Here is a 72089-nt window from a genome sequence, read left to right on the forward strand (position 1 = left end):
TTCGAAACCACTCGTGCGGATCAACTCAGGAAAAAATGGCTTTCTCGCAAAATTCAAATTTTCGCTCCTGCGGATTTGACCAGACAACTTTTGCTGGGTGATTTCCAATAGGCGTATCTCCCTCGTTCGGAAACGGAATGTCACGACCTAAACCTGCCCCTATAGGTTTAGCGTCATGACTGGCCAGTAATCTCAGATTACCTACGGCCTCTAGTAACAAAATCGATTTAACATGAATTATGGGGCTTAGCGGAAGCAAATTAAAATATAGAAATAGTCCATTGAGCTGTGCATATATAAAAAGAGTTCGCATTAACACTGCACATCCATTTATTAGGTAAGTGCATACATCACAAAAGTTTTTAAAACAACATTCAGCCCACAATTTCAAATTTGTCAAGTCTTACATACACAAAACCCCTATACCAAAAACCAAGCTAAGAGTTCATAACCAAAAAAGGGTTTAGTCTATGCTTGGCTCCACACGAGTCCAAGTTAGCTCATTCTCGGGAGCTTCACAAAAGGCTGACCACTGGGTGACTCCGAAGCACTCTCTATCCTTGATGCTTAACTTGTTCACCTATACACACACACACACACACATATATATATACATAAATAGTGAGCTAATACCCAATGAGTAATAACAAAATAAAGAGGTTATATTAATGAAGTTCAATATCATTACAAATGTCATTTTCACATATCTAGTCAACCTTGTATCAATATCCATTTCATTCAAATCATGTGGCACATCCAGTAGAGTAATAATGCTTTAATAACAATAGGGCTGCGAGGGTCAGTCAATGTCCAATATTCAATGTGACCATGAGGTCTAACATCAGAGATCTCTGTGTTTCAATTATCTAATAGGCCACGGTATTGTTTCCTTCGGGCGAGGGTTAATGGGCCATGGTATTAATCTCCCCCAGGCAAGGGCCTCGCTAAAGGATGCCATGATTACAAATTCAAATAGAACTTCATTCCTTAAGTGAGAAGGTAATTTATACCTAAATTAGGCCGAGATGGGTAAATTGGCCGAGCTGGGTAAATGGACCGTTCTTTGGGCCACAGTAAGAAGGGCTGGATGAAAGGGGGCTTGTAGTTAGCCCGGTCCTGGTAAGCCTTATTGTTATCCCGGTCCGAAAGAACCGTGAAGTCAGTCCGGTCTAGTGAAGCTTTGCATATAGCCCGGTCACCGTACTCAAAGTTAGCCCGGTCATGGTTTATCCTGGTTATCTCGGTCAGAACCTTGCTGTTTGTTAGCTCGGTCTGATCACATCATGGTTTGTGCATAAGAAACCGAGGTAACAGCAAGGAAAGGAAGAACCAAACAAGCTATAGTTCAGTCTAATCTGCGGCTAAGCATAGCCATGCATATATCGGTCATATTGGAATCGGACCATGGTAAAACCATCTCACTTGGTTTAAGCAGTAAGGGGGGTGTTGAAGGATAAGCATTGTCTTTCTAGAGTATGACTCCTAGGAGGACTCTACATGGATGAGTAAAAGTCCTACTAGGATTGTGCCACGCAAAACCTATAAAAGCTCATAACATCACCTATGGAGAGGTAACACAACTTTGATTCTCGAATACATAGAGCTTTTGTCTATTTGTCTATTTTGCTGACTTAGGCATCAGAGAGGTATCCGGCACACACCCGCCGGCTAGCTCACATTTGTGTTTTCAGGGAGTAAAGCAACGACGTATGGAGGAGCGCAGACTTGATCAACAGGATTATACGAAAAGGTTTATTTCTTTCCCGTACAATTGGCGTCGTCTGTGGGAATACCAGATAAAGAACAAAACCTCTTGATCAAGTTTCCCTCGCTAATTGAATGGCGCACAATGAAGATTTACCGCAGTCCGCCATTGATGGACAAACCCCAGAGGGAGGTAGGAGGCGTGAAGGGTTGCCCTCTATCCCTCCTATGGCGGACTTAGAGCCCCAGCGACAGAATCCCCGGAGGGATACAAGGGGGAGGCGGAACACCAGCCCCCGTTGCTCTCGCTCACAAAGTCCTGAAAGGCAAAGGCGAAGAATCGACCCTCAAGCTCTGGAGGATCGTGTAAAAGAGCAAGATGAACTGATAAGGAAGATGGCGGCGGACATGGAGGCCATGAAGCGTCAGATCAAGGGAAAAGAGTTGGCGACGAGAGAGGGGCGCAAAGGCAATACACCGCCTCGCCACTCTGAAGATCGTGGTAGGCATATCACGCCATCGCAAGTAGAGAGTAGAAGCCTCAGGACAGGCGACACTCAATCAAAGACTTCCAAAACTCGTTACTCCAGGTCTGAGAGAACGAGATCATTAAGGTCTTACACAGAGGGAAGTACCTATTGGCCCTCACACACGCACCATACATCATCCAGGCAAACGGAGTTGCCTAGATCGTCCGACTTACGAACTGTGCTTGAAGAAAGGGCGCGACAGAAGGAGGATGCTAGGACACGTGACCCACACAAAGTTTCAGCCCTTCAGCGGTTGGCTCCTCGGACGCATGGAAACATCGAGGTTGGGATGCCAATATCGCACCTTGCCTACGAACCAACAGATAAAGCGCTAGCAAGACTCCATAGCTCGCTGTTCGTTCCGGCAATTGAGAAGGCACCATTACCCTCAGGCTTCATCCAGCCTAAATTTACCACGTATGAAGGGAAGACAGACCCTTACATGCACCTAAGCCACTTTCGTCAGGTTATGGCAGTATACCGACGGAACGAAGCTTTAATGTGCATCCTCTTCCTATCAAGCCTTGGTGACCTAGGCTTGACTTGGTTCGAAAAACTTCCAGAAGGCAGCATAGCCTCCTGGGCGCAATTGGCGGAGGCATTCGTGACTAGGTTCAGAACGAACACCAAAACCCCGATGGAAATTGATCAACTGCTCTCCATCGATATGGGCGAAAAAGAGTCATTAAAATCCTACAATAGCCGCTACTGGGAGACCTTCAACCAGATTGGGGACAACCCCACCAATCTCGCCATCGCACAGTACAAAAGAGGCCTTCCAGTCGGGAACAGACTAAGAGACTCAATCACTATGTCACCGCCTCTTACGATGGAGGCCTTAATGGAGAGAGCGCACCAACACATTTGGGTAGAAGAAGATGGCGCTCGTACTAAAGCAAAGTCTAGCACGACCACAGTACTAGATAAAAAGACCGCGGCAAAGGTCAACGCGGTAGAACGTCTGAACAAAAACGGACGAGGCAGGCGGGACAACGGAGAAGACCAGGATAAAAGATGGTTGAGAGTCCGCACTGCCATTACCACGGTATTCAAAAAGCCGATCTACCAGATTCTAAGCGAGATACGCGATGAACCTTTCGTCAGATGGCCTGCCAAGCTAGGAGAAGCTTAGAAGGACTACAACGAAAGATCACGGTGCACCTTCCATAAAGAAAAGGGGCACCACACTAAAAATTGTACACCATTGAGACAACATCTAGAGGACTTGGTGGCAGCCGGTCACCTGGACAAATACATTGAAGGAGGGGCGCAGCCAGCCCCCCAGAATGACAACCACCCGAACGGAATGCCAATCGTGCCCCACCTCAAGGCGTGATAAATGTAATACATGGGGTATTCGAGCCTGAGCGCGTATGTGAGCTCAGGGGCATGATAAAGAAGGCTGAGCACTTAAGGGAGGTATTAAGTGCCCAGCCCACCATTAAAAAGGGGAAAACAGAAACAATGAACGTCATATCTTTTTCAGATAGAGACTTGACAAGGATATACTACCCTCACAATGATGCACTGGTCGTCACTCTCCGAGTCAAGGATTTCGACGTCAAGCGGATTTTCATTGACCAAGGGAGCTTATGTGAGATAATGTACTACGACACCTTCAAACAACTGAAATTGGAAGACAAAGACTTGGCACCAACTGTATCCCCCCTGATCGGATTCAACTTAATGCCAGAGTGGCCAGTCGGCAAGATCATCCTTCCAGTCAGTGCAGGAAGCGTGACAAAACAAGTGAAATTTTAGGTGTTAAAGGTCCCTTCCACTTACAACATAATCTTGGGAAGAACATGGCTGCATGCCATACAAGCGGTAGCTTCATCCTACCATCAAGTAATGCGATTCCCCAACGAAACCGAGGTAATTGAAGAGGTCTTTGGAGACCAAATTATGTCCAAGCAATGCTTTGTCACAGTTAATGGCAGCCGCGCTGCCAAGGGATATGTTCATTCGGTGGAAGAACCTGAGAGCAATGAACTGTTCGCAGATGTCGGCAAAGCAGCTGATCAAAAAGCAGTGGAAGACTTGGTAGAAGTAAGAATAGATAAAAAGAACCCGAATAAATTCTTTTTGCTCAGTTCGTCGTTGTCCAGCACTAAGAGATTAAAGGTTTTGAAATTCTTAACCTCTAACATCGAAGTGTTCGCCTGGACACCCTACGACATGCCAGGCATTGATCCAAACTTCATCTGTCACCAACTCAATGTTCACCCATCCGCCAGACCAATCATTCAGTACACTCGCAGATCGGCACTCCACCACGCCGAGATAGTGGTGGAAGAAGTGGGAAATCTGCTAGAGGCAGGAGCTATCAGAGAGGTGCACTACCCCAGATGGATTTCCAACACAGTCGTGGTGCCAAAGAAGAATGGCAAATGGCGTGTCTACGTCGACTATAAGACAGTCAACAAAGCATGCCCAAAGGACAGCTTCCCCCTACCACAAATAGATCAACTGGTAGACCTAACGGCAGGGCACAACCGACTAGCTTTCTTGATGCATACAGAGGCTACCATTAGATCGCCATGTACGAACCAAACCAGGAGGTCACATCCTTTACAACTCCAAGAGGACTATATTGCTACAAGGTCATGCCCATTGGCCTAAAGAACGCAGGGGCAACATTCCAAAGAATGGTCACCAAGATGTTTGAGCCATTGTTAGGTAGAACAATGGAGGCTTACATCGACAACATGGTGGTCAAAAGTAAGGATGAGAACGACCATCTAAGGGACCTAGGTGAGATGTTCCAGATTCTGAAGAGGCACAAGTTGCGCCTTAATGCATCTAAGTGCGCGTTCGGTGTAGGATCTGGCAAATTCCTGGGCTTCCTGGTGACCAACCGGGGTATTGAGGCAGACCCCTCCCAGATCAAAGCTATTCAGGATCTGGAGAGGCCTAACTCAGTAAAAGATGTGCAGCATCTCACTGGCATGGTAGCTGCACTCAACCGATTCATTAGCCGGTCGTCAAACAGACTACGACCATTTTTTCTAGCATTAAAAGCCAAGTTCGAATGGGACGAAGAATGCGACCGCACTCTGGAAAACTTGAAGGAATACATGTCTTCTCCACCACTGCTTGTCACCCCAATACCTGGAGAAGAACTCTTCCTGTACCTGGCGGTCTCTCAGCACACAATTAGCATAGTGTTGGTCCGTGCGGAAGGAATCCAACATCTGCCCATCTATTATGTCAGCAAGACATTGCTAGGCGCCGAAACGAGGTACTTGCCACTGGAAAAACTGGCCTTGGCCTTAATGATGGCCTCAAGGAAGTTGTCGCACTACTTTCACACCCACACCACAGTCGTCCTCACAGCTTTCCCATTAAAAGCTTTGTTTGAGAGGGCGAACTTTTCTGGGCGAATCTTGAAGTGGGCAGTAGAGTTAGGACAATTCGACATCAAGTTCCAACCCAGGACCGCGATAAAGGCCCAAGCTTTGGCAGACTTTGTCGCAGAATTTACCCTAGGAAGTCATTATATCTGCCCAGTCGACCTGACTAACGCAACCGAACTAGGGATGGAAGTTGACGTCGGAATAGCGCAACCCCTGGTGCAGGATACTCAGTCGGACCTTAAGGCAGACCAGAGTAAAGAGAGCAAGGCAGAAGCGAACCATGCTATGCCAAGCCAAGACTCGACTCACCAACAAATAAAGACTTGGTTCAATCAGATAGCGAGGGGCAGACAGCAAGTATGGACCTTGAAGAAAACACCAGCAACATTCTTGACCCCACGGCATGATCTGATCCCTCCACTTGCTGGAAATTGTTCGTCGGAGAGATGTGGAAGCTCTTTGTGGACGGAGCATCCAACCGACATGGTGCAGGACTTGGCATAGTCCTCATATCACCAGACAGCCTGGTTGTGGAGCAAGCAGTCAACCTTGGATTCCCAGCATCAAACAACGAAGCGGGATATGAAGCGCTTCTTGCAGGTCTCAAATTAGCATTCTACATGAAGGCCACCAAGCTAATGGTCTACAGCGACTCACAGCTGGTGGTAAACCAAATTTCTGGCGACTACAAAACAAAGGATGACAGGATGGCCAAGTACCAAGAATTGGTCAGAACAGAGATCAAGAAATTTGAAGTAGTAAGGATAGAACAGATTGGCAGGGAGAAAAACAGCAGAGCAGATGAACTAGCAGGCTTTGCTTCAATGGCAGATACATCCATCCCTCACCCACTGCTAATTGACTACCTACCAAGACCAAGCATTGAAGACCCCAAAGCAGAAGAGGTATGTTGTGCCGAACTAGGCCCCTCATGGATGGATCCCATCATACTGTTCTTAAAAGACGGCGTCTTACCAGAAGAAAAGAAAGAAGCCAACAAAATTAGAACAGAGTCGCAGCGATTTTGGCTCTCCCCATCTATGGCATTATACAAAAAGTCATTCTCAGGACCTTACCTAAAGTGTGTCCACCCCAACAAAGTGGAAGCGTTCTTGTTCGAGATACACGAAGGCGTGTGCGGAAGCCACCAAGGAGGAAGATCGTTAGCCTACAGAGCCATTTCACAAGGATACTAGTGGCCATACATACAAGCAGACTCAGAGAAGTATTTGAAGAAGTGCAAGAAATGTCAGAAGTTCGCACACCAAATACATCAGCTAGCCAGAGAACTCCTATCATTGACCAGCCCATGGCCCTTCGCAATGTGGGGCTTGGACATAGTAGGACCACTTCCAACAGCACCCGATAACAGGAAGTTTTTTCTCGCAGCAACAGACTACTTCATAAAGTGGGTCGAAGCAGAAGCATTGGCATCAATCAAGGAAAAAGATGTGAAAAAGTTCATCTGGCAGAATATCATTACTCAATTCGGCATACCTAAAGCCCTAATATTAGACAACGACACTCAGTTTGATGGCAGAATCTTTAGAGGCTTTTGTGAAGAATACAAAATAGAGTTCTACAATTCTACACCGGCATATCCCCAAGCCAACGGCCAGGCGGAAGCATCAAACAAGGTCATCTTGGATGGACTGAAGAAAATATTAGAAAGAGCAAAAGGCAAATGGGCTGAGAAACTTCCTCATGTTTTATGGGCCTACTACACCACACCTCGACGATCAACAAGAGAAACACCATTCTCCTTAGCCTACGACATGGAAGCAGTAATCCCGCTGGAAGTTGGCCTCCCCACAATTAGAAGTGAAAATTTTGATCCAGACTTGAATAGAGAAGCCATAGCATTGGAACTCAACCTCACCAAAGAAAGAAGAGAAAAAGCACTGGTTCACATTGCCTCATACCAACAAGAGTTATCTACGAAATACAACAAGACAGTACATCAAAGGCAATTCAAAATCGGAGATTGGGTACTGCGCAAAGTGATGGGAAACACCATAATACCGGGAGATGGCAAGTTAGGGCCCAATTGGGAAGGACCTTACAAAATGGTTGGATTAGCAGGCAAAAGGGCATACCACTTAGAAGACGAGGACGACAAAGCAATTCCCAGGCCATGGAACACTGCCAATCTTAAACTATTTTATTTTTAGTTTTTTTTTTTTTTTTTTTTAGCATTCTTGTAATTTTTCTTGCCCCAATAAAACAAGTAGTTTTTCTTTTCAGCATAAGTGTTCTATTCTGTAAAAGTCGTTTTAGTAAGTTAGGGGCATTAAAAACATAGTTGGCCGAAATAACCAACTGTGAACCTTCCTAAGCCCAGGAGAAGGATCCAGGCTGCAGGACATTTGGTTAGAATAACCAAACACTTTACTCTAGGTTGGCTGGAAAAACCAATCTAGAAGTTGGCTGGACAAACCAACACCCCTCCTAAGCCCAGGATAAGGATCCAGGCTGCAGGACGTTTGGTCGGAATAACCAAACACTTTACTCTAGGTTGGCTGGAAAAACCAATCTAGAGGTTGGCTGGATTAAACCAACACTTGGTACTCTTCAGCCGAAGTAAGGATATCAGCTAAAGAGTAGTTGGCTGGATTAAACCAAACACTTTACTCTAGGTTGGCTGGAAAAACCAATCTAGAGGTTGGCTGGATTAAACCAACACTTGGTACTCTTCAGCCGAAGTAAGGATATCGGCTAAAGAGTAGTTGGCTGGTTTAAACCAACACTTAGTACTCTTCAGCCAAAATAGGGATATCGGCTAAAGAGTGGTTGGTTGGATTAAACCAACACTTAGTACTCTTCAGCCAAAATAGGAATATCGGCTAAAGAGTGGTTGGCTGGATTAAACCAACACTTGGTACTCTTCAGCCGAAGTACGGATATCGGCTAAAGAGTGGTTGGCTAGATTAAACCAACACTCGCCTACTCTTCAGCCAAAGTAAGGATATCGGCCAAAGAGTGGTTGGCTGGACTGAACCAACTCTTAGTACTCTTCAGCCGAAGTAAGTATCTCGGCTACAGAGTGGTTGGCAGCTATAATTATATTGTAAGATTAAGACCAAGATAATTATCTCGGCAAGAAAATGTTAGTCTGTATACAAAGTAAATGCAAGCATGGCACAGACTGAATAGAAAGATGAAAGGTTTTTCATTCAAAAGCAAAACAGAGCTACAATAGTTGGAGACTCACTCCGGTTACAAACTTTTTTTCCCAACAAAAAGAAGAAAATACTAAAATCAAGCAACAAGAAGAGAAGTTCAAAATCAGGCGAAAAGATCATCAAGATCAGCATCAAGGTCAACTCAGACCCCAGTTTCATTCGGTAGCACGGTCTCGGTTGGAAGCATGGTTTCAGTAGGCAGCTCGTTGGTCAGGTCTTCCACCATTGGCTCCGACCGAACTGACTGATTGACAAGGTCATTGACAACCGGGGTATTGTTGGGCACGGTTTCTTCTTCATCATCTGAATCCTCAAGAAATTGTTGCTGAAGGGCAGCAGCATATTCCGCCATGGAGCTCGGTATGAAGTATGTAGGAGCGTTGAAGACCTCGGTCTCTGGACCGTGACCAAGCTGCACTACAGCCACCCTCCACCCACATTTGAAGACGAGATCCTTGGCAGCTTCACATTGTTTAATGTAAGTCGCCTCCCCCTCCTTGTAACCCCGGAGCGCATCATCCACACTCTTCTTCAGCTTCTTAATCTCGGCGTTCTTCTTTCCTTCAAGCTTGGCCAGCTCCCGCAGGTATTTGTCTTTTATCACGGCCGCAGCCTTTTGCTTGTCTGCTTCGACCGAGCTAACCAATCCGGTCAGACGGACATTCTCAGATTGAAGCTCGGCTATCCGCTCCCTGGCTTGTTCTAGCTCGGCAGTTTTTTTAATCACTTCGGCCATGGCTTGCCTTGTAGTCTTGCGAAGTTCCAGCACACGCTTATGAGCGATGTGGTTCTTCTGCATGACCTGCAAAAGAATGGGAAAACTTGTAATCAAACCGAAATGAAAGTTGTACAAATTAGAAAGATTAACAGAAGAAGCTACTTACGAGCACCATGGATTTTGTGGCCGAGCGGATGGCTTTTAGCTCGGTCAAGTGGTTGTGGTGCTTCATGTCGGCGAGAAGGCAAACACCTTTAACCAGGTTGAATGCCATCGGGTGGCCTTTCTCTACGACCACTGAGTCAGAATCCGTGATAGCACGGTTTTGAAAGGTGATTTTTAGAGCCCATTTGGAGGAGGTAGCTTGGCCAAAGCACTCCGGTTGTGGGCTCGGTGGAGGGCTTGGCAGAATGGTTTGAGGAACCGCGCTTTCATCTTCATCAACAAGACGTTGCTCGGTTTGGGTAGTCCGGGCACGTTTCTTTGGGCGAGATGATGAAGGTTGTTGAGTAGGAAGGGCCACCACGGTCCCCTGAGTTTGATCAGCTAGTGGTATCTTGGTTGGGTTTGTTTCGGTCAGAAAGGCTCGCACGGCTCTCTTTTTGGCCATTTCTTGTTCAGCAATAAGTGGGATAAGGTTGATTTGAGGCAAGGATGGGACCGGTTTAGGAGAGGCTTCTAGCAGAAAGTCAGTTACCCTGGTCCTTTGTTTTCCACTGTATCTGTAGGTCAGTTCAAAATTAAGCAGGTCAGTCTAACTCCGGTCTGGATATCGCAACGAGGCGCGAAGCACGTTCAAGTTGGGGTAGCTGTATTGGGACTTAAGAAAGTTCCTATCTACAAGAAAGAAGACAACATTTAGTTCGGTTCACAATCAGAAATCGAAATAACAAGTAGAATGCAGTAAAGCCGGGGTAACCGTACTGACTACACCCTTGTTCCAGTTTATTCTGTGGCCTGGGATCTGGGCTTGGTGGTCTTCAAAATTCCCAGATACCCAGAAAAAATCATCATCGTTCAAGTCTTTGTCCGATGTGTCCTTTATTATTTTTTCACACCGGCGCTTTATTCGTAAGTAGTAAACCCAGCCATCTTCGGCTGATCCTATGGAATACTGGTGGAAGAGCTCGACAAGACCAAGGTTAAGGCCAGCCCGGCGGTTTAGCTCGGCTATTCCATTTATTATGCGGTAAGAATTGGTGGAAAGTTGGGTAGGGCAAAGTTTGGTTTGCCTGAGGAATTCACAGAGTAAGGGCTGTACAAGGAAGCGTAGACCACACTCCACAATGGAAATAACATTAAAAGGGACAAAACCCTGTTTACCCCAAGGAACGGTATCTAGGTCGGCTAAGGTGAGGTGAACATCGTCAGGGATGTTATAATCCTTTCGGAATTCAGCCATACCACTAGGTGTGTTTACTAAATACCTATACTTTCCCATTATGGTTTAAGTTATGAATAAATTATACTTGGGTGTTAGCTCGGCCAGAGAATGGTGCCGAGTAGCTCAGTTGAGCACTCAAAAGAGTGTCTGGGCAACCTAAGTCTGCAAAGTGAAAAACAAAGGTTAAGCACAGATCGTTGGACCGTGCTAAAAGAAACACAGGCAAGAGAAATGAAGTCCTAGCTCGGCTATGTGAATTGCTTCGTATCTTAGCTCAGTTTGAGCAAGGGGTCTTCTAGCTCGATTTAAGCGAAGGTTTGCTAGCTCGGTTTGAGCAAGGGATTTGTTAGCCCGGTTGTGCCTATAGGGGCAGCATTCTTAGTTCGGTTTGAACTAGGAAAGCTGGCTTAGCCCTGAGTTGTAGCTCAGTCGTGGTCGAGGCTTTCAAGCATACTATTAGCACGGATCAATAACCTGGCGAAGATAAATTGAAACAAAAGATGATTCGACCTGATGAAACTACTAGTTTAGCATGAAGTGCTAGTCCGGTTTGTAGTCTGGCTAGATTGACATCAACTACAAACAACTTCCTAGTTCGGTTATATTGTGATTTTGAATCAAAACCAGTGTTTCTCAGGTTATTTTAAGTGATTCTATTACTAAGTTTTTTCCAGAAAATGCAAGGCAAAGCAAATGAAAAGAATATGTTTCATAAAAACACAAACAAAAAGCTATGAATTAAACAAATGCGAAAACAATAAAAGGAGAATAGATCTATATAGCTTACCAGGTCAAGATGAGGGCAACAGTTGCAAGCAAAAACCACGAGCTTCACAGTTATCAGGTTGAAAAGGGGGGTTCAGAGGCTTGCAAGAGAGAAAGGGTGAATACTAAAGTAAATGATTCAAAGCATTTAGGGATTGTTTTGTGAAAAGAAAAGGGCTAAAGGCGGGAACTGTTCAAAAAAAACACGAGGTACGAAGACAGCGTGACAGCTTCCTTTAGCCAATGAGAGCATGCCACATGTCCTTGGAATGAAAACCGATTCAGTTACTGTGATTGAAGAGACGTTTTGACCGGACAGGTACAGCCCGGTGTGAATTTAGCTCGGCTGGAAAGGCTGAAGAGTTTTAGCTCGGCTGGGAAGGCTAAATAGTCTTAGCACGGCTGTAAAGGCTTAAAAGTTTAGCTCGGTTGTAAGACTAGAATCTTTAGCGTGGCTGGTAAAACAAGTAAATCCCTATCATGCTGCGCTGGAATTAAGGGGCAATTGAGAGGGTAATTTATACCTAAATTAGGCCGAGATGGGTAAATTGGCCGAGCTGGGTAAATGGGCCGTTCTTTGGGCCACAGTAAGAAGGGCTGGATGAAAAGGGGCTTGTAGTTAGCCCGGTCCTGGTAAGCCTTATTGTTATCCCGGTCCGAAAGAACCGTGAAGTTAGTTCGGTCTAGTAAAGCTTTGCATATAGCCCGGTCACTGTACTCAAAGTTAGCCCGTTCATGGCTTATCGTGGTTCTCTCGGTTAGAACCTTGCTGTTTGTTAGCTCGGTTTGATCACATCATGGTTTGTGCATAAGAAACCGAGGTAAGAGCAGGGAAAGGAAAAACCAAACTAGCTATAGTTCGGTCTAATCTGCGGCTAAGCATAGCCATGCATACCTCGGTCATATTGGAATCGGACCATGGTAAAACCATCTCACTTGGTTAACCAAGTGAGATGGTTTTACCAGTGAGGGGGGTGTTGAAGGATAAGCATTGTCTTTCTAGAGTATGACTCCTAGGAGGACTCTACATGGATGAGTAAAAGTCCTACTAGGATTGTGCCACGCAAAACCTATAAAAGCTCATAACATCACCTATGGAGAGGTAACACAACTTTGATTCTCGAATACACAGAGCTTTTGTCTATTTGTCTATTTTGCTAACTTAGGCATCGGAGAGGTATCTGACACACACCCGCTGGCTAGCTCACATTTGTGTTTTCAGGGAGTAAAGCAACGACGTATGGAGGAGCGCAGACTTGATCAACAGGATTATACGAGAAGGTTTATTTCTTTCCCGTACATTAAGGATAAGTAGTACTTCAATAAATCTTTCAATCATTCATATATCAATTTCAATAACCAATAACATTTTTGAAAATAACATAACTTGAACTTATCTTTATAAAGTTATTACTCACAGTGGGTTATGTTGTCACTAGGCCTCGGACGTCCACCTATACAAAACACATAACAAAAATACAATTAGAGTACCGTTCAATAACCATTCCGCTTTAATTAAATTTTCCTCATGTGTTTCTAACTCATTCCATGTTTATATGAGCTCAATTGGTGCCTAATAGTACTTAACATGACATGAAAATGTAAGCATGCACTTACAAGAGTTAGTCAAAATTTACTGAAAATAGGTCCTCGCTCAAGCGGGGGTTCAAAAATAAGGGTGGTCGCTCGAGCGCAACTTCGGTTGCTCGAGCAGTCTGTAAACTCTGCAAAAGTACTGGTTGCAAGAATTTTCTGCTCGATAGATGCTCGACAGTTGCTCGAGCAGAAGACTGAGTAAATAGAATCTTGGGTCCTCACTCAAGTACAACTTTGGCCACTCGAGTGGTTTGCAAAATTTTACAAAACTACTGGGAGCTCGATTTTTACGCTCGAGTGACACTTTCTTCGCTCGAGCAGACAAGACGAATTCTGGAATTTTCAGAACTGTGTTTGAAGTTTAAATTTGATATTCAAAGGTCCAAAACTTGTATTTTTGGTACAAAAACATGGGAAAACATTTTAGAACTTGAAAATATAGTCAATTTGAAACCAATTGCTCAAATCATGGACTCAATTCTCAAAATCAAACTTAAATCATGAAGTTGGAACCATGCATGACATGTATTGCCCTCATTTCTTTTCAAATCTTTTCAAAACTTGATCAAATGGCATGACAAGTGTAACAACATGAAGAACTCTTTAAATGAATGTGTAAAAGTTCCATGCATGTAAGAATTCATAGAAAATTGAACTCAAAGATGAAGAATTATGCATGCATGTATGCTATTATACTCAATTCTTCCATAATCAAGCCAATTCTTTCTACTTACATGCAAATAGATTCGTAACTTCTTGAATTCATGACCTACATGTTTTATTTTCAAGATTTAAGGAGGAATTCCATACCTAGGATGTGAATTCAAGTGTATCCTAGTTTGATCCTTCAAGTTCTTTACCAATTCCCTTCAATTTCTCCTTACTCTCTCTCTCTCTCTCTCTCTCTCTCAGTTGAGTTCTTCTTCTCTCTCTCTCTTAAAATCTCAGCCAAATTACGTATTTGAGGCCAAGTAAGGATTATATCACTTATATATACATGTGATTAGCTTAGCCTAATGATATGTGAATAAGGTGGTTAATTATGGTCAACTCTAACTAAGTTCAATCAGTTTATTCTAATTATTTTGGTCCGAATCAAATTTTGACGAAAGTTGCCATAAAATTCTAAATATTCCAATTAGCCTATTAGGCCAGTCAATTTTAGCTTCCGAAGTCGTTTGGGCTTTCAATTTCTGATTCTAAGTCAATAAGTGAACAGATATTCCAAATAATAACTGATAACCACAAAATTAAGCATGTAACCACACAATTAAACACATAATCATGTAATTAAACTTATTGAATCAATATAATATAATAGTACGGAGGTCGGGGTGTCACATGGAATATGGTCAATTTTGTATCTAAATTGAAGCTCCAGAAATAAGCTTTCCAATGGTTCTAACCTCACATCAAGATTTAAAATGTGGAGAACGAAAAAGACAAAAGAGTGAACACTCTCAAAATAAAAATTCAAATTTGGCATTCTTGGTCTAATCTTGCATAACCAACATGTTAACTCATCAATCAAGACTCTAAACAATGAAGAGAAGGTCCCAATTATAATAACTAAAAGTTTAAGTGCAACCCACAACTTTTCAAAAGTCCAAATTTTTTTTTTGTAAATATAAGGTAATGATTACCACTTAACATAAACAAGTCGGGTCTAAGACCCGGGACACTACATTCCCGATGATGAAATGGTAATTACTACATCCTTAGAGATGCTTAAGGTTGTTAGAAGTTATTGTGTAACCTCGTTTTGGCACAAAATCATAATTTTGTAAAAATAATCATTTTACCCTTGAACTGGTTTTTATCCCGAACCCAACTTTTTGATCCCCAATTAAAGGTAAGGGGTTGGGTTGAGTTTGAATTGATGAATATTTTCAGAATATGGATTAATCTTATGCAAATACGTCAATGGGAAATCGACTGGACCTACTTTGGTAAAAGGAGGGTTCAAAAGCTTAAAATCATGCACTTACGCATGCATGCATTGCTTGTATGCATCGAGGGCACATGTGCCCACACATAGAGGCTTGGTTGCAGATGCAACCACACATGGTGTGTGCGCCCACACATGCCACTTTGATGGGCTGTGCAGCCGCACATCCTATCAATCCAGTCTATGGTTTTAAGTTGCTATTTCTTCAGGAGGCGCAAGGAGAAAGCAAAGAGGTAACCCTAGGACAACCAAGGGTGTTCCCCAAGCTTTCACTAAGCCTATAAATAGAACCCTACCCCCTCCCATTCCCTTTTATAAAGGATTGATTTTTGAAGTGTTTTAGTGAGCCTTGAGAGAGAAACACCTATTCCCTTCACCTAACACCCTCCAATTTGAGATATTCAAACCCTAGCAGCAGCTTTTCAACTTCCAAAAGTGTATCTGAGGTTGAAAAAAAGCAATCAAAGCAAGTCCAAGCCTGAGGGATGCTTGCAAGTAAGGATTTCAAGGCATTTCTCGCTTTCTTCGGTTTAATCATTAAACCAGCAAGTAAGTTACTGTTTTTACTTATTTTTAGTAGCTTCTAATTCATTACTTCAACACCTAATCATGCTAGGATGTTAGCATAGCATGTTCATCATGTAGGGTAGTTTATCTTGCATGTTTTTAGTTTATTTTTACATGCTTTGTTTAGGTTATAGTTGCTGCATGTTTAGGGTAGTTTAGGTTTCATCTTCTCATGCATATGACCCGGTTTAAGTATCATGTATATTAGTTTAGAATTCTTTTACTTGTTAGTTGCTTTTTGTGTATTATAATCATGTTAGAACCCTTAAACCGAACCTAGATCGCATCTTGTATGTATAATAGCATGTTTAGGGCATATGCATATTATTTTATTCTTATCATGCATGTTGGATGCATGGTGGTGGAATTTGGTGAGTTTCCTATCTTTCTTGGCATATGCTTGTTTTGGTGTATTGTTTTCAATAATCCAAGCTAGGTTCTTCATGCAAAATTGGTTATTTTGGATATTTTCACAAATATTGCTTGATTTAGTTCATGTTTATGGCCATCATGTTTTGAAAATATGATTTTTAATGAAGAATGTGATTTTTGGTGAAAAATATGGCTTTATTCAATGAATCTAAATTGAGTGACATTTATTCATTAATATCACTTAGTTTTAGGGTTGGTAAAGGTTTTAGGATTAATAATGAAGTTTGTAGAATAATTAATATCTAACCTCATAAAATAGAATATTACTAGAGGTCAATTTTCGGATTGGACAAAAATGGGTGCATCATTCAAAGACCTTTCCTTTTTGTGCCTTCGTTCCTGAATTTGGATTGTTTGGTTGTGACGGATCAAGTCTTTTACTTAGTTTTCATTGTTAAAAGTTTCTTAATTCTTCTAAAACTAAGTGATGACTCTATTAATATGAAAAAGTAAGTTGATATAATATGAGTGTGAAAACGCATCTTATATCCAAAAAACCCCAGGATCCACACCCTACCAAGCAATTACTTATTCAACATATTGCCTCTTTAGATTAGGTGGTTGATATTTTTACCGAATCTCTACTGTTGCTAGATTCCTCTTTTAACAGGCCAAGCTTTTAGTTGGTGTCCCACCTTTCAGCTAGAGTGGACTGGTAAGTGTAATTCATTGGTTCAAAGAATAGACCAAAGGAAATCAAGGCCACAAACACAGCTAAAGAAATTGAGGACACAACAGCTTCAGCTAGATTAACAAAGGCTGTTGGGGCTCACTATTGCTGAGATATCGGAGTTGTTTGGTAGAACTTAAAAGCTGCTTATTTCAGTTTTTAGATTATTTTAAATTGTTTTGGTGTGTTTGGTAAAGCTTAAAATCACTTTTTGTAGCTTAAATTAAGCTAAAAAAGTGATTTTTGGCTGAGCGGGCTTGAGGGTGTTTCTGGATTGAGCTTAAGCGGGAAGCTGAAAAATTGAGAGATAAAATTACTTAAATGGCCCTAGTCAATCTCAACTATTACCAAAAACCTAACTATATAAACTCCATATTCAAACACTGTTCACTTGAGAGAGAGAGGAGAGGTGATTTTCGGTGGGAGATTTCTGGCGAGGAGGCGATTTCCAGAGCTCTCTCTCTCTCTCACTCACGAACGAGAACAAGAACATAACCGGTGGATTTCTGATTCGAGGATTGTATGTGTTATATATATAACATGTGTATCTATATCTCCAAAGAAAATTTCTTTAGAGGATGCCATTTAATGGAGTTCGTACTTTCCTTTACCTCTAATTATATAATTGTATTTCCAGATTATTGTTTTTCTGGGTGTGATTTCAAAGTGTAAATTTTTGTGGGTTTTAATGAAAGATTATTGCTTCAGAAGAACAAGTTACTTCAGAGGATGCTTCAAAGGATGCCATTTTTGTGGGTATTTCCAGATTATTGCTTCAGACGAACAAGTTACCATTATTGTTTTTCTAGGTGTGATTTCAAAGTGTTATTTTTTTTTTCCAATTCCTAACTTGTATGAGTGGATGTTGAGATGCTTGTTGTCGTCGTCCATTAATCTTGCCAAACAAGTAATGGGTTTCATTTGAATTGTGCAGACCACCGGCGGCGGCTCCGGCTCCGGCTCCGGTTCTGGCTCCGGCAAATAGGGTTCCATTTAATTTTTTAAAAAAAATATTTCAATTAATATTGAAATAAATTGTGCAATTTATATCCATTAAATAAATTACACAATTTATTTCACAATTATTGGTATAAATTGCACAATTGCACAATTTAAATAAAGAAATAAATTGCACAATTGTTATATTATTAATTGTTATGAAAAAAAATAAATTAAAAAAATAACAATTGTCATATTATTAATTGTAATGAAAAAAAATTAATAAAAACATAATCACAATTTTTTAAAAAAAAATAAAATTGAAGAAAAAAAATGAAATATAAAGAAAAATAATATGTAATAACATCACAACATTAATATAAATACATAGATATTAATTGATATTAATTGTAATGAATTAATAAATTAAATAAAAAAAAGTAATGATGCTAATTAAGCCATTAATTGAAATTAATTAATTTATAATGAAAAAATAAAATAATTTTATACTAATTGATACTATTAATGAAAGTAATAATTTTTATAATACTAATTATATTAACTTTTATTAATGAAATAACTTTTTTAAAATTAAAACTGAAAAAAATGTTAAAATAATTATTTTTATATCATATAAGGGCAAAAAAGACAATTATACAATAAAAAGTTATTTTACGGCTTATCAACCAAATACTACTCTGCTGTTTAAATGCATAATTCTACAGCTGCACCAAACAGGTTAATAGTTTATGTTCACAATTATAAGTTATAATCTGTTAAGTTATAATTTATAATTACTTTTTCACAGCTCTGCCAAGCAGGATCATCATCTAATGTTGGACTGCTGGACTATTTGTAGGATAGCTGTATGAGATTAACTCTATTGTAACAAGCTTTTAGTTTAGTTAGACCAATGCGTGTATATATAGTTACACCTTATGTTGATTTCATTTTTCTGTTAATCAATAATATCTTTAGATATTTTCTTTCTCTTTCTCTCTTTTTCAAAAATTAAATTGATACACCAGTCAAAGACTTGTTATGTTGATTTCATTTTCCTGTTAATCAATAATATCTGTAGATATTTTCTTTCTCTTTCTCTCTTTTTTTAAAAATTAAATTGATTGAATAATTATAATGGGAGCGTTTGGTAACGTTTACGTTTTTTGTTTATATTTACAAAAATTTTATAAACTAGTTTTTGTTTATTTTTAAAAAAGCATAAATTACAAACGCGTTTGGTTTGAATAAAATGTTTAAAAAAATTTAAAAACATAAACTAAAAAATATGTTTGTTCAGGCCTAAAATATTTATATTTATTTTTATTATTTATGACAATGGGATCACATATATTATAATTGAAAAAAAAATTAATTAAAAAAATAATTGAAAAAAATTTAATTGGGAAAAAAATTAATTGAAAAAAATGAAAAAAAAAATAATTAAAAAAATAATTGAAAAAAATTAATTGGGAAAAAATATTTGAAAAAAAATTATTTGAAAAAAAATAAAAAAAATTAATTAAAAAAATAATTGGAAAAAAATTTAATTGGGAAAAAAATATTTGAAAAAAAATTAATTGAAAAAAGGATTAATTGAAAGCAAAATTAATTGAAAAAAAATTATTTGAAAACAAAATTATTTGAAAAAAAATTAATTGAAAAAAAAATTGAAAATTGAAAACTGAAAACGTAAACTTATTTTTTAAGTTTACGTTTTTTTCTCAAATTTATAAATTGAGACAACCATTTATGAACCAAAAATATTATCAAACAAGTTTTTAAGACAGATTTTAAAATTTTTATAAATACAAACTGAAAATTGAAAACGGAATGGTTACCAAACAGACCCAATATTTTTTATTTTATCGTGATTTGTTCAAGAAAACAAACAATATTTCTTTGTGTATGTTTTAGTTTTTTTTTTTTATTTTGGTGCAAGATTGATAAGGAGATTATGTTTTTTAAATGATTGATTTATTTATTTTCTGTATAGTAAAAGCATAATTTCAATCTGAAATTTAACAACTTGTCTAATCAGAAATTTTGTGTGTTTTTTTCGTTTTGTTTAAGTCAATGGGAGACATCAGTTCAATGAGGACTATATGTTGAAAAAAGTTTGGTCACAAATGTTTTAGGGTCAACAATATACAAAAAAAAAAAAAAAAAAAAAGCAGAATTGTATGTTTCATATTTTTACTGTTTGAATTTTAAATTTACAAAGTAAAAATAAATAAATAAATAAATGAAATATGTTAATTATTTTTTTGTAAGAAATTATTGAAATCATTGTTTTTTAGACAAAGGGTTTGACTTGAGAACATAAAGCATTTTTTTTCATAAATTATTCTATAAATTTAAAATTTCGAAGGCAATTTAAAAAATACAAATTGCTATAAAATAACTTCATACTTTAATTTTTTAATGTTATTAATCAGTAATGGAGAACAAACTTCATGTGTTTTGTAAATTGGAATGGAGACCAAACTAGATCAGACGATTCCGTAAGTTTTGCGATTAAAGCATGGGATACTTTCATCTTTTTATATATATATTTTTTTGTAGGTCTTAATTTAGAGTTGTATTAATAATTCAAACCGTTTATTTTGTAAGTTTATAACAAGTTATTCATGTAAAAAAATGAGTTTCATCAAAAAATTATAAAAATTCTTCTTAATCTGATCATCTAATTCTACTTGAGGGGTGTATGCACTAATAATGTTCACTATAATCCCTCCAATAACTAGTTTAACTAACATCAGCCTATCTCATTTCCTAATGACCGCCCACAAGACCCTTGACAATTAAGATTCCTACCTCATTCCTGCGTCTATCTTTACCACTATAATACAGTTTAAAACCAGTATCATCAATTTCCCTAACTTCCCTAACTTTCTCACCCGTCCACTTAGTTTCTTGTACACAAGTTATACTAACTCTCCTCCTAATAACTCTCCTCCTAATCATAATATCTACCAATTCCATCGTCTTACCAGTTAAGGTTCCTATATTCCAAGTGACTATCCTAAACTTATAGTCTTGGACTAGCTTCTTTACCCGCGCTCGTCCAGAAAAACGCAGGAACCTTTGCCTGTTTTTCACCTCACCCAGGCATCGATGCGGCGCTCCTTGCTCACTTTTCGAAACACCCAGAGGCCGGCACAACGCATCATTTGAGGTGAACAGCCTACCATTTAAACGATTCAAAGTAGGATTAATTGTCACAAGGGATCCGAGTAGCTTTTTTACGTGTTGGCTGTCGGCTATCTAACACACGACCCTCTTCCTTAACCCGGGCTTAGAACTGGCGGAGTTGTTAACAGCCTCGGCAGAGTTAAAAATTTGTTATTTTGGATATTTTCATAAATATTGCTTGATTTAGTTCACGTTTATGGCCATCATGTTTTGAAAACATGTTTTTTAACGAAGAATGTGATTTTTGGTGAAAACATGGCTTTATTCAATAAATCTAATCTAAATTGAGTGACATTTATTCATTTATATCACATAGTTTTAGGGTTAGTAAATGTTTTAGGATTAATAATGAAGTTTGTGGAATAATTAATCTCTAACCTCATAAAATAGAATATTAATAGAGGTCAATTTTTAGATTAGACAAAAAATGAGTGCATCATTCAAAGACCTTCCTTTTTGTGCCTTAGTTCCTGAATTTGGATTGTTTGGTTGTGACATATCAAGTCTTTTACTTAATTTTCATTGTTAATTTTTTTTTTAATTCTTCTAAAATTAAGTATCGACTCTACCGATATGAAAAAATAAATATAATATGAATGTGAAAATGCATCTTATATCCGAAAAGACCCGGGATCCACACCCTAGCAAGCAATTACTTATTCAACATAGGAAAATGTTTGAGGGCCACAATTTTTGTGGCCACAATGGCTCAAAACTGTCAAAACGACGTCGTTTTGGGTGCAAAACATGCCAAAACGATATCGTTTTGACAGTTTTAAGCTATTATGACCACAAAAATTGTGATCCTCTAACATTGTTGTTCAACATATTGCCTCTTCAAATTAGGTGGTTGATATTTTTACCAAATCTCTACTGTTGCTAGATTCCTCTTTAGCAGGCCAAGCTTTTAGATGGTGTCCCACCTTTCAGCTTGAGAGGGACTGGTAAGTGCTGAGATATCATCTAATGTTGGACAGCTGGACTATCATAAGGGTGTAAGAGAGCTGTATGAGATTAACTCTATTGTAACAAACTTTTTGTTAGTTAGACCAATGCGTGTATATATAGTTCCACCAGTCAAACACTTGTTATGTTGATTTCATTTTTCTGTAAATCAATAATATTATCTTTAGATATATTCTTTCTCTTTCTCTCTTTTTCAAAAATTAAATTGATACACCAGTCAAAGACTTGATATGTTAATTTCATTTTCCTGTTAATCAATAATATCTTTAGATATTTTCTTTCTCTTTCTCTCTTTTTCAAAAATTAAATTAATTGAATAATTATAATATTTTTTATTTTATCGTGATTTGTCCAGGAAAACAAACAATATTTCTTTGTGTATGTTTTAGTTTTTTTTTATTAAAAAATAAAAATAAAAGTTCTAATGGTGCAAGATTGATATGGAGATTATGTTTTTTAATTGATTGATTTATTTATTTTCAGTATAGTAAAAGTATAATTTCAATCTAACATTTAACAACTTGTCTAATGAGAAGTTTTGTGTGTTTTTTTCGTTTTGTTTAAGTCAATGGGAGACATCAGTTTAATGAGGAATATATGTTGAAAAAAGTTTGGTCACAAATCTTTTAGGGTCAAAAAAAAAAAAAAAAAAAAAAAAGTTAGAATTGTATGTTTCATATTTTTACTGTTTGAATTTTAAATTTACAAAGTAAAAGTAAATAAATAAATAAAATATGTTAATTATTTTTTTTGTAAGAAATTAATAAAATCATTGTTTTTTAGACAAAGGGTTTGACTTTAGAACATAAAGCATTTTTTTTTTCATAAATTATTCTACAAATTTAAAACTTCAAAGGCAATTTAAAAAATACAAATTGCCATAAAATAACTTCATACTTTAATTTTTTAATGTTATTAATCAGTAATGGAGAACAAACTTCATTTGTTTATTTATTTGTTTTGTAAATTGGAATGGAGACCAAACTAGGGCTTATTTTGGGAAGGAGCTCTGATTCGTAGCTCGAATTCGGAGGCTCGAATTTGGCCCGAATTCGGAGAAGATGAAGAAAGAAGAAGAAGAAGAGAAGAAGGAGAAAAAGAATTGGATTGGAGGGGGCCATCAAAATCGGAGGTGGAGGCGGAGGCGGGGGTGAGCGACGAGCTGCGACGCCGACGAGCTGTGTTCAACGACGCCGATGAGGTGTGTCCGACGGGCTCTGTTTCTCTCTCGCCTCTGCTCTGCTCTCTCTCGCCTGTGTTCAACGAAGAAGAAGAAGAAAAGAAATAAAGAAAAGGAAGAGAAAGAAAACGAAGAAAAAGAAGAAAAAAAAAATGACAAAACGACGTCGTTTTGCCATTCCAGTCAAAATCGAGCCACAAATTTCGAGCTACCAATTATTTTCCTTTGGGAAAATGGTAAAAAGTGATTTTTTGGCTTTTAACAAAGCTTTGGCTTTTTTAAACAAATGATTTGGGAAGTTAGTAAAAAGTAACTTTTGACTTTTTTCATTAATATTTGTTTATAATGTCAAATCATAATGAAATGACCAAAGTATCCCTAGCCAATTGAAAAATTACACATCTTTACCCTTTCATTTTCCATCTATATATGGAGGGTAATTTCGTAATTTTTCTTTTGACTTATAACCAACATCCCAAATCAATTTATGGCCAAAAAAAGTCACTTTTTACGTTTTGGCAAAAAGTCAAAACGCCACTTATAACTTTCTTCCCAAATTGAGCCTAGATCAAACGATTCCATAAATTTTGCGACTAAAGCATGGGATAGACCGTCTTTCATACTTTCATCTTTTATATTTTTTTTATATATTATTTTTTGTAGGTCTTAATTTAGACTTGTATTAATAATTCAAATCGTTTATTTTGTAAGTTTTATAATAAGTTATTCATGTAAAAAAAATGAGTTTCATCAAAAAATTATAAATACAAGAATAAAAAATATTTTATTTTATAAAATAAATAGTTTAAATTTACACTCACACTTATCGTTCATTTTATAAAATAAAATATATATATTTAATTTATAATTTTTTTTTATGAAACTCATTTTTTTTTTTTGTATGAATGATCTCTATTACAAAACTTACGAGATAAACAGTCCGAATTATCAGTATGGATCCAAATTGAAACTTACAAAAGGGTATTTTTTTTTTTTAATGCACCTACAAAAAGGGATATCGAGAGATAAAAATATGGAGAGGAATGTATCCTAACATTTTATTATACACACTCCATATTATATGTATCTTTAGGTATCATTTGGCAAACTTGGTTTTTTGTTTTTTTTAGCTTAGGACTTTTTTGTTCGTTTGGTTTTCATATTTGGCTTTTTTGCATTGGAATAACAAAATTGCCTTCCACTTAGAAATGATGTTTTTTTGACTTTTTATTTGTATATTGGTCAATTTGGTAATTTTGTATCAAAAGTCAAGTGTTTTGTCACTTTGTGATTTTGTGATTTTTTTTTGTCTTTATGTGCTTATTTAGTCCCAATATGTTTACCAAACCAAGGTTTAATTATATTATTTAATTTTTTTAATTATGATATTATTTTAAGATCATTAATTATAATTTTTTTAATTATAATTTTAAAATATTAAATTATATTATTTTGTCTAAGGTGTAAATGGTATCTTTCACTGGACATTATTGGTGTTGAAAAAGGCGGGACAGGATAGAAACAACCTTTTCGCATGACGCGTTCAAAAAAGAAAACATCTTTGTCTACACCGGCATTGTACGAGCCTCTCTATCTAGATCTATCTATATGTAGTGGCTGCGTGGTGTTGGGTTGGGGTTGTGAAGAAGGTTTGTGAGTTAGGATTGGAATGAATACGGACGGGGAGTCGGAAGCAAAAGCGCCGCTGTTGGTGCCGGCGGCAACCGATGGTCGGAGGCTGAGTAGTAGCGGCCGCCGCTTACGACTCAGTCGCCGTTATTCGGTAAACTCGTTCAGACAAGACTTCGTGTCCAGACTCCCTGATAAGCTCCGACCTGGCCTCGACCTCGAGTCTGCTTCTCTAATTGATTTCTCCAAAACCACTGATTTAACTCAAGGTTCCCCTCTCTCTCTCTCTCTCTCTCTCTCTCTCTATATATATATATATATATATACATATATTCGTTTTGATTGTTCAAATTTTTCGGTGAACTCTGTAAGATAATTTCGATCTAAAAAAAAGGTGATACATTTCTTTTTTCATGATTGCTCTGTTTGGTTGAGTAGAAAATAGGGACAGAAAGGTAGTCAAATTTCCTGTTGTTTGTTTCCTTCTTGTTCCGTCTCTCTGCTAGCAAATTGACTAGCAGATAAGAGTCTTCTATGGCTCCTAAAAAAAATAGGCACTTGAAATGTATACTTTATATGTAGTCTATATTTTTGTTAGTTGATAATGCATAGTTATTGTGTGTCTGTTTGATAAAACTGAGATTAATTATTGAAAATTTGTAGAATGAGATATTTAAGTATGGAGTTGTTAAATTTGAAAGTTTCAAGATACATTTGTTGCTGAGATTATGAAAACGATTTTCACATAGCGTTTTCAGCATTCAGTAATGCTAGGTATCATGAAAATTTTGTCATGAAAATAATCATGAAAGCTTTGTGACCCTTGGATTACACTTAGAATAAAACACCACACACTAATCAAGGTAATGCAAGGATCATAAATTTTTCATGATCATTTTCATGACAAAATTTTCATGATCCCTAATTTTTCCCTTCAGCATTTAATTGAGAGTTGAGATACTGTTTGAAAAAACCAGGGGTGGCGCCACTAAGAGTTGTGGGTATTCGCTTGGATATCTTGAATATATATATATATATATATATTAATACAAGTGTAGTAGTTTATATTTTGGATGACATTTGTCCCATCTAAAACTTTTTTGAATACATTACGCACCACTTGTCGCCTCTCAAAATTTGTTTTGCACTCCTTGGTGCCACTGTTACTTTGACTTCTTTTTTTTTTTAGCACAATGAATAGTTGGTTCTTTGAGCTTACTACATCAAAATTTTGAACAATCTTTCTATGACTAGCCCACTCCAAGTTTTGTTTTCTTATTAATTTCCAAACTTTTTTTTTTCTTTTTTAATTTTGGAATGTTTACGAAGATATCCCATTGGCCAAGAGTTCATGCACCTTACTAGGAGGTTAGAAGTTTGAATTTGTCTACCTACGTGGACCTTGTATTTGTTTGAGGTCTTTCTTATGTTGGTTGAGATTGTTGTTGTTGGCTTATTATGGTGGAGTGTCATGACATTGAAGTTTCATGGGTGTTGAATGATCTTTTTTTGTGAGAAATGCCTCTTATGCTATCTCCAAAGCCATTTGTGATGATTTGGTACCCGGAGCCGGCTTTTTGGAGGAAGGATGAGTTTATTTTGGGACCATGTGAGAAGCATGATTTTGATGTAATCTTGCTTCCAAAACGGCATGCTACATGAGTGGCCTATTCACACCTCAACATGGCTTCGGTTGATGTGCATAAATGATAACTTGTTTTGATGGAAGGATATTTGCTAGGATGATCTTGAATAAGGACTTGTAACTACTTAGTGTTGTTCGCTGTTGCATGTTCATTTTGCTTCCCTGAATCATTGTTTTGAGTCATTTTGTTGATGCTGTTGTCTTGAGTCATTTTATTGTAGTCCCAACTTGAGGAGAAGTTGTTTTCTTCATAGGGGAAGTTTGATGTAGTTAGAATTAGTATGGTTGTTATGTTTTAGTACCATTAGAGTTAGTTAGAATTAGTTTGGTTTTTTATCCTATAAATAGGTGGTTAGTCCCCTTTAGTATTCAGTTGATATTTTGATATTGAATATTTTAGAGCTTGAGAGCTCTTGTACCCATTTTGGGATTTTCTTTCTCTAATGAAATCCATTTCTGGAGGTGCGGGTGCGGGTGCTGGTGCGGGTGCGGGTGCGGGCTAGGAGAAAATGACTCCCTAATTATATATTAAAAAGAGAAAAAATATTTACAAACTTTGTTGAATTGAGAAGAAGAAAAACAAAAGATTCTGAAAAAGTCAAGTGTATAAACAGTGAGGATTCGAGGGTATTAGTGAAGGATGATGATATTATGTAAAGGTGAAAATGTTATTTTGAGAAAATGTTAAATGAGAAACATTTAGAAACTTTAGGAGAGAAATATGGTAGCATTGATGGAACTAGAGAGTATAAGTTTTGTCATCCAATAAAGGAGTTTGAAGTGGAATTTATATTAAAGAGGATGAAATTAGGTAAAGCATTGGGATTGGATTGTATTCTTATTGACATTGAAAATGCTTAGCTCTTGGTTAACAAAATTATTTGATAAGATTCTAATGATTAAGAAAATGTATGATGAGCGGAGAAAAAGTATATTTGTACCTATATATAAAAATAAAGGAAATATCTAAAATTGTAACAACTATAGATGTATTAAGTTGATGAGTCATACAATGATTGTGAGAGAGGGTAATTGTTAGTTAATTAGTTTGGATTTATGCTAGGCCAATCAATTGTGGAAACTATATATTTACTAAGTAGATTAATGAAAAAGTGAAAAGAGAAGAGGTGGGTTTTCATATAGTTTTTATAGATTTTGAAAAAAACCTTATGACAGGTTGCTTTGGGAAGAAAAAAAATAGCCAAATTTAGGCTAAAAATCACAAAAAGACAAAATAGGCTAAAATAGCTAATAAGACAAAATATCACATCAAACCCATAATCATTTCACTTTTTCTCTCACAAACATCACATCCAACCACAAAAAAATCCAATCATCTTCCCAAACAAAAAAATTTTAGCCTACTTAAAATAGCCAAAAACTAAAATAGCCTACTAAAATAGCCACTTCCCAAACGAGGCCATAATATAGTGGGTGGTAGAGGAAAAAAAAAGTGTAACCAAGGAGTATATTTATGTGATAAAAATATGTATAATGAGGTTGTGACTACAATTAGTTCACCTGTTCTAGAAACTAGTGAATTTTCAATCATTGTAGGACTATACCAAAAGTAAGCTTTGAGTCCTTACCTATTTGCCTTGTCATGGATGAATTAAGTAAACACAATCAGGATGATGTCCCATGGTGTATGTTGTTCGCAAATGATATTGTTCTAGTGGATGAAACTAAGGGAGGAATTAGCACTAAATTAGAAATCTGGAGATAATCATTTGAGTCAAAAGGATTTAAAATTATTAGCTAAATTGAATATGTAACTTTAGTAACAATGGAAGTAAAAATAATAGAGAAGTGATCCATAGAATCTAAGGGTGGGCATCGTGTTTGTGTTGTGTTGTGTCGTGTCATGTCATCTCAGATTCGTGTCAGAATTCTCTTAACATTAACACAATATTATTATTATTATTATTATTATTATTATTATTATTATTATTATTTTGTGTTATTGTGTCATGTTATTTGGATTCACGTCTGATTCGTGCCATGTTAACGAATCGTGCTAAAAATTCGTCGTAATTAAAAATACTAAGTGTATGGAAAGATTAAAGCTTTTTCTTAAGTTTAATTTCATGAAACTAATATCTACTAAATGAAATTATTCAAAAAAAATATTTAATTTTAACTCTATTTTATTCAAAAAATATATATATATATATATATATTTTTATTGACTTCAAAGTAATAAATGAAAAGATCATGCTCTCTCAAATAAAAGACAAAATGACTATATTAACCTCAAAATACTATTTTACATATTTTCTTTATTTAATTGTGTAGGTTACATAAGAGATTGAAACATGTCTGACATCCTTTAATGAAAATAATATTAAAATTTGTAACTAATTCTCTATTAAATGGGTTTTCTGTGTCAACTTCATATTATGCAGGTTTGACACTAACCCTATTTATTTATCATGTTATTGTATCGTGTCATAATTGTGTTCATGTCGAAAAATGTTCAACCCTAACCCCTAACTTCGTGTATGATTCATTTTGTGTTAGAAATTCCCACCTGTAATAGAATCAAAGTAGGTTGGTTCAAGTGGGGTGCTTTTGGCATATTTTGTGATCAATGATGCTAACAAAATTGAAAAGAAAATTTTATAAAACAATTGTAAGACCAATGATACTTTGCAGTTTACATAATATTGGACAATTAAGAAACAACACGCTCATAAAATGAGTACAGTTAAGATGAGGATGCTTGGGTGGGTGTTTGGTAAGTTTTGGACAGAGAGAAATAGAAATGAATATACATTAAATGGTAGGAGTAGCACCAATTAAAAATATGTTGAGAAAAAACAAACTAAGATGGTTTGGTATGTACAATGAAGACTAGCAGATGAAACGGTAAAGAAGAATGTGATAAGATCACTGTAAAAGGAAATGTTAGGGGAAGACGTAAATTGACTTGGGATGTGATAGTAAAAGAATTAAACAAATTTATTTAATTTAACTGAGCATATAGCTTTTAATAGTATGAAATGACGAAAAAAGGATTCACGTATCCGAGCCCACTTGATTGGGACACAAAGCTTTGTTTGGTTTAGTTTCGTTTGGTTTATTTCACTGTATTTGGGGTCATACACCCAAAATATTATAAAAAATTCTTAGGATTTATGTTCATTTGGGTTTCGCTAAAGTTTCCACTTAGTTGTTAACTACCTAAATTCATACTTTAGGACATTGCTTATTGCAGGTGTCTGCATATAAGCACATAAGCACTTGTAAGTTGTATGTTAGACCGGATTGCACATGACATAATGCATGTGTTAAAAAATGATGGCCAAACTCTCTCTCTCTCTCTCTCTCTCTCTCTCGCCTCGTTTGTTCTCTTTCTCTTAATCTGACATTTCCTTGTTTATAGGAGAAAAAGAATACTATGAAAGACAAATTGCAACCTTGAAATCATTTGAGGAAGCTGATTCTTTGATGACATCTGACAGCATTGATGAGGAAGATTTCGAAGAACAAGCCCAACAAGAAAGAGCAATGAAGATATCTAATTATGCAAATGTTATCCTACTGGCATTCAAGGTGAGTTGTAATTACTTGTAGTTTAATCAAAATTTCTGGGTTTGACTTCTGGAAGTTATCCTGACATGGTACATTTTAACAGTCTAATACATGATATGAGTTAGGAAGTTAACAGTTTCACTTTGTAGATTTACTCTTTTTCCTTTTTATTTTTTGTTACAAAGTGACGTTTCATTTTTCTGAAAGTGTTCTGCGTCTTTGAGATATGCCTGTTTTCAGTTGTCTTGTTCAACAAAACAAAAGTTTTGAAGAAGATGTTATGTTAAGGTACTTAAAGAGGTTACATTAATGAGAAATGCTATGTCCCCAGTTTTTTGTGTCCATTTTATATCACCTCCTACGTGGATACTCGTGATTGATTCCCGTGTTTGGAGATAGTTATTAAGCAATTAATGAAAACAAATATATCTTGCCATGTATGCCATACTTTTTGCTTTGGACTAAATAGAAAGAATAAAAAATAAACGCTCTTTGTATGACCTTGGGTGATAAGTTGACGTAGAGAATATATAGCTGAAAAATAAACACTCTTTGGGTGATAAGTTGACATAAGAGACACTCTTTGTATGAAAAATAAACAGTCTTTGTATGACTTTGAGTGATAAGTTGATGTAGAGAATATATAGCTGTATTTATTATTTCATACCAATGATATATATGCATCATGTCTTGCAGATTTATGCTACAATAGAGACCGGATCAATAGCCATTGCTGCATCAACACTGGATTCCTTACTTGATCTCATGGCTGGTGGCATACTTTGGTTCACTCACTTGTCAATGAAAAACATTAACATCTATAAGTATCCTATTGGGAAATTGAGGGTGCAACCAGTAGGCATAATTATCTTTGCTGCTATCATGGCCACACTCGGTATGTAATTGTGTTTTAACCTGCCATTAGTTTCCAGGGAGGGTGGTTATTCATTTAAATAGTACATCATCTTTTCAAAATGAACTAATGCATCGTGCATGTTGGTTAATATTAACATTGGAATTTTGTTGTTGTTGCTGGTTATAGTTGTTGATGTTGGACGAGTAGGGATTACTTTCTTACAAGTAGTGAGCCCGGTTTAAGTACACTAGCAGCAGCAATAATAGACTTATAGGGCAGGATTTTGTGGGATTTTGTGGCTGCAAAAGTATTTAAAAAATAGGAGTTTAAGGGGGTTTGTAAAAGGGTAGAGTTTTGGGAATGAAAACACGAGTGTTTAGGGATTGTCGGGTGGCTGTTCTAAGCACTGTGAATAGTGATGTGAACAGTGTAAGTTTTTGAAGAATATTTTGTATTCAATTGTATATAGTTATAAAGTATTCATCAGTTTATATAGCCCTAAATCTATGGCTAAACAAGGAATGACTGAAAAAGGAAATACGCCTATATGCCTAATTTACACCTAATTTCTAATATACACAATCATGCCATACATACACAAGTATGCCATATATACAATATACTTTCACATCCCCGCTCAAACTCAAGGTGTTTTAGCAAAAAACACTGAGAGTTTGCTAAGAATAAACTGAAACCAAGTGGTAGTTTGAGTTTTGGTGAAGAAGTCCGCAAGTTACAAAGCCGAGGAGACAAAAGGAAGTGAGATAGAGTTAGACTGTAGATGCTAGCGGACAAAGTAACAATCAATCTCAGTGTGTTTCGTCCGTTCATGGAAGACAGTATTGTGGGCAATCTGAATAGCACTGCGGTTGTCACAATAGAGAAAGGTCGGAGAAGGCTGAGGTACACCCAAATTAGAAAGAAGACAACGAAGCCAAACAAGTTCAGCAGTAGCATGAGCCATAGCACGCTACTCAGCTTCGGCAGTAGAGCGAGCAACAACAGTTTGTTTTTTGCTTTTCCAAGAGATCAAGGAATCGCCAAGGAACATACAGAGACCAGAGGTGGACTTGCGATCATTAACATCACCAGCCCAATCAGAATCAACATAGGCCACCAAGTCTAAAGAGGAAGAGAGGACAACAGTAAGCCCTGAAAGATGATACCTCGGAGATAGCGAAGAATGCGAACCAAAGCAGCCCAATGGGTAGAGTGAGGAGCAGAAACGAACTGACTAACCACACGAACAACATAAGCAAGATTAGGGCGAGTAACAGTCAAATAAACTAAACAACCTATAAGCTTGCGATAGAACGTGGGATCATCCAGAGGGACACCATTAGTAGAGTTGAGCTTCACATTAAGCTCAATAGGTGTATCAAAAACCTTAGTATCAATAAGACCAGCATGGTGAATAACCTCATTAGCATACTTAGCCTGATACAGAAAATAGCCCTTTGTAGAAGAGGCAACCTCAATACCAAGAAAATACCGCAATGGACTTAGATCTTTCATTTTGAAGGTGCGGAAAAGATGTTGCTTGGCCTCAGAGATAATAGAAGAATTAGAGCCAATGATGATCATATCATCCACATAGAGTAGGAGAGCAACAAAACCAGCCGAGATATGTCTTAGAAACAAAGCAAAGTTGGAAGCAGAAGGATAAAACCCAAGCTCGGTAACAGCAGTCTGAAAGCGATCATACCAAGCACGAGAAGACTGCTTCAAACCATATAGAGCACGTCGAAGATGACAAACCTGCCCAGAGGAGTGGGGAAGACTAGGGGGAGGACGTATGTAGACCTCCTCAGTGAGATGACCGTTAAGAAAAGCATTCTTAACGTCCATCTGATAGAAAGGCCAATGTCGAACAGCAGCAACATAAGTCAAGGTATGGACAGTAGTCATCTTGACAACAGGGGCAAACGTCTCATCATAAGCAATACTATACTTCTGTGAGAAACCCTTGGCAACCAAGAGAGCTTTGTAATGCTTGAGAGAACCATCAAAATGAGTCTTGACTTTATAGACACATTTGCAACCAACTATATTTTTGCCAGCAGGCAAAGGAACCAACTCCCAAGTGTTAGTCTTCTGCAAGGCAAACAACTCATCCTCCATAGCTTGAACCTAATTAGGATCCTGACAGGCCTCAGTGTAAGACTGAGGTTCTGAAAAAGAATGAATAACAGACAAAAAAGTACGATAGGAAGTAGAAAAACATGTATTAGACCAATCCAACTTGTTTGGAGGACGACGCTCACGAGTAAGATATCAGCGTGCAGCAAGATCAGAGTCATCAGAAGTAGGAGTAGCAGCAGGAATAGAGACAACTGGTGGTAGGGGAGCCTGGCGACGAGAATAGACCAACAATGGAGGGGAAGAAGAAGCCGAAGAAGGAGAAGGAGCCATGGGTGACGTAGACGGAGAATTAGGAATGACCTCAAGAAGAACAGTGGAGATATACTCATCAGACGGGACCTCAAAAGGAAATGGGTCAATGTGAACCAAATCCTCTTTGAAAACGGGAGCAGTGAGTGGGAAAAGCTGAAAGTAAGCCAGACGTTCGAGAAAGGCAACATGACAGGAGACATAAAGGCGACGAGAGACAAGGTCGTAACAGCAGTAGTATTTCTGAGTGAGACTGTAACCCAAAAAGACACACAAGACAAATCGGGCACTAAGTTTGGTCCTATCTTTACTGGAAAGGAGGACAAAACAAGCAAATCCAAAGACACGCAGAAGGGAATAATTAGGAGGTTAGGAATACAGAGCCTTATATGAGGATTAATCGAAGAGTAGGGGAGTCGGCATGCGATTAAGGAGGAAAGCAGCGGTAAGAACTGCCTCACCCCAGAATGGTGCCGAAATAGAGGCTGAGAGAAGGAGAGATCGAGCTGTCTCAAGGAGATGACGGTGTTTACGCTTAGCACAACCATTTTGGGCAGGGGTATCAGTACAGGAGGTTTGGTGAATGGTGCCTATTGTAGCCAAATACTCACAGAATTCAGTTTTAAAGTATTCTCCACCCAAGTCAGACCAGAGTATTTTAATTGTGGCTTCAAACTGTGTAGTGATCATAGACTGAAAGGTACGATATATCTGGTAGAAGTCAGATTTATGAGTCATAAGATAAACTCAGGTATAATAGGTACAATCATCAACAAAGGACACAGTACGCAGAACTCCCTTTAGTGAGAACTGGAGAAGGCCCCAAACATCAATATGTACAAGAGAAAAAGGGGAAGCAGAAATAGAAGTATTGTTATTAAAAGGTAAAGCTGTCATTTTAGCAAGCTTACATCCTCGACACTTATTAATTTGACTAGGAGAAACTTTACCTAACAATCTTGACTGAGCTAAACACCGCAAGCGGTCAACAGACAAATGATCTAAGCGAGAATTCCATAAATAAAACTGACTCGGCTGAGAATTTAACTGAAAAGATGGAAGTGCAACGGAGGAGGAGACAGAGGAAGATGTAGGCTTTCCACCACATAGAGATCTCCAACTCTACGGCCGGTTCCAATCTGCTTCTTAGACACCCGATCCTACACACAACAGACAGAAGAAGAAAAGATAACATCAAAACCAAAAACATCAAGTTGACTTATAGAAAGTAAGCTAACAGACAGTTGAGGAACATAAAAAATAGAGGGAATAGTAACAGCAGACATGACAGAGGACAAGACAGACCTAATAGATAGGACAGACATACCAGACTCATTAGTAATATTAATAGTAATAGAAAAGGGAGGTGGGATATAGTTTTGGAGTAAGGAAAGGTGAAGAGTCATATGATGAGAGGCACCAGAATCCAAAAGCCAAACAGAGGAAGGAATATCTAAAGAGGACCCAAGCAAACTTGAATGAAGAGAGGTCAGAGCAGAGGCAGATGAAAATGACTAAGAGGTGGACTAGAGATGCTGAAACTGGGCAATCTGGGCACTCAAGGAAACCAAGTCAGGATCAGAAGTCGGAGCAGATGCATTATAAGCAACAGGAGGGCGAAAAGTACTCGGAGCGGGACCTCAGAATTGTGGCTGAGATGGCTGAGAAGTCTGAGCAGACTGACGGCCCTTCTTAGGACAGTTGTATTTCCAATGGCCCTTCTGATGGCAAAAAGCACACTCATCAGAGGAAGTGGCCCTTTCTTGGGCTTTGCAGTGGCTTGAAGATGAGGGGGGTTCGACAGCAGAGGAGGCTGAGTAGGAGCTAAGAAGACAGATGGAGATAGAGTCTGACTGGCCGTTTTAAGACTGGTTTCCTCAGAGAGGAGTTCACGAACAATAGCATCCACAGAGGGGTTAGGAGACCGATGAAGGATGCCATCATGAATAGCCTCATACTGGGAAAAAAACGCTGCTAAGAACTGCACTAAACAACCCTGCTCCCGAAACTCAACGTAAGTGTCTAGTACCTTGAGGCTAGGTGGTTCTATGAGAGTCAATTGATCCCAGAGACCTGTCATCTCAATATAGAAATCCTGAATAGTCTGATCCCGTTGACAAGCACTCTGAATAGCTGTTTCCAACTCATACCGCTTGGCAAAGTTGGACAGCTGATAAACACCTAGTAAATAATCTCACACCTCCTTGGCAGTATTGTAGTTAGAAAACATTATTCTAATATGGTCCTCCACAGAATTATGAAACTAGGTTAGAACTTAGGCATTATCACAATCCCAAGTATCACAGGAAGTCAGATATCCTTCCGCCTTTGAGTCCAATGGCCGAGGAATAGAATCAGAAACATAACCCCATTTTTCTGACTAAGAAGAAAGTTCATAACACTGGCCTAATAAGTATAATTGTTACCAGTGAGTTTGCACTTGATGGCTTGGGTTTTAGTGTCCAACATTATAATGAAACAAGAGTTTATAGAATTAATGGGTTAAAACTATAATATTCAGAAGGTGCTAGGGTCAAACAATAATAATCCTAAAATAAGTTTCAAGTTTACTAACCCCAAACCAGGCTACCACGAGTAGACGAGCAGAGTGAAAGATACTGTGGTCGCGTAACCCCAAACCAGGCTACCACGACCAGATGAGCAGAGAGAGAGATCAGACAAGGCGAAGCAGAGATGGCTGAGGGAGACGGCGACGAGGCAACGAGGCGAAGCAAAGATGGCTGAGGGAGACGACTATGCTAGGGCTCGCGAGCACGCAGATTGATCATGATTTTTCAATTGTAATCCGAAAACCAGAGACGGCTGAGGAAGATGACGGCGCTAGGGTTACGAACATGGCTCTAATACCATATAAGTTTCCGAAGAACATTGTGTATTCAATTTTATATAGTTACAAAGTATTCATCAGTTTATATAGCCCTAAATCTATGGTTGAACAAGGAATGACTGAAAAAGGAAATATGCCTATATGTCTAATTTATGACTAATTCCTAATATACACAATCATGCCATATATACAATATATTCTCACAAACAGTAATCTTGCTAGATAGAAGTAGAGAAAAGAGAGAGAGAGAGAGTGTGAGAGAGAGAGAGAGATGCTTCATCCTCAAAATGGATATGCCAATCACACAAACATAATCTCAAATTCTCATAATATTAACTCTCATAATTCTATAAGGGCTATATCTCAAATTTAGAAACTAACAATATTTAGCAACTATTAATATTCTAGACCAACTATGACTTCTAATTCTACTTCAATCATAGTAGAAAACTTTAATGACTTCTAATTTTACTTTAATATCAAAATAGGAAACATGGACTTTTGATCACTGAGATTATTTTAGACGTAACAAAGTCCATATATAATGACCCATTTAATAACTTGACCCAAAATTAAACCCGTGGGCAACCCTTACAACCCATGTCCTACAATTATTAGAATTACCATTGTACCCTTACTTACTAAAACCTACTATAATGACATAAAAACTAAAATAATTCCAAATCTTTAATTCTTGATAAATGTGGTTCATGTGAAATTCCAGATTTGCTCTTTTTCGTCTTTCCATGATCTTTGTTCTAGGCTATTGTAAAGTCGAGTTTTTAGTGCTTTTAACTCTCCATACTGCTGGACTGTCATTCTTGGTTAGACAAATATTTTCATTTTTTTGGATTTACTTCGTGCTTGATTTAAAAATCAAGCCATCTTTTCTTATTTGTTGTGTTTGTGCTTTGGATGGATTTTTATCATAGTAATTTCTTAACATGAAGTCTAATTATTCCACCATGCATAGCAGCATAGCAAGATATTTGACTACTGATCATTTGAGAAATAAGAAGTAATAATGCTTTCATATGTTCACCTGTCATGTGGTTACTTATTACAGTATTTGTTAAAAATTAAAGCACTCTTGTGTAATATGCTTCAAACATTATTATTATTTTTCTCTATTTTGGGTGTAATAGCAACCATCTGATCTTCTGATATGGTAGAGTGAGTTGTCATCAAAAAGCTTAAATGTGTTTCTTCACCACATTGGCTATTGCATGCTCTTTCTTTCTCTTTTTATCTTTTCCTTTCCTTTCTTTCCTTCCATTTTGTAGTAGTGTTGTCGGTGTCTATGCTGTAAGTAACATGTAAAAAGCTGTGCATCCAGTTGTCTCACAATGTCCAAGTCTCAAGGAATTCAATGAGTTAATGCTGCACAGCATTTTGAGCACCACAAGAGAAAAAAACGAACCTATTGGAATACAACATACATAAAAAGCAAACAAATAAATAAAGTTGTTATATCCATGCATTTTTATAGGCTTTCAGGTATTGGTCCAGGCTGTAGAACAACTAGTTGAAGATGAAGCTTCTGAAAAGATGACCACTGATCAATTGGTATGGTTGTATGCAATCATGTTATCTGCTACGGCGATAAAACTTGCACTGTGGTTTTACTGCCGAAGCTCAGGAAGCACAATTGTCCGTGCTTATGCAAAGGTATATCCCACATTGCTCTTGCTCTCAACCTTTCGGTTCCCCATTTTTTTAGTTGTATAACTTCTTTTTTATGTTGATTGCCAGGATCACTATTTTGATGTGGTAACCAATGTAGTCGGGTTAGTTGCAGCTGTTCTTGGTGATGAGTTCTACTGGTGGATTGACCCTGTCGGTGCTATTGCTCTTGCAATTTATACAATCACAAATTGGTCTGGAACTGTTGTCGAAAATGCAGGTAACTCTTGCTGCCCTCATCTTAATTTTCTTTGGATCTGCTTGTTGCTTAAATTTCCCTATAGATCAAAAAGAGTCACGAATTAAACATCTGAGACATTGCTTGTTTTGGCTCTTGATGCTTTTTTTTTTAATTTTTTTTTTTAATAAAGGGCCATTCAGAAGTAACTAAATGGAGCTAGAAAGTATGCGATTTTGATTCCCTCTGCATCATCATAGAACTGAACAACAATATGGCAGAATAGATCGAAGAAAACATGGCTAAGAAGCATGGACACGGGACACGGTGATTTAAAAAAAATGAGGACGTGGACATGGCGGGGACACGTCAATACATTATATATAAGAATTGACTAAAAAGTCATATTAGGAAGATGGATGCGCCAATAAGACCTCTTGGCTTTTTTATGACTTTCTAGTGCATCAAAACATCTTCTTCACTTTTAATTGTTACCACAATATTTTTTTTTTCTTTTTAGTGGCATTTTCATAAAAAAATGTCACTAATTGTTAGTTTTTAGCAATAGTTGAAAAATTCGTCACAGGAAAATGTCACTAATTGTTAGTGTTTAGTGACAACTGAAAAATTCGTTACAGAAAACATCACTAACTGTCATTTTTTAGTGACAAATATAGAAGATCGTCATAGAAAAACGTCACTAATTGTCAATTTTTGGCGACAGATTTAGAAAAATGTCACTAACAATTGTGGACTTTTTGATCTATACAAAGTGGGACTTAATAGTGCATAGGTCCTTATAACAGGACCGAGTAATTACTCCTTTATTTATTTGCTATGTAGTTTATTATAACATTCACAAATAATCAAAATTAATAACATTTAACACTAATTCAATATATATATAACCTCACTCTTAAGTTTACTCTTATCTTTTATGTCTTTTTTATGAATGATCTATTCATTATTTAAATCTAATAAAAAAATAATAAACATTCAACAGCCATCAAAAACACGAAAGACTAGGGAAAAAAAACTAATTGGTGTCCTTGGCATGTCCCTGAGGTGTCCCTTGAAAAAGAATTAATTACATAAAGGGACATACCACATGGCGTGTCCCATTTGTGTCCACATCGTGTTCCTGTGTCTGACACGGCTACAACACTTGTTCTGAAGTGTCAGTACTTCATAGTGTCTTGGTCTCTAGAGTTGCTTTTTTGCTAGCAAATCAGCATTAGTGATGTAGAACAAAGTAGGAGAAAAAGAGGGACACTTAAAATAGCCACAACCTAATCATCACAATGGCCTCATTTGGGAAGTGGCTATTTTAGAAGTTTTTCAGCTTTTTGGCTATTTTAGTAGGCTATTTTAGTTTTTGTGTTTGGGAAAATGAGATGAATTTTTAGTTGAGTTGTTGTATTGAAAAGTGTGTTGAAATGATGTTTGAATTTAAAATGACAAAGTTGTCCCTAAATTATAATTTTTTAAATTGATGTAAAGGGGTAAAATGGTAATTTAGCCGTTGATGATGACTTTTGAGGCTGTGAGAGTGTAGGCACAACCTACACTGTCCGGCGCTGAGCCTATTTTTATTTTTATTTTTTTGAAAAACTTTGAACAGTTTTGCTTTTTAGCTTATTTCTCATTTCAGGCTATAATAGCCTCAACCCATCATTCCCAAACAGCGCCAATATTTTTTGAGGCAACTTTGAGTAAAACAAAGCGAAACCCATTATTTATAGGCCAAAAAACCCTATTTAAAATAAGAAACTAAACCCTAATTTGATTTGGAAACACATAAAAATAATCTAACTAATAATTACTTAAATAACATTAATAATAGAAATAAAAATCTACCAATTACATTTCTTGGACCAAAAAGTCTTTAGTGCATGCAAAATGGACCTATGAGCTTCACCCTAGGCTTCCAAAGCAGATATTGGGGCTCCATCCAATGAAGGGTGTTAGAGTAGGAAATTATATTATTCCGATTTGTTCCTTGATTGATGTAATGGGTTGTAATGAGCTAGCCCGTAATTCATGCCTTATGGCACTCCTGTAATTATGTTTTATTCTTAATATAACTCACTTATTCTCTATCTCTTTCTCTTCTCCAAAACTATCATGGTATCAAAGCCACAAACCTAACCAATACACCACCACACTGCCACCCCACACCACCTTACAGCCACTACAAAGCCACCCATCTAGTTTCATCAACTCATTGTGTGTGTAGGGGTCCTGGCAGCAGCCAGAGGTCACCCAGGTTGAGTCACCTACTGTCGTGGGCCACCCAAGCCTGGTCGACTGCTGCTGAAGGCCTCCCAGGCTTGGTCAACAGTCACCGAAGGCCACCCAGGCCTGGTCGGCTGTTGTTGAAGGCCACCTAGGCCCTGTCGAAAGTCACCCAGGCCTAATTGACTGCTGTCAGAAGCCCACCAAGACCAGTCGGCACCTCTTCTGCTCATCCGACAATATCTCTGTCTATTTCGGCTCAATCCACTGCTCTTCTGCTCTTTGCCGACTCTGGTTCTGGGTATGGTTTGATTAGTTCATTTGACTGTTCTATACAACAACAATCTTTATTTATCTGTTTGATTGATGGGTCTCTCTTGTAATTTAAGAGAATACAAAGCTTGAGTGATGATTATGATATCATTTCCTTTTATATTAATCAATCAACTGTACAAAAGGAAGCCTTAAGGCACTAATTAAGGAATCACAATCAATTAATCAATCACAATCTAATCTAAATAAGGAAACAATGAAATATTTGAACACTCTCCCTCAAGCTAGTGCGAAGATATCTCATATGCCCAGCTTGCCTAGAATATCTTGAAATGATTTACTCCCAACTTCCTTGATAAGGATGTCTACAAGTTGTTCATCTGACTTCACAAAAGGAGTACATATCATGCCACTAGTAAGTTTCTCCTTGATGAAGTGGCGATCAATCTCAACATGTTTTGTCCTATCATGTTGAACAGGATTGTGAGCTATGTTGATGGCATCTTTATTATCACAACATAGCCGCATAGAGTTTGTCTAGCCCATCCCCAGATCATTTAACAACAGTCTGATCCACAAGAGTTCACACACCTTGTGCTATAGCTATAAACTCAACTTCTGCACTTGATCTAGCGACCACATTCTGTTTCTTACTCCAAGTAACAAGATTGCCGCCCATAAAGGTACAATATCTTGATGTAGATCTCCTATCAGCTATTGACCCTACCCAATCAGCATCTATATAGGCTTCCACTCTGAGATGATCATGTTTGGAAAGTAGAGGCCCTTTCCAGGAGAAGATTTCAAGTACCTCGGAATTTTCATAACAACCTCTAAGTGAATTTGATGAGGAACATGCATAAACTGACTAACCATACTGACAGCAATAGCAATATTAGGACGAGAGTGAGATAAGTAAATGAGCTTACCCACTAGTCGCTGATAACTCCCCTTATCAACAGCTGCTCCTCCTTCATCATCACTAAGTTTCTAATTAGGTTCCAGTGGGGTATCACAGGCCTTACATCCAAGCATCCATGTTTCCTTCAAAAGGTCAAGAACATATTTCCTTTGTGAGATGAAATCCCATCCTTGGAGTGAGCAACTTCGATTCCCAAAAAATATTTCAAGTTCTCCCAGTCTTGGATTTCAAATTCACTAGCTAAATATTTCTTCAACGGGGATATTTTCTCACTATCATCGCTTGTAAGCACTATGTCATCCACATAAACAATGAGAGTTGTAGTGTTACCACGTGAGGAATATTTCACAAACAAAGTGTGATCTGCCTGACTCTGTTTGAAATCATTTTTAAGCATAGCCTAAGTGAATCCAATCCATAACCTATGTGATTTCTGATTCATAATAGACTTAATTGCAACCAATCCAAAACAATTAAAACTAACAATCTAAATCATCTAGCACGTATGAAAATGATTTAAATTTGTTGTTTCATAATTAACAAGTCGACACAAGCGATTTTTACGTGGAAAAAACTACAGTTGGAGCACCTCTAATTGTGATAAAAAAAACTACGGGCGAAACGCCACAAATCAATCCACCATAAAGAATGAAAGAACACAAATTCACCAAACAATTTATCCAAACTCTGTAAAATTGTCTTTAACAATTCGTGCCTCTTTCACCAACGCCTTCGTCTCGGAATTGACCAACTTGATGTCGAATCCACAACATCCACGTCGAATCCACGACCACGAGCAGCTTCGAACTCCTCCAAAGACTTCACGCTCGAATCCTCGAAATCCACCGAAGAAGAACACTTTTGTATTGAACGCTCAAACAAAACCTTTTGATGTGAACCACTCAATTCATGAGATAAACTCACACAAATATCAAAGGAAACTAGTAAAGAAGTTCCGGAAGAAAACCCTAATACCCAAGAAGAAAATCTGGAAGCCGTACTCTAGAATTGCACTTGTTCGCAGCTTTATAGCAGATAGATTTGCGATCATCGCTCGAGCCATGACATGGTCGCTCGAGCGGTGTGACTGAAACGCGTGTTGTTACATAAGTGACTTCGCTCAAGCGATGGAAAGTTTGCTCGAGCGTGAAAACTCAACTCCCAGTATTTTTGCAGTCAGTTCAAACTTTGAGAGGCTTGCATATTTGCTCGAGCGACACTTTCATTGCTCAAGCGGTCAAGCCAAAAACACTGGCATATTTAAACCTCAATGCGACAAGTTTGTTCACGGAATTGGCAACAAGTAAGGACCTAACAGTTTCAAACTTCCAATTTAATTCAATGCTTGTCAACATTGAAATAAAGAAAGCAATTTTATCAAAAGATTGGTAAGGAATAAGGTAGGATCTTGAAACTCTGATACCAAACTGATGTAGGATGAGTAGGGATTACTTTCCTACAAGTAGTGAGCCCATTTAAGTATACTGGCAGCAGCAACAATAGACTTATAGGGTTGGATTTGGTGGGATTTTGTGACTGCAAAAGTATTTTAAAAAAAAGAGTTTAAGGGTTTGTAAAAAGGTAGGATTTTGGAAATGAAAACACAAGTGTTTAGGGGATGTTGGGTAGCTATTCTAAGCACTGTGTACAGTGAAGTAAACAGTAACTTCGCTATAGAGAGAGAGAGAGAGATGTTTTACCCTCACAGGGGATAGGCCAATCACACAAACACAATCTCAAATTTTCATAATAATAACTCTTCTCCTCAATCATTGAGATTACACATATTTATAGGTTAAAGACACTCCTAATTCTATAGACTATAACTCAAATTTAGGAGTGGTTTGGGATATCGTAAATAAGTGCACTTTTTGACTTTTAAAAAAAAAAATGTGTAGAAAAGTAGAGAAAGTTGGTAGAAAAATAGAGAGGAGATGTTGATAAATGTTGATTGATGTGACCCAAATAAATGTATGTATGCAAAAAAAAATGCACTTTTTTAGTGCATGCCAAATACCTACTTAGAAACTAAAAATATTTAGCTACTAATATTCTAGACCAACTATGAGTTCCAATTCTACTTCAATCATAATAGGAAACTTTAATGACTTTTAATTCTACTTCAATATTAAAATAGAACTTGGAATTTTGACCACTAAAATTATTTTAGACATAATAAACACATATATAATGACCCATTTAATAACTTGACCCAAAATATGAGCCATGGGTGACCCCTACAACCCATGGCCAACAATTATTAGAATTATTAGAATTACCATTATACCCTTAATGACTAAAACCTGCTATAATGACATGAAGACTCAAAATTATTTCAAATCTTTAATTCTTGATGCCCTAAATTTGCTTCATGTGAAATTCCAGATTTGCTCTTTTTCTTCTTTCCATGATCTTCATCAGAAAGTCTACATGCGTCCTCCCCATGGCCATCTCGTCTTCGTCGTGCTCTATATGGTTTGAAATAGTCTCCTCGTGCTTGGTATGACTGTTTTCAGACAGCAGTTACTCAGCTTAGGTTTCACCTTTGTGCCCAAGATTCTACTTTGATTCTCCACACCACTGCTAGTTTTGTTGCCCTGTTACATTATATGGATGATATGATGATCACTGGTTTTGACTTTTTTGCTATCTCTGAGGTCAAGCAGCATCTCTTCTGCACCTTTAAAATGAAGGATCTGGACCCATTGTAGTATTTTCTTAATATTAAGGCAGCTTCTTCTCCCAAGAGCTATTTTCTGTCTCAATCCAAGTATGCAAATGAGGTTATTCACCGTGCCAGTCTTACTGACAGTAAGATTTCTGAAACCTCAATTGAGCTTAATGTGAAGCTTAATACTACTGATGGTGTCCCTCTAGATGATCCCATTTTATATCGAGAACTTGTGGGTTGCTTAGTCTATCTGACAGTTACTTGCCTTGATCTTGCCTATGTTGTTCATGTGGTTAGCCAGTTCGTTTCTTCTCGTTCTACACTTTGGGTTGCTTTAATTCGGATTCTTCGCTATCTCCAGGGTATTATATTTCAGGATTTACTGTTGTCTTCTACTTCCTCTTTGGACTTGGTGGCTTGTGCTGATTTTGATTGGGTGGTGATGTTACTGATCGAAAGTCCACATCTGGTTTTTGTATGTTTCTTAGCGATTCCTTAATCTCTTGGAAAAGTAAGAAACAAATTATTGTTACTCGCTCTACTGCACAAGGTGAGTATCGTGCTGTGGCTCATGCTACTGCTGAGATTGTTTGGTTTCGCTATCTCTTGTTTGATTTGGGTGTCTTTCAGTCTTCTCCGACCTCTCTCCATTGTAACAATCGCAGTGCTATTCAAATTGCCTGTAACACTATCTTTCATGAGTGGACGAAGCACATTGAGATTGATTGTCATTTTGTCTGTCAGCATCTGCAATCTAGCCCTATCTCCTTTTCTTTCATCGCTTCGGCTCTGCAATTTGTTGATTTCTTTACTAAGACTCACACCGCTACTCGATTTCAGTATCTTCTTGGCAAATTCTCAGTATTTTCTACCAAAACACCTTGTGTTTGGTAGAATATTAAGTTTTATGTATATATGGTAGTATATATTTTTGGTATTTTAGGGATTGAGTAATTATTCTAGTTTCCTTTTCAATCTTAGGGTTAGATTGTTATACAAACCGATGTACTCCTATATTACAAACAATTGAATATACAGATTTTATTAAGAAATCTTATAGCAATATCTCAGACTTTCGCGGAATAGACTGCTCAAGCAACCAATCATGCGCTCGAGCGAAGAATGAATGCTCTCAGTATCTCAGGTTTCAAAATTCAATACTAGAAGGGTCAAAAGACCGCTTGAGCGGTGAAACTTGCACTCGAGTGAACAATCTAAGTTGTCTAGGTGACCAAGCTACCAACGGACATAACTCTCTCGTCCGAACCCCATTTAAAGTAAATCAAGGGTCTAGAATGAAGCCCCAACAACAAGCAGTCCAAAGGTTGTAGTCGTACACTAAGATGATACACTAATTAAAGTTATAAGATCAATTAAAAGGGTTTCATTTCTAACAACAAAGGAGTTAGATGTAGTTCCAATGACTTGAAGAGCACAAATGTTACACTTTCTCTCTTCTAACCCTGACCCTAATCTCTAGCACTTTACATTTCAACTGCCTCTTAAATCCAAGACGGTTTGTAAGGATTCAAATGCGTTTCTATTGCCAACCCCAATTTTGGGAAAACTTCCCTGAAACTACATTATTGCAATTTCCTGAATCAATAACATGTCAACATACCTTGCCGCAATAGTGCAGGTAGATTGAAGGATGTTATTCCAAACTACTAGTAAGTGAACCTCATCACCCTGCACAAACTCCTTATGACTATCATTGACAGTATCAAATCAAACGGAGGGTCTTGCTCAGCATCCACTGCTCGTTGATGTAGACTTCGCAGTCCACGAACAACCCTTTACCATAAACACTATCCTTTTAGAAATCTTCCATTTTGTGCCTCGCTTCACCACACTTAAAACGTGTTAGGCCACTATTTGTTGTTTCCGGTTAGGTTGACCTCTCATATTAGCCCTCTTGGTTGTAGCATATAGGATACAATTACATTTTGGGACTAGAGGATTGGAACAACTATCCCATTTTCCAGGGAAGACTGTTGAATTTTTGGATTGACAATTAAGTTGTTTCTCTTAGTAGTAATGCTCTCCAATGTGCATCTGAAATTGAAACTGGGTCAAAACATATTCAAACCATTTTGAGACACCAACTGGTCTTATGTTTGTGAGGTCGTTGCTATTAAAGCATCCAACTTAGCCACAACTGGTCTTCTGTTTGTGAGGTCATTGCTATTAAAGCATCCAACTCAGCCAATTAACAATGAGTTTGTTTGGGGTGGGGCTCTCAACTAAAGTATATTAACCAAGCTTGGGTGGCTTAAAGAGACGATGTGAGACTAGTGATGTAGAGTATAAGAAGCTCAAGGAAGAGTAAATTCAAAGAAACGGCGATATTTGGAAATTGGAATGGTTTCAAAGTGAAATCGATAGGAACCATACATAGTCATGTTTCTAGTAATATTATAGTCCTATTTTATGATTATTTTTATGTTTCTAGGATTTTTAGGTGAGGGATATTTTGGTAATTTTATATTTACTGGCATGGGTTGTAGGGGTCACCCATGGGTTATCTTATGGGTCAAGTTATTTACTTAGTTTTTATTTATGTTTCTTATTTGGTCTTAAATTAGTTTTAGAAGTCAAATATTTTACTAGTTTCCTTTTTTGGTTCTAGTTGGTTTAGGAAATCTCCTATTCCTATATAAAGCCATGTAATGCTTATAATTTAATAGAGTTGATAATTTATAGAATTTTTAGAGCTTTGAAGCCTCTTTTGGGTTTGGGTGATGCAACCCTAACTTAACCTTAGGTGTGATGCCTAAGGGATTCTAGGAGTGATTCCTAGATCTATCTTCTTCTTGTCCTTCTTTCTTAAATTTCAGCACTTAACAGCCCCCAGAACAGTCCCTAATAGTACTTTTGTGGTTGTCCCTAATTGTCCTGCATCAAATTGTCTAACACTCCCCCACACATGCAGTCCAAATAGCATGTGGAAGTGATGGAGAGATGAGAGGCGAGAGATTAAACATCAGGCAGAGACTTGACCCACTATAGACCACCCAAGACCCACCTATGATACCATGTTACACGGTCTTGGGTAGAACTCAACCCCAAAAGTTAGATATTTAGGTGAGGATGCCCTCATGTATATATACTTCAAGTTACTTTAGTACCTAGGCAATGTGGGACTTTGCTTGTCAAGGAAACGCACCTTAGGTACTCTGGCTCTGATACCATGTTAAAGCATAGAACTCGAAACCAATTGGCAATGAGTGGAGGGGCCTCTCAAGTATATTAACAAAGCTTGGGTGACTTAAAGAGACGATGTGGGACAAGTCTAACAGTTGCACTCCACAAGTTGATAGAACTCTAGATAGATTGGGAACCTTGCTAAAAATTCTAGAGGAGTTGATGTAGTGTCCTTAATCATATAGTTATTTATATGGAGTAAGAATGCTAGACGAATGTGCTTTAGGTACAAACCTAACCTTTGGCATGATTTGCACGAAGTGGATGCCCTCAAGTTTGAAACCATAGGGTTAGTAGGCTGAGTTTTAACTATTGAACTAGTGGCCTCTTGTAATCGAAGACACAACAATGAGTAATTAGAAATTTGACCAAATAACTTTTCATAAGGTGAGACACCAGAGAGGAGTCAACAGACATATGATTAAGATGAGTGTGAAATGCATTTTGTATTTATTTATTTATTGGGTTGGGTTGAGGCCTTTTACTAGTATTGGGTTAGCTCTTTGCAAAGAACAAAGAAGATTAGGATTTGCATTGCAAATAGATAAATAGATTCGCAATCGACCAAGGATTTTTTTTGGTGATCGAAGACTGATTTTGGCAAGGGTTTAATGATGTGACCAAGTCCAATAAATTGACAAGGGTCAAAGATGAAGGATTATGACGTGGGTTCAACGATGCTAGGCTTTACAATCTGGGTCTGCGACCATCTAGTTTGCACTGATTAGGGCTGATTGGGTTTTGAATGGCGACTGCTATCTAGGTTTGTAATTTCAAATGCAATTCTAATTTGTTGAGGGTTTGCAAGAGCTGCAACAACAACCACAACGATTTTGGCTATGAAGATGACGACAATAGTTTTGGATACCACGATTCTGGATGGTAGGGTTTCCAACGAAAGAGCTCTAGTTAGTTTATGCAAACAAGATGAATTTTTTTTTTTTTTTAATATTATTCCATTAACCTCTCAAAACTTGATTACATAGTTTATACAACATAAATAGAGTGGAAAACTCTAATTAACGATAAAGTTTGAATTTTCCCTATGGAAAATATGAAAGAATCAAAAAGAGAATTTTATTTTTACCCCTATACTTTGTCTTGATTTTCAATTACACCCCTAGACTTTTAATAATTTCATTTTTTCCCCCAAAGTTTTTGAAATCGTATTATTTTTACCCCTACCGTCACATTTGAAATGGAAAACGTTAAAAAAATTACATTTTGGCCCCAAATTTCAAAAGAAAAATGCAAATCCACCATCTTCTACCCAAACTCACCATCTCTCATCTTCCTCCAATTTTTCCCTCTCCTCCGCCCTTGCAAGCACTGCCACCACCACCACCGCAATCACTCAATTCTCCAACCTAACTTCTCTCAAACCCAAATTCACTCACTCAATATATATACATATATATATGTATACATATCATCTCTTCATCAACTTCTCTTAAACCCAAATTCACTCGCTCAATATTCTATCAAACCCATATCAATTATCTATCTATATATATACATATCATCTCTTCATCAACTTCACCAACATCACCACCCGAACCACCAACTTCACCGCTACCGAACTTCATTACCGCCACCATGAGCATCACCATCACCACCACCTTTCAACACCAAACCCACCTCCTTCACAACCAAGTTCCATTATCATTACCGTCAAGCTCCACAACCACCATCACCGTGAGCTCTGCCACCATCGCCGAACCGCCACCACCACCATCACCAGCTCCATTACCACCTAGAACCATGGTCCACATCATATTATAAGTGAAGAAGAAGAAGAAGAATAAGGAAGATGGAGGAGAAAGAAACAAAAGATGAATGTTTCGGAATTTTCGAAGTTAGTTTTCGGACAACTTTTGGCATACCGAAACCACCCATTACACGAAAAGTGAAAAAGCGAGGTAGTATAGGACTAAGTAAGTAGGGAGGTGAAGAGAATGGCAAAAGAATAAAGTAGAACCGTTAAGAATTGAGAAAGATATGAAGTCCGAAAGATGGCTCGAAGAAAAATCGAAAACGGGAAGAAAAGTCTTATTTTATTTTTTATCAACTTTTGGAGCTCTGAGGTCATGCAAAAAGAGGAAGAACGAGACATGTGTAAGAGGTGATACGAAAACTAAGCCGTGAAGTGAATCCAACGACGTAAAAATGAGGCAAAATGGAGTTATGATAAAGGAGATAGAAGTGCTTGAGTGGTGGTGAGGAAAGAGGGTGAGTTTGGGTAGAAGAGGGTGAGTGTACAAGGGTAAAAATGATACGATTTCAAAAACTTTGGTAGTAAAATTGAAATTATTTGAAGCCTAGGGATATAATTGAAAATTAAGGCAAAGTATAGGGGTAAAAATAATCAAAACATAATATATTTCACAACTCTCATCTCTGATTAGTTTGAACCCCTCCTATTTTGGGGGAGTCTGCCTCACCAAAATGCTATGAAGCATTGACACTTCAAAACACGTGTTGTAGCAGTATCAAACACAGGGACATGACAGAGACATGTACGGGATACACCATGTGGCATGTCCCTGTATTTAATTAATTTGTTTTCTAGTGACAAATTAACTAGTTTTTTCTTCTCTTCTTTAGTGCTTTTGATAGATGATGTTGGATGTCGAATACTTATTACTTTTTGCTTAGATTTAAATAATTAGTAGATCTTCCATATATAAGGAAAAACAATAAGTTAGTTTAAGAGTGAGTTTTTTTTTTTTTTTTTTTTTTTAAATATAAAATTAGTATTAGTTTTTGTTAATTTGATTATTTGTTAATGTAATATTACATAGAAATTAAAAATATTTAAAGAAAAAATGATTTATTGTTGTGTCCCTATTTTTTTGAAATCACCTCATCTTGTGTCTGTTGCTTCTTAGCCAAAATGAATCTTGGAGACTTAGTAAATGGAGTCATCATGGACTGAAACCTATGCTGGCTTGCATTCTAGTTATCTCCATTTTCGTAGCGATTAGGTTCTAATAAAACTCTATTCCAAATAGTCCAAATATGCCAACAAGTAAAGGAAATAGAATTTGCTAATCTAGCAAAACCATAAACAGAATATTAAGCACAGATGTTATGATAAAATTCACTTAATTAAATTAATCATCATGCATTTTAGGAATTTGTATAGTATACGGAACGTAATTTGTTAAGTAAACAAAATATGATATAAATAAAATTTAAATTGGAGTTTAGAACAGTAGCCTGTGAGAGTCTAGCAGCCAGGTTGTCATTGTTCTAAAATTACTTTTCCTCCCTTTGTGAAGGTGTTAGCGGAGTAAAACAGTTCCAAAATAAAATCCAGTTTACTCATAGCATCTCTTGTCCAATGTTCACGACCATCAGGAAACTTGAACCAAGTCATGAACCGAATTTGCTCAAAATAGACAATATATATACTATAAGAGGCTCTTGCCTATTGCTACAGTAAAACAAGGCCCTTTTTTCACTTTCGACCTGTTTTTCCTTGCCTTTGTGCTGCTTCTTATTTCACCAATGATAGCCTTTCCAGTAAATTGTCTTGCATATGTTGGATCAAGGAAATTACAAATTTGCATATGTTCGATCACTGAAATTACAAATTTATCATTTCTCTTTGATGGAGGAAAAGTTACTGGTAGAAAAAACTATTATGTACGTATTGGTACACTAAATCATAATGTTAGGTGGTACCTTTCATCAATCGTAAAATATTATACCTTCAACTTTGACTCAAATATCAATATAAATATCGTGTGATGACTTGAAAGGAATCAATAGTTTGGACAAAACTAAGGCTCAAAAAAGATTGTGCCATGTGTCTCAGTTATGCTCTTTTGTGATATTTAATTATGACTCATTGCAATGTTGGATATGACTTGATTATGACCTACTATAATTATTATGTTGGTTATGATCGAAAATTGAATACGCCTCCAGTGGAGTTTGGGTTATGACCCATTGTGATGTTGATTATAACTTCTTTTTTTGTAAAAAAATAATTTTTATATAACATTTACCTATTAACTACAATAAGATTATATTATAAAAATGTTTTAAACTCACGAATTCACTTGACACTGATGTGACAGAAGAATTGGGTCCTATATAATTGAGTATATGATAAATAAAAAAAATTGACATTTATCATGCCATATCATTATAGATCAAATTAAAAATATATATATTTTTAGAAATATCAAGTATTTTTTTATCATAATTATTGATTGCCATGTATACCTTAGAAAGGCCATGCCTTGCATGGGCATTTCTTACTAGTATATTATATATATATATATATATATATATGTGAAAAACTATCTCAAACCATGTCATATTTCAAATCACCTTTTGGTGTCTCTAATCTTTTATGAAACCATAGATATATATAGAGGTTTGAAATAGATGAGAATTAAATACTAAGGGTAAATTACACTTTGCCCCCATAAAGTTTCACCTATTTCTCACTTTGGCCCTAAGTTTGATTTTTCTCACTTTGGCCCTTCATGTTTGAAATCCTTCTCACTTTGACCCTTCATGTTTGCAATCATTTCTACTTTGGCCCTTTAAATTTGATTTTTCTCACTTTGGCCATTCATGTTTGCAATCATTCCCACTTTGGCCTTTTAAGTTTGATTTTTCTCACTTTGGCTCTTCATGTTTGCAATGCTTCCCACTTTGCTTTTAGACTAACTTCCATCCAAAAAACTAACAGAATCTGCCACATCATCAACACATCAGCTCCACATGTGATGTAAAAAATTCACTAAAAATGCAAAAAATGAAAAATAGAAAACAAAAAAATTGAAAATTTTGTTTGTCTTTAGTAAACTTTTTTTCAAATTTATTCATAAACATTATTACATTATTATAGATGTATCTAGCTTAGATGGATCTAAAAAAATAAAAACAAGTTTAACTAAAAAAAGAAAAATGTTACTAAAGATGGAAAAAAACAAAAAAAACAATAGTAAATTTTTCATTTCAGAATTGACAATACAGGTGTTTGAGTTAGTATATTTTCATTTTTTTTTTCGTCTTTAGTAAACTTTTTTCTTTTTTTAGTTCAATTTTTTTTTTTTTTTTTTTTTAAGGTGCATCTAATCTAAATGCATCTATAATGTAATAATGTCTATGAATAAATTTGAAAAAAAAGTTCGCTATAGACTAACAAAATCTTTGCATCTTTAGTGAATTTTTTACATCACACATGGAGCTGATGTGCTGGTGATGTGGCAGATTTTGTTAGTTTTTTAAATGGAAGTTAGTCTAGGAGTAAATTAAGAAGGATTGCAAGGGTCAAAGTGGGAAAGATTGCAAACATGAAGGGCCAAAATGGAAAAAATCAAACTTAAAGAGCCAAAGTGGGAAATGGGTGAAACTTTAAGGGGACAAAGTGTAATTTACCCAAATACCAATAAAAGCAAAATGTTCGAGAATTTACGATTACATTTAGGGCATGTTTGATTGGGTGGATTAGAGCATGGGATTGGAATTATTAATCCGTGGGCCCAATTATCCTATGTTTGTTTTAACATTTTGGTTTAAGATTATTAATCCAATGGATAATTAATCCAACAAATTTGTAGGATTATTAGTAATGGGGTAGGGGTGGGATTATTAATCCAATGGATATTAATCCAATTGGATAGTGAATACCACACTAATTTAATAGGATTATTAATACTTCACTATTAATCTTGTGAATCAAACATGACCTTAAATCATTAAATTTTGGTATAATAAATGTAATAATGAGTATAAATATTATAACCAAAATGTTTAAACCACATTGAAAATTGTAACAACAAAGAATTGAACAATTATTTTTTATTAAAAATTATCTAACAAAATTTACCATAAAGTGGAAGATTGGTGAATACTTATGTTGTGTTTGGTTGGGGGATTTGAGGAGGGATTTGGAAAGGAAAATGGAAAAGATAGGTGAAATGTGAATAAAATATGCTTAAATTTCACATAATTTCACACACCTTTTCCCTTTCTCTTTTTAAATCTCCCAACCAAACACAACATTAGTCTGCTAACTTTTATTGTACTGCAAAATTAAGAATAGAAGAAGAATTGTAGGTTGGTTAATCTTCTTCAGGAAAGAATATCTAATGAACATGCAATTCAGCCAAGGGATGTTCACTTTCTGCCTCATTGGCTGCAGGAGTGGACCAGATATTCTATATTATGACCTAATGCATAAGCTGAATATCTGGATGCTAGTTGGTGTCGCAATCTGAATGTAAAATTCTTGTCTTGGGTTTGATTAATCCTTCTTTGGACATCAAGTTCAATTGGAAGTTCAAAATATGATTCAAAATTCTCGAGACGAGTGAACAAAAGCAAGCTGCGGTGAGGAAAAGAAAAATAAGGTGCTGAAATGAGTTGACAGTATAGTTCTTTGGGACAATTATGATGGAGAAAAGTTATCAACCATCTTGGATGTATAACCCCATCTATAAGAAAGAGCTTCTCAATAAGAAAGCCCAAAGCAATTTTTATGAGCTTTGTTTTTATTTTTGAAATGAATTCCTGAAGGTTTTCACCCATATCATCACGGATGAACTTAAACCAACTGATTGATTCAACAAAGGACATTAAGTGCCTCAGTATTCACGTGGGGAACATGCACATTCCACCTGGTGAGCTATGGGGTGGACCAAATATTCTGTATATGAAGACCTAATGTTTAAGCTGATGCAAAATTTGAATGCTAGTTGGTGTCAAAATCTAAGAAAAGTAGGGTCTAAGAAGATACAATTGGTTTAATCCACTTTTGGTGAGGATTTAACTTGGGGGTAAGTTGTAGATAAAAATGTTGATTTTGAAAATGAAGGTGGAAAGCTTTAATTGTGTTCAAGAGCTCATATTTTCTTTTATAAACTTTTGGAGTATATTTGGTAGCATATTTTACAATGTTTGTACCGTTTACTTGCGCTAACTATCCATTTCTTGGGAGATTTAAATCGAAGATGGGCTTGTTGATGCAGTGTCACTTGTGGGACAATCAGCTTCCCCTGAAGTCTTGCAGAAGATGACTTATCTCGTCATAAGGCATCCCCAAGTCAAGCGTATTGACACAGTCCGTGCTTACACTTTTGGTGTTCTGTATTTTGTAGAGGTCAGTAGTGGAAATAGTAGAGTTTTCCGTTATTGGTTTATTAATGGAGAATTGGCTCCAAGCACTCCTTTTTCTTGAATGTTTTGCTAGTGAGAGAGCAGAGTCTCGATCATGTTATTTCTTATAACTTTGTTGAAAACACAGGTTGACATTGAACTTCCTGAAGAGTTACCATTGAAAGAAGCACATGCCATAGGAGAGACCCTGCAGATGAAGATAGAGAAACTTCCTGAAGTTGAAAGGGCATTTGTTCATCTTGATTATGAGTGTCAACACAAACCAGAGCACTCTGTTCTCAGTAGGCTGCCCAATAGAGAGGATTGATTTTTCTTTCAGTTCATGTTAGTTACTACTTACATGCTTCAAAATTTGGCCGCCTGGAAATTTGCTTGATAGGAATGTTAGGGATAGTAAACAACTTTTCTGGTTTGAGCATGAGTGGACTTCGAATCTTCTTCCATATTTCGGATCTAATTGTTATATATAAGTCACTTTCATGTGCCTGTTGTATGGAGAAAACTGTACAATGAGTCTTCTGAAATACTAGCAAATGAGGCGATTTATTCGGCTGCTTTCAGTCTTCAATAAATTAGTAAAGGCAATTTTCAGTGATACCTTATTTTTAAGTACTACTAGTTTTGTTTTTGTTTTTTGTTTTTTCCCCTTCTTTAGCCTTTTTTATATTTTATTTTTTGAAAAGAAAAAAAAAAATTGTTACCAAACAGTGGTTAAACAATTTTAAATATCGCTGTTGAATGATATTATGCATTACTTGGAGTTGAAATGATAAGGGTGGGAGTATTATTTGACTTATTAACTGAGCAGTAATGAATGAGTATTTTCACTTAATTTGACGTATTTGCTACTCATCAACATCTATAATTTCTATTAATATTTTTATTTTTCAATTTGCAAAACAACCCCGGTTGGTAGCTCGAAAATTCGTGGGTCGAATGGGTCGAAAGATCAAAACGACGTCATTTTGATCTTTGTATTTTTTTTTTTTTTTTTTTTCAGCAGAAGGAAGAAGAAGACGAGGGGAGGAAGAAGGAGGAGGAGGGGAGGGGAGGAAGAGGAGGGGGAGGGGAGGGGGCCAACAAACTCGGGGCTGAGGCAGGGGCGGAGGTGTGGCGGCGAGGCAGAGGTGGAGCTGCAGCGAGGACGGCGAGGCGACGAGGACGGCGAGGCGATGGAGCTACGGCGAGGACGGCGAGGCGACGAGGACGTCGGCAGAACCAGTACCCCGGCTCCCTCTCTTCTCCTTCCCCTCTCTTCTCTTCTCTCCCTCTCTTTGAATTCGACCCAAATTTCGACCCACGAAATTCGAGCACCCACCCATTTTTCTTTGCAAAATTAACCTGTCTCTCCTCCCACATCCGCCCCGCTTTCATCCCCCGATTTGTCCTGCCTTCGAGATGATAGAAGGTGAGGACGGATTTTTATAAACTCTCCCTAAACTTGACCCGTGACCATTCTTAAGTTCCATTAATTTAAAATGAGCAATCTAATTTCTGATATCTTTCTTTTATTCCTAAACACAAAATAGTAAGTCCCGTGTACATGTGACACTTGTGCCATGTTCAACTAGTCCCTTGTTCAGAATTTAGAAAAAGAGAGAAAAAAAATGGATAGTTCACATGAAGACTGCTCGAGAGCTATTTTGATTGATAATTTATTTAACAGTAATGATAGAGACTCCTACAAAACACAACCCCCACAACTCCAAAATAATCTGAACCATTCATGTCATTGTTAAACACAATTCTCAAAAAAAATTCAAACACATCAATGGTTAATGTATCAGTGGAGGTTAATGAGGGTCCTCTTTTGTGAGGTTCCAAATATTTCCTTTATTTAATATGTATTAAAAAAATAAATTTGTAATATTTTGATGTATATATTAATTCAGACTGAATTAATGTTATTTTTTAGAGCACGGCCTATTAGGATGACTTTCGGCCTACAGCCCATGACGATGACATCAATCATTGCGTATTGCTTAGGTTCATTATATCTAAGATCTATCTTCACGCTAGTTATTATAACTTTATCCCTACAAATTATTTTTCTATTTTTCTATTTAAAATAAGAAAATTATATACTAGCTCATTGTTTAGACTCATTTTCTAAACTTAAGCTAAGTTTGGCAATATCAAAATAATTTATCTTTTTATCTTTTTTCCATCACATCATCTCTCTACTTTTTTGCACATCTTTTCGTAAAAAGACAAAAAGTACACTTATTTAGGTCATCCCAAAATATGATTTGTTGATAATTAGAGAATATATGAGAGATAGTGTTATCTTTAATATCTTAATTGATTGACACATTAAATTTGAAAAGTGAGTATAATTTTTTTTTATCTTGAATAGTTTTATAGACCTATTATTGGCACCGAAATTAGAAATTCCCTCATTATAGTTTTTATAGACCTATTTTTGGCACCCTAAATAAGAAATTCCCAATTCGTCCCTACTCACATGCTACCTTTCTAAATTTTATTTGACTTTACAAATTCTTAAATTGCATGTTAATTAATTTTTTTTTCTCTCAATTTTATCATAAAATTTGTACTTATTTTTCCAGACTAACATGGTATCCCAATAGAGACGCCCAGATCCTCTTTAGAGATGGCAATTTTCAACCTCTCTCACTCCCACTCACACTCACTTCTTTTCTCTCAGCCTTTCTCCCTCTTTCTATCTGCTGCAGGTGTTCACGGCATCGGCAGTGGCGACTCCTCCTCTTTTTCTCACTGGCTCCCTTACGACGTTACGGCGGCAACTTCTCATCTCTCTCTCATTAGCGGCGACTCCTCCTCTTCCTCTCACAATATCTCCTCCTCTCTCTCTCACTATATCTCCTTCTCTCTAGTTACTCTCTCTCTCTTTCTTTGTTTTTTGCTTTTGTTCTTCAAAACTAGAAAATGATGAAGATGAAGATGAAGATTTTGTTATTGATGAAGATTTGTTGTTGATGAAAATGATGAAGATGTTTTTTTATTTGAGCTCAGATCTGTTGTTGATGAAGATGAAGAAAATGATGATCTATTTAATGTGTTAGATTTTTTATTTTTTACATTTGAGCTCAGATCTGTTTGATCTGTTGAATATATATGTGAATTCTAGTGTATAGTTGTGATGTTGTTGATGATGATGATGATGGTGATGGTGATGATGAACAGACATGATTTGATGATGATGATGTTGTTGTTGTTGTTGTTGTTGATGATGATGTTGATGTTGATGTTGTTGTTGTTGATGAATTCTTGTATTTTCTAGAGCTAATTTTTTTTTTTTTGGCTAGGAAATTTTATGGGTCGGTAAAACCCGATCCCCATTAAAGGGCGGGGGTGGTGATAGGATTCCCGTCGAGGATCAGGGTCAGGGATGGGAGAATTTCCACTATCGGGGATCGAGGATGAGAAATGTGATCCCCGGCCCGTTGCCATTCTTAATCCTCTTAGCTATCCAAGTCAACGTCTTCGACTGCGGCAACATAACCATCGGTATATCCTCGGGTAATTCTATTTACACATTCTTACTTATCTTAGTATACACCATACACAAATTAAAACTTTTAATTTTGTCTCAATGCACATCAATAATTTTCAAATAATACTAAACTATCCTCATCTTCTCCAACAAATCCTAACCCTAACCATTGTCAGCAACCACCGCCTCCTACCGGCGCTTTTCCCTTCTCAGCCTCTCTCAACCTCCCACGGCCGCCGCCTCTTCCCAACCTTCTCCCCATTCCGTTATTGCTTCCTCCTCTCCATCGCCGCTCTCAAATCGGATCTGTGAAGAACCCAGTTGATCTCAGACTTCACACCTTCGCCGCCACTCCTTCGTCGACCACCTCACCCTAGGTCGCCTCTTTTCGCTGCAACTCGTGCCACCCTTCTCCGCCGTCGACAGAGATATGAAAACCATTGGCTAGAATGAATCGCAATGATGGGAAATGAATCGCGACGGCTAGAGAGATAGAGAAAAGGAGAACCCAGCTCACCACTCTGTTTCTCTCTGTCCAAACTCCCAATTCTTTCTCTTTCCTCTCTTTCTCTCTCTCTAAAATTCATGGCACCAACATCTGAGCAAAACAACTCCAAAACAGTCTATGTAATGGATGCCGGGAAAGAAGAGAGAAATACTATGAAGGTGGTGATGATCGGAAGGGAAGGAGGTGACTGCCGGTAGTTGGAAATGGCAAAGGTTAGGGTTAAGTTGAGAGAGAGAAATGGAGGTGTGTGTTGGTAATTTGATTGAAAGATAGAAATGTAATAAAAAAAAATTAGAGAAAAGATATGCACTGAGTTAATCAAGTGTGTGGAAATAGAATTTCCCTACATCCTCTTCTCTCAAGTTCATGGATGGACTCTCAATGTTGACCTTCTTCAAGAGTTGGGCTCCTCATTCTCGAAATAATCATACCAAAACAGTCTCACCCAAATTCAATCTTGCTATGCTCTTCCCTCCTAGAGACATGCCTAGTCATGGTCAAACAATACTCATTACCAACTCATTACTATCACTCCCAAAGACAAGAACATTTCTACTTATGCCACAAATAAATTTGTATTTTGTCCTTATTCTGTGTCTACTCTAAAATCCAAATTTGGTGCAACACACCTGTAGACACCCCATTTTTGACCGTCCTTAAGACTTGGCATCATCGTTTGAACACTCGATGATTACTCTTGTTTGTGATCATCTTGAGTTCTCGAAGGTTTCGGCTATGCGCCTTACCTCAAGACCTCTCGACTTGTTTGTTTTGTGTTTGGTTTTGCATCAAACACTTGTTGTTTTGCTTCTGAGGATAGAAAATAGCTTGTAGGCCATCCCCACACCTCACCGGCCATGGCTTGAGGCCACCGGCCTTGTTTCCTTGCCACCGGCCATTGGTAATGGCCGGTCGGCACTATTGATGGTCGGTTGGCATTGTGTTTGGTCGGCCGGCCACTGATTTTGGTCAATCGGCCACTTTTTCTGGCCGAGACCTTTTCTTGAGGGGGTTTGAACCTTTTAAACCCTTGGTTCTAGCTTCTTGAGGAAGTTTGAACCTTTTGAACCCTTGATTTTAGCTTCTTGAGGAAGCTTGAACCTTTTAAACCCTTGGTTTTAGCTTCTTGAGGAAGCTTGAACCTCTTGAACCCTTTGTCAAGCTTCTCCAAGAAGCTTGAACCCTTTTGTCTAGTTTCTCTAAGAAGCTTGGCCCTTTTGCCTAGCTTCTCCAAGAAGCTTGGACCCTTCTTCCTCTATAAAAGAAGAGCTCCTCTTCCATTGCAAGGGTTCCAACAATTGCTCTAAGGCATACAAGAGTTGTATCTCTCTATATCTTTACATCCAAGCTCCATAAATGTTGGTTCTTGACCCCTTTACACACCACCTCACAACCACACGCTTTCTCCATCACTCTAAGGTTCTTGGAGCTGGTTTTCAGAGGTTGAAGGCCTACATTTTTGGTCCATAAGCTGCTGGAGCTTCTTGGCTACAAGTGTGACACTTCTTACCTTCTTTATTTCCCGTTTTTGCACATACTTTTAGCCTGTCTTGCATGCTATTTTGGGCTTTGTCATAAACTGAAAAAAGTCTTGTTTTTGAGTGCTTTAAATAGTTGTTTGAGGTCACTTTGTTGTTTGGGGTTGTTTGACCCCTCTTAGGCCTTGTTTGGCCCCTATTTTATACTATTTTGGTGAGCTCTGGGACCACCTTGTTTGGGCCTCCTCACCACTGAAATCTTGAGGGATTTCAGTGGTAGGGATGGTGTCTTAAAGTCCTAAGAAGGAGAGGGCCATCCCTTCTCCTTGTTGTCTTCAAAAAGTGTTATTTTAGCCTCATATGTGAGCACCATTTTTAAGTTCATGTTGGCCATGTCTTAAGCGTTATTTGTACTTATTTTGCCATGATATAGCACTATTTTTACTTGGTTTAGACACACCATGAGTTTGCCTTAACATGCTTTAGGCTTTGACCCTTGTTCTAGCATGATTTTGGTCAAGCTTTGTGAAGCTTTTATGCATGTTTTAGTATACTTTAGCTCTATTTTCAATTGCTTTGGTCATGCTCAACATGTTTTGTATAGTCTCTTTGCATTCTAGCTTATAGGCCTTGAGTGTGTAAAGCCATGCGCATGTTTTGCTTGATTTGTTTAGTTGGTTTGGCACATTTTCTAACATAATTTCAGAGCTTAGTATGCATGCCATGTGTCCATGTTCATCTCTTTTAAGTGTGCTTAAGAGTCCCTCCTTTATGCTTAAGTGTTGGTCCATTCGCTGCATGATTGTATGTGTACTTGGCCCCCATTTCCTTAGCATTTGGCCACTGTTTTGGGCCTAGTTGAGAGCTGCCCAAATTAGTTTAAGACCATTCTAGCATGTTGTTGCATGCTTGCCCTATGTGTTGTTACATATTTGGCCTCGTTCCATGCTTGTTACATTGCATTTTGCATGTTTGATACATTGCACCTTTGCATGCTTAGGTTGTAATGCATTTGGCATGAATTGTACTTAACATGTTGTCCATGTTGCATCTTGCATGCTTGCATGGTTAAGATTACACTTTGCATGTTTGCTAACTTGCATACTTGCCCTCATGTTCATGTTGCATACTTAGCCTCCATGCCTAGGTTGCATTGCATAGAGCATGCATGCTTTGCCTCTTGAATTGAGTATCATAGAGGTTAGGCTTTATGTGTTTATTTGGTTTGCATGTCATTTGAAATCAAAATGCACAACTTGGCCTCTTGGGCCATCATGCATGGAAATGCGCGATTGGTGGTCCGAGGGTCGAGCACCATACTCCCTTGAGTCTTAAACATGATATGGAGTGTGGTTGTGCAAACATTTGCTTTGAAATGCATTGCCATGCCTTGTCTGTCCTCTGCTGCTATCAAAATAGGTTTCTGCAGGAAGACATGGCCGGTCGGCCATCTACAGTGCCGATCGACCAAACATTTGTGGCCGATATCAATATCCATGGTCGATGGATGGCCGGTGGCCTTTACTCTTGGCCGGTGACCTTCCACAGTGCTCAGAAGGTGGTACAGAAGCATCCTGGAGACTTATGCAGTTTTCAGAGGTGCAAAACAATGTAAACAGAGGCAACAGTGGCATGGCATTGGGTTTCTGAGCGAAGCCAATCCGAGCATGCATTCATCTCTCTTCCCGGGATTGTTTTACTGCTTTATTAGCTTAATTAAGTTGATTAATTGGTTAAGGGTTTGTAATATTTAATTAGCTAGAGTAGTTAATTATTTATTCGGTCTGTATTACTTATTCGGACCCTCCGAGTGAGGGCACAACTGTAGTAAGTGTGCGTGTGTGTGATACATGTCTTCTAATCCCCACTTCTTTCTCCCTTTTACTTACCTGCTTTTGATGGTTAGTACTAAGGCATATTTCAATTAGCATCCTTATGCTCACATGTTTGCATCATTCTTCTGTATTGCATGTACCGGGCTCGGCGCATCATACTAACTGCATTGTATTTCAATTCCAAGTTAAATACATGTATTGAACTGTCGCATCTCATATGCCATTCTTAGGGTAGTCGAGCCTATTCTAGTTGCATCTTTGCATGTGTTGCATTAGCCATCTTAACATGAACTAGGATCATGCATTTGATTACTAACTAGTTTCTGTTTTGGCTCGGAGTACTCGGTAAGTGCTTATGCTTTAGCATTCTTGCATGCATGTGAGTGTTGCCATGACAGCATGCTTGCCATGACAGCATGCTTGCCATGAGGCTAATTGTTTATGTGATATAACTGCTTGAATGCCTGTGGGTGAAGGTTGGATTGCTTGAATTGGGACAATTCATTGAAATCTGTATTTTAGCCTACTTGCGAGTAGCAAACTTCAAACCATTTTCCAAACAAACGGATATGCAATGCTTTGCTCCAAATTAGGCGATCTAATCTATACTTGTTTTGCTGTGCGCATCACATAGTAATTCTAGGCTAATAACTGGAATAAGAGCACATAATGTTTTCGAAATTAGATATCATGGTTAATAGAGGCCGATCTTTGATCGGGCGAGCGGAGGTGCTCATAGTTGACCTTCCTCAATCGTACCCAAGTTCCCGAGCCGAGGCAACTTTGGTGATGACGGACACGTGGCCTTAGGCACGAGTCATGGTTTCTTAAATTCTCCCAAAATAAAATATTTAGGTGGCGACTCTGTATCTGGCAAAGCAGTCCATGTTTGGCACTTCTTTTCTAAAAATCTGTTTTTCTCAAAACGATTTGCCGGATTTGGACTCTTTGGTTCAAATTAAGAACCGTGACAATTTGAGTCCGAACTGAAGTGAGCCCAAATTGAACAGAACGGGGATTTCCCCCCGGGACGTTCGGTGACGTCTACAACACCAATATCTAAATTCGCCAAGTCAAGCTAAGTCTGTTTCGGCTTTCATTTGGAGCAAATTTATGGTTTCTACTCAAGGAGACAAGGTTAGTGAGGTTGGAAAGAGGTACAAAGTTGTTCAAGGTATGAATTTGCGTATGAGGGCAAACCCGCTTTTACCTAAACTTAGTTTTGGGGTAATTCTATTTACACATCCTTACTTATCTTAGTATACACCATTTACTCAATTTACACCATACACAAATTAAAACTTTTAATTTTGTCTCAATACACATCAATAATTTTCAGATAATACTAAACTACCCTTATCTTCTCTAATAAATCCTAACCCTAACCATTGTCGGTAACCACCGTCTCCCACCGGCGCCGTGCCCTTCTCAACCTCTCTCAACCTTCCACAGCTGCCACCCCTCCAAGCCTTCTCCCCTTCCCGCCACTACTTCATCCTCTCCATCGCCGCCCTCAGATCAGATTTGTGAAGAACCCAGTTGATCTCAGACTTCACACCCTTGCCGTCACTCCTTCGTCAACCACCTCACCCTAGGTCACCTCTCCTCACTGCAACTCGTACCGCCCTTCTCCGCCGCTGACGAAGATCTGAAAACCCTTGGCTAGAATGAATTGCGATGGAGAGAGAGAGAGAGAGAAAGAGAGAACCCAGCTCAGCACTCTGTTTCTCTTTGTCCAAACTCACATTTCTTTCTCTCCTCTCTCTCTCTCTAAAAGTCATGGCACCAGCATCTTAGCAGCACATTACCAAAATGGTCTATGTAATAATGATTCTTACCCAAATTTAATTTTAACTCAATTATCTACTTATTTTTTATTATTACATTGATTGGTAATTTGAGCCGATTTGCAAAAGCAATGCCATCAATGGAGGGAAGTGAAGAAGATGGGTATGGGTTGGGGACCCAAATGAGGGAAGCAATAAGAAAAATTGATGGTGATTATGTCAAGAAATTTAAAGAAGGAGATTTTGATGTGGTGGCTAAAGAGATAGAGGGATGGAAAGGAATTGCATTTACTTTTACTAGTTTGTCAAAGTTTTCAATGTATGAGGCTGATTTTGGGTGACCTGTGTGGGTGACAATGGCTGCACAAACTGTTGGGAATGTGGTTGCTCTAATGCCCATTCCTATGGCCAATGTATCAGAGGAGGCCATGCAAGCAGTGATGAGTATGAGAAGGGATGAATTGGCAAAACTTGAAGCTGATAAAGTGTTCCAAGCATTTCTTTCCCCTACCTTGGATGATAAAGTTCTCTTTAAGAGCTCTATGTAGATTTAGGTAGCCTCTCTCTTGTACTACTGAATAATTATTATGATTAATTTAAGTTTCTTTATTGGTATTTTGGGTCTTTATGTGTTTTGTCCTTTTCTTCTTGGTTTTTATAGTAAAATTGCTTAATTAAGTTCAATCCATTAACAATTATAAAACCATAGATAACAATTAACACAAATTGAATTTCATGATGACTTTCTTTATTTTCTTACACATCCATTTTCACATTTGTAATACACAATTCCCCATATGGTTCAAATAAAATTAAATCATCAATTTTTTCCTCTTTTCCATAACCCATAAACAATTAATTACGGCTTTTTACTCTAATCCTTTTAAACATTTTCCTCAAACATATAATCTCATATATTAACAATAAAACACAAAATTTAACTCTAGATCATAAAATCCTAACCCTCATCACATGCTTTTCAAAAATACCTAACAAATCAAGTTTTTAATGCAATAAAAACTATCGCATGTCTATCTATAACGAGGTATTGAAAAGGAGAAAAGAAATCCCCGCCTCGAGGAAAGAAAAGGAGAAAACTCAAAAAAATCAACTTCGCTAGAATTTAATCTCCACCGATCAAAACATAACCCTCGAGACGTTCGTCATTTTTGTATAAGGAACTAATATCAAAATCTCACTTGATCTTTGTAGATCGAAGAAAATATGAAATTTGGTGAGAATTTAGAGAGAATGAAGAGAAAAGAGAACTTAGAGAGAGAGAGAGAGAGTGGTAAAAAATGGTCAAAAAGGTAGAGGGATCTAATTTGAGTGAAAAGGGCACAAAAATCGATGTCTGGACACGCAAAATCCACTTGTGCGAATTTTGAAACCACTCGTGCGGATCAACTCGGGGAAAAATGGCTTTCTCGCAAAATTCACTCGTGCGGAATTCAAATTTCCAATCATGCGGATTTGACCAAACAACTGATTTCTAATAGGTGTATCTCCTCGTTCGGAAACGGAATGTCACAACCCAAACATGCCCCTATAGGTTTAGCGTCATGACCGGCCAGTAATCTAAGATTACCTATGGCCTCTAGTAACAAAATTGATTTAACATGAATTATGAGGCTTAGCGGAAGCAAATTAAAATATGCAAGTAGTCCATTGAGTTGTGCATATATGAAAAGAGTTTGCATTAACACTGTACATCCATTCATTAGGTAAGTGCATACATGTAGACACCCCATTTTTGACAGCCCATAAGACTTAGGCGTTACTGATGGTTTACTTGGTGATAAAAGGTGTGCAGGGCAAAGACCCAATTTCTTCGGCAATGAGAGGGTCAAATCCCAACTTCACACCCCATTTTGGACCAAATCTATTTTGAATGGTTTTTAGACCTTAAAACCCTCTCTTTCAAAACATTTTTGAAATAAAGTTTCTACGATGTTCCGAGGTTCACATTTTGTCAAAAAAATGCGCTTTTCGATAAACCGAGTAAGGACAAAGTGGAAATGAATGAAAGAGAGATGAAATCTTTGAAAAAATTTTCAAAACACCTTGCTTAGGGGTTTGAAGTTGAAGAAAAGGGGAGAAGAGGGAAGATAGGCAAGAATTGCTAAGTGAGGGACGAGCAGTCCTCGCTAAATCAAGCTTATTTGTCTATACACTTTGAGTTAAGGTATGAGGCCACCACCATTGGAAATAAGACTTCCGGGGCTTCATTTTTCATTCAATAATCTCTTAAAATCCGAGACCGGAGGGCGGAGATATGATTGGTTGAAGTTGGGCATCATCCCGGTTGGACTGAAACTGAGCAGCCTTCACGAAAACAAGCATAACTTTTTGCAAAGTTGGATTTTTGATACAAGGCTTGTTCCATTGGAAAGCTTACTTCCGGGGCTTCAATTTTGACACAAGAATGACCTGAAAAGGAGTTCATATGAAGAAGTTATGCTCGTTTGAAGTTGGACCTGCAGAGCAGATTTTTCCTGCCGACCGGCCAAAACAAATGACCGACCAACCAAATAGATGGCTGACCGGCCAAATAGATTGCCGACCGGCCAGAAAAGATGGCTGACCGACCAAGTTTGCTAGCCGATGACCTTCCGGAGTATTCTACAGATTAAATGGATGCCAGCTGTGCCAGCTGGAATGCACAGACTCTGCTCCCCATGCACGTGTGTGGCTGTTTTGCACCCTTTGCACCACCTTTGACCCCTCTTTTTGCACCCTTTGCTCAAGGCTTCTTGAGGAAGCTTTGACCCCTTGTCTTGGCTTCCTCAAGAAGCTTGGCCAGCTGTCTTAGCTTCCTCTATAAGCCTTGCCCCCTTTGCCCCCCTTGACCCTTTCTTTTTAGCTTGTCTTATAAGCTTCAAGCCCTTCCCTTTGCCTATATAAGAAAGCCTCCTTCTCCATTGTTTTGGTTCAGCAAAATTAGACCTAATACATACATATAACATATATATCACCCTCTCTCTCTATATCTCCCTCTCTCTCTACATTTGGGTGTGTTAGAGTGTTCAAATTTGCACTGCACCACCTAGCACTGCACTACCACTTCCATTTCCAGCAGCTTGGGGAGCTTTCCAGCAGCTAGGAGGCATCACTTCTCAAGCCAAGAAGCAACCAAGGGTTGGTCTTCAAGGGTAAACATCAATTCCCCCTTTTTGAGCTTAATTTTGCAACATTTTTCTAGCTATTTTGCTTACTGTTTTGAGCTCTGAAAAAAACTGAAAGTACCCTTTATTTGAGCTCTATTTCATGATTCATTACGGGAATTTTGTCATTTGAGGTCCCCATCTTGCACTTCCTTCTTTATCTCTCCTTTAGGCCCTAATCTTGCATGTTATTTTTGGCCTATGTGTGATCTGTTTTGGAGCATGATGTAAACTGTAAATAGGCTTATTTCATCACCGTTTAGATACCCCATGTGCTACTTGCTTTGAAATCCATGTTTTTGCCTTATTTTGCATGTTTTTTTTTAGCCTATTTTTCTTCTGTTTTTGGACCTTGGTCCGAACTGAAAGTGGCCATATTTTGACCCCCTTGTCATATCATTAAGGGTCTTTGGCTTTTTGATGAATGTTTTGTATACTTTGGGTTTTGACCTCTTTTGGGCCCTACCTTGCATGGCATTTTGAGCATACTCGTATATTGTTTTGGGGGTTGCCATAAACTGTAAGTAGTCATATTTTTGGTCCCTCTTCAGTGTTGTAGAAGAGTCTTTTTCTGTTTGGGCTTCGCATCTACCACTTGCTTCATTGCCTCCCTTGCGGAGCCATTTTTGTATGATAATTTAGTCCCACTTGTGCTTACTGTTTAGCCATGCTTTGAACTGTAAAAATGCTTATTTTGGGGCTGCCTTGCTCCTGTCTTTTCATTCCATGTACCAATTATGCATGCTTTGTATAGTTGTAAGCCATTTCATGTACCTAGTTTTGCATTTGGGGAGAAATTCCATGCATCGAGTGTCATTTTGCCTTGTTTCGGGGCTGTTTTGCCCCTCATTTTGCCACTGATTTTTGGCATGCTTGCGAGCTATCCATGTTAGTTTAAGTCCATCATCGCATGTTGTTGCATGCCATGTTTGCTTACATGTTTAGGTTGCGCGCCTAGTATACATTGCTCATTTGCATGTTCATGTTGCATACTTAGCCTCCATGCCTAGGTTGCATTTCATTGAGCATGCATCCCTTGCCTCTTGATCAATCATGATAGGGGTTGGGGCCCTTTGATGTGTTTTGTGCTTGCATTTCGTTTGATATCAAAGTTGCAAGACTTGGCCTCTTAGGCCATCATGCATAATTGATGGCCCGAGGGTCGAGGGTCATGCTCCCTTGAGTCCCTTGCATGATAGGGAGTGTGCCCGCGCATACATGTGCTTGAAATTCTATGCCATGCACTGTCTGTCCTTGTTGCTGTCAAAAACCAGCTTCTGCAGGAAGTTTCTGCCGACCGGCACTGAAGAATGCCGACCGGCAAAGGATATGAGGCCGATGGACTTGAAAGCAGCCGATGGAAATTTCCCATGGCCGGTGGTCATTTCACTTAGCCGGTGGTGTTATGCAGTTCTCATTAAAGATACCCTGAGACTTTGGCAATTTTCAGAGGAGCAGGGCAGCATTAACAGAGGCAGCAGTGGCATGGTATGGGTTTCCGGGCTTTCGGGGAAAGATAAATCCGAGCATGCATCATTCACGCATCCCGAGGCGGGGGCTGCGGCCATCCTCTCTTTGCATTTAATTTGTTAATTAGATTAGAAATTTTGTAATAATTAATTTAGTATTATTTATTCGAACTGTAATATTTATTTGGACCCTCTGAGTGAGGGCAATTCTGTAATAAGTGTGCGTGAGTGGGTGTATGTCTTCCAATCCCACGTTTTTCTTCCCTTTTATTTACCCGCTTTTGATGGTAGATTAGGGCATCTTTAAAATTAGCATACCTTATGCAATGTATGCGTGCATTCATGCATTTGTATTACATACACCGGGCTCGGTACATCACGCTAACTGCATTTGTACTTCAATTTCAAATTGAATACGTGATAGTTGTAGCATTTCACATGCCATGCTTAGGTTAGCCGAGCCTATCTAATTGCATCCTGTATGTGCTGCATTAGTCAACTTAACATGAACTAGGATCACGCATGTTTGCTAACCAGTTTATTGTTTTGGCTTGGAGTACGATGTAAGTATTTTATGCTTTAGCATCTCGCATGCGTGTGAATGTTAACATGATAGCATGCTTATCATGTGGCCAAGTGCTTATGTGAGATAAACTGTTTGAATGCCTGTGGGTGAAGGTTGGATTGTTTGAGTTGGAAAAACTCGTTGAAATCCGTGTTTTAGCCTACTTGAGAGTAGCAAATCCCAAAGCGCTTTTCAAAACAAACGGATATGCAATGCTTGTTTCCAAATTAGGCAATCTAGTCTATACTTGTTTGCTGTGCGCATAACATAGTAATTCTAGGCTAATAACCGGAATAAGAACACATAATGTTTTCAAAAACGGATATCACGATTAGTAGAGGCCGATCTTCGGATCGGGCGAGAGGGGGTGCTCATAGCTGACCTTCCCCAATCGTACCCTAGCTCCCGAGCCAAGAAACTCCGGTGATGACGGACATGTGGCCTTCGGCACCGAGTCAGGGTTTCCTAAATTCCCCCATAAAAAAAATATTTAGGTGGCGACTCTGTATCTGGCAAAGCAGTCCATGTTTGGCACTTCTTTTCAAAAATCTGTTTCTCAAAACGATTTTCCAGATTTGGACTCTTTGGTTCAGATTAAGAACCGTGACACAAATCGAGTCCGAGCTGTAGTACCCCAAAAATGAACAGAACGGGAGCTCACCCTCCCGGGGCGTTCGGGGACGTCTACAATACATCACAAAAGTTTTTAAAGCAACATTCAACCTACAATTTCAAACTTGTCAAGTCTTACATACACAAAACCCCTATACCAAAAACCAAGCTAAGAGTTCATAACCAAAAAGGGGTTTAGTCTATGCTTGGCTCCACACGAGTCCAAGTTAGCTAATTCTCAGGAGCTCCACAAAAGGCTGACTATTGGATGACTTCGAGGCACTCTCTATCCTTGATGCTCAACTTGCTCACCTACATATATATACATAAATAGTGAGCTAATGCTCAATGAGTAATAACAAAATAAAGAGGTTATATGAATGAAGTTCAATATCATTACAAATGTCATTTTCACATATCTAGTCAACCTTGTATCGATAACCATTTCATTCAAATCATGTGGCACATCAAGTAGAGTAATAATGCTTTAATAACAATGGGACCGTGAGGGTTAATCAATGTTCAATATTCAATGTGACCATGAAGGTCTAACATTAGAGATCTCTGTGTTTCAATTATCCAATGGGCCACGGTATTGTTTCCTCTGGGCAAGGGCCAATGGGCCATGATGTTAATCTCCTCCAGGCAGGGACCTCACTAAAGGATTCCACGATTACAAATTCAAATAGAACTTCATTCATTAAGGATAAGTAGTACTTCAATAAATCATTCAATCATTCATATATCAATTTCGATAACTAATACTATTTTTGAAAGTAACATATCTTTATAAAGTTATTACTCACAGTGGGTTATGTTGTCACTAGGCCCCGGATGTCTATCTATACAAAACACATAACAAAAATACAATTTGAGTACCGTTCAATAACCATTCCGCTTTAATTAAATTTTCCTTATGTGTTTCTAACGCATTCCATGTTTATATGAGCTCAATTGGTGCCTAAGAGTACTTGAAATGACATGAAAATGTAAGCATGCACTAAAAAGAGTTAGTCAAAATTTATTGAAAACAAGGTCCTCGCTCGAGCGGGGGTTCAAAAATAAGGGTGGTCGCTCGAGCGCAACTTCGGTCACTCGAGTAGTTTGTAAACTCTGCAAAAGTACTGATTGCAAGAATTTTTCGCTCGATAGACGCTCGACAGTTGCTTAAGCGGAAGACTGAGTAAATAGGGTCTTGGGTCCTCGCTCGAGCGCAACTTTAGGCTCTCGAGCGGTCTGCAAAATTTTGCAAAACTACTGGGAGCTCGATTTTTACGCTCAAGCGACACTTTTTTTGCTCGAGCGGACAGGCCGAATTCTGGAATTTCCAGAACTGTGTTTGAAGTTCAAATTTGATATTCAAAGGTTCAAAACTTGTATTTTTGGTACAAAAACTTGGAAAAACATTTTAGAACTTGAAAATATAGTCAATTTGAAACCAATTGCTCAAATCATGGACCCAATTCTCAAAATCAAACTTAAATCATGAAGTTAGAACCATGCATGACATGTATTGCCCTCATTTCTTTCCAAATCTTTTCAAAACTTTATCAAATGGCATGACAAGTGTAAAAACATGAAGAACTCTTTAAATGAATGTGTAAAAGTTCCATGCATGTAAGAATTCATAGAAAATTGAACTCAAAGATGAAGGATTATGCATGCATGTATGCTATTATACTCAATTCTTCCATAATCAAGTCAATTCTTTCTACTTACATGCAAATAGACTCATAACTTCTTGAATTCATGACCTACATGTTTTATTTTCATGATTTAAGGAGGAATTCCATACCTAGGATGTGAATTTAAGTGTATCCCAGTTTGATCCTTCAAGTTCTCTACCAATTCCCTTCAATTTCTCTTTGCTCTCTCTCTCTCTAAGTTGAGTTCTTCTTCTCCCTCTCTTAAAATCTCAGCCAAATTACGTATTTGAGGCCAAGTAAGGATTATATCACTTATATATAAATGTGATTAGCTTAGCCTAATCATATATGATTAAGGTTGGTTAATTATAGTCAACTCTAACTAAGTTCAATCAATTTATTCTAATTATTTTGGTCCGAATCAAATTTTGATGAAAGTTACCATAAAATTCTAAATATTCTAATTAGCCTATTGGGCTAGTCAATTTTAGCTTCTGAAGTCGTTTGGGGCTTTCAATTTCTGATTCTAAGTCGAAAAGTGAACAGATATTCCAAGTAATAACAGATAACTATAGAATTAAGCATGTAACCACACAATTAAACACACAATCATGCAATTAAACTTATTGAATCAATATAATATAATAGTACGGAGGTCAGGGTCGTCACACGAAATATGGTCAATTTTGTATCTAAATTGAAGCTCCAAAAATAAGCTTTCCAACGATTTTAACCTCTCATCAAGATTCAAAATGTGGAGAAAGAAAAAGACAAAAGAGTGAACACTCTCAAAATAAAAATTTTAATTTGCCATTCTTGGTCTAATCTTGCCCAGCCAACATGTTAACTCATCAATCAAGACTCTAAACAATGAGGAGAAGGTCTCAATTATAATAACTAAAAGTTTAAATGCAACCCACAACTTTTCAAAAGTCCAAAAAAAAAAATTGTAAATATAAGGTAACGATTACCACTTAACATAAACAATTCGGGTCTAAGACCCATGACACTACATTCCCGATGATGAAAAGGTAATTACTTCATCCTTAGAGATGCTTAAGGTTGTTAGGAGTTGCTGTATAACCTCGTTTTGGCACAAAATCATAATTTTGTAAAAATGATCATTTTACCCTTGAACTGGTTTTTATCCAAAACCCAACTTTTTGATCCCCAATTAAAGGTAAAGGCTTCGATTGAGTTTGAATT

General features: G+C 37.6%; 1 protein-coding gene and 1 long non-coding RNA gene across 2 annotated transcripts; both read left to right on the plus strand.

Moving 5' to 3' along the window:
* The first annotated feature begins 17245 nt into the window (after positions 1-17245).
* On the plus strand, positions 17246-17989 carry LOC114321721 (uncharacterized). Its single transcript, XR_014357548.1, has 3 exons — positions 17246-17445; positions 17561-17661; positions 17787-17989. It is a non-coding gene; the product is annotated as an uncharacterized LOC114321721 (long non-coding RNA).
* Positions 17990-24649: 6660 nt separating this feature from the next.
* LOC114286458 (metal tolerance protein 4) lies at positions 24650-54936 on the plus strand. The gene is made up of 7 exons (XM_082911003.1): positions 24650-25030; positions 29792-29961; positions 30637-30835; positions 37525-37703; positions 37788-37938; positions 54194-54324; positions 54469-54936. Exons 1-7 carry the CDS (start codon positions 24802-24804, stop codon positions 54646-54648), a joined length of 1239 nt encoding a protein of 412 aa, XP_082767129.1. The 5' UTR covers positions 24650-24801; the 3' UTR covers positions 54649-54936.
* Positions 54937-72089: the final 17153 nt, after the last annotated feature.

The sequence above is a fragment of the Camellia sinensis genome, unplaced genomic scaffold (assembly GCF_055761805.1).
Source record: "Camellia sinensis isolate YWXY unplaced genomic scaffold, ASM5576180v1 Unanchor1, whole genome shotgun sequence".
In the NCBI taxonomy this organism is placed as follows: Eukaryota; Viridiplantae; Streptophyta; class Magnoliopsida; order Ericales; family Theaceae; genus Camellia; species Camellia sinensis.

Bases quoted from the DNA above. Each gene is read 5' to 3' on its own strand.
- LOC114286458 (XM_082911003.1), top strand. From the start codon at position 24,802: ATGAATACGGACGGGGAGTCGGAAGCAAAAGCGCCGCTGTTGGTGCCG. The intron at 29,962-30,636 runs GTGAGTTGTAAT...CATGTCTTGCAG, and splicing joins TTATCCTACTGGCATTCAAG to ATTTATGCTACAATAGAGAC. The intron at 37,704-37,787 runs GTATATCCCACA...GTTGATTGCCAG, and splicing joins TTGTCCGTGCTTATGCAAAG to GATCACTATTTTGATGTGGT.